This window comes from Artibeus jamaicensis, unplaced genomic scaffold (assembly GCF_021234435.1).
Source record: "Artibeus jamaicensis isolate MK-2021 breed Jamaican fruit bat unplaced genomic scaffold, CSHL_Jam_final contig_76, whole genome shotgun sequence".
NCBI lineage: Eukaryota > Metazoa > Chordata > Mammalia > Chiroptera > Phyllostomidae > Artibeus > Artibeus jamaicensis.
In genome coordinates this window covers 19,226,804-19,298,892 of record NW_026521954.1, presented here as the reverse complement: position 1 = coordinate 19,298,892, position 72,089 = coordinate 19,226,804, and positions in this window count along the sequence as shown.

Sequence of the window (72,089 nt, the reverse complement as noted above, 5' to 3'; positions counted from 1 at the left end):
AACCGTTCAGAGCCTTACAGCCCTTGAAGATTTTATCCTGTGAGCAACTCGAAACTGTGGATGTGTTTCAAGAGCACGCAGATACGATCTGAGGTGGGTTTTGATGTTAGCTCTCCAAACAATGAACCTCCTGTACAGCACATTCTATGTTCAGCCACTCAGTCTGCACGCCCAGTCTGCACGCCCAGTCTTCTGGCAGCCACACTCTGCTCTGGTTTTGAGGAAGCTCCTCCGCACCCTCCCAACACACACGTGCAGCCCAAGGGACTCCAGGCGGAGGCATGTTCAGGGTCCGTGCCACGGCCACTGGCTGGTTCACTGTTGGCTGTGTGTCCTGTGTAGGCCCAGCCAAGGCCAAGAAGACTTGATTCTCAGGGTTTGACTGGACCCTCCCCCTCTCTGGCATAGATGTTGGTATGACAGCACACAGAGAGGTAAAAGCACTGAACTCAGAAGATGCCCAGTCCAAAACTGAGTGCCAGCAAGGCTTTTGAACTTCACCTTCACTTAAAAAGAAATCTATTCCTGGCACTTTGTGGCTATGTTATCTGTCATATCAATCTCTCCCTTCCATATCTTCTGCCTTCTTTTCTTGGGCTATTTCAGTTGGGTTTTTAAAAGTTTCAGTGGAAAGACACCAAACAAGCATACGCTTTCATGGTTATTAAATTATCAAGATTGTAAAAATACTGTTGACCAAAATTTGGTAAGAGTGTGAGAAAAGCCACTCTCTTACATAACTTACATAGATATAAACTGGCATATATATATATATACATACAAACACAGTCTATATAAAATGTAAAGACGTGCACACCCTAGCACTAAAAAATTCCACTTTCAATACTTAAGTAAATAAGCAAGAATGTGAGAGACAAGTTATTTGGAAAAAGTATCCACAATTGTAATTCATAACCTTAAACAATTGGAAGTAACCTAAACGTACTTACTACAATAGGGGATGAATGAAATAGTCATGCATCGATACAACACAAACTAAAAGGAATTTAAAATATTATAGAATATGGACATGTTAAAGCATTCATAAAGTATTATTGAGGAAAATATAGACCAGAAATTGTAGGTACAGTATGATTTCATTTTGGCCTGTAATACTGTAGATTTATACCTATGCAGAGAGAATGGGGGGCTGCACCCCCAGCATATTACCAGTGGTGGCAATACCAGTGATTTTTAATGTTTTCTTTGTGATATTTATGTTTAAAACATGTTTAATTATGAATTACAAAAGTAATATTTAAATGAAGGTTTCTGTGAAAAAATAACTTAAACGTTGCAGTATGAACAAATCAGAAAGAGGAAGACCCTACTCATACTCCTGTCGCTGTAACACAGTCATTCTCACCCACACGTGGAGACCTTCCCTGGCAGATTCACCCCCATTACTGCTGCTCCTTTACATGGTGGCCCTTGGAGTACCCATACACCTCTGCGTCTCGTCTTTGTCACTTAACTCTTCGTCGGTGCTTAGCATCTACCCAGATCATTGTCTGCTATTTCTACGTGACATTCATAATGGTAGCATCCCACGTCGAGTAACGCTCCATGCATCTATTGATTTTTATGTATTTGACCATTCCTATTTTGTTGGACATAATAAGCTATCTGATTCTTCAAAACCAAACGATGTATTCTTGTGTATTTTGGATGGTTTCCTTAGAAGAAATCCCAAGAAGAGGACCCATTTTACCCATTTCGTTGTCTAAGGGAGGACTCTCCCAAAGGCACCATTCAAATGACAGCTAACTGCACCGAAACCATCACCTGAGTTGCTGGACGCCTCCCGCCAGAATCCCTCCTCAGGACGGGGCCTTCGGGAGCGTTCCCTCTGCCCAAGCTGCTGCCAGGGCCAGACTTGCAAGCGCAGAGGCGGCAGAGAGCTCCTGCAGCTCCAAAGGAGGTTGGGGCCCGGCCAAAGGCCTGCTGGAGAAAAGCTGAGGGAGAGGAGCGGGGTAAGATCTTTCCAGTTACTCCTAAGTGCAACTTAAAGCTTAGCAGCCATCAACTGAATCAATACCTGACCTGGAGCCCAGTGGACCAAGGCATGGAGTCATGTCCAAGGCCAGAAAGTGGAGACTCCGTAATGGACAGGGAGGGCCCTCACCAGGTGCTGGAGGGAAGGTAATGGAGCAGGGCCAGTCTCGGGTCAGGAGGCCTCGGTTCCACCAGCCACACATGTGACTCCAAGAAGGTCTTCCCGACAAAAGGGGGTAATAATACCGGCCTGCCTGGAAGGCTGAGAGCCTTCACTGAGAAATGGAGAGGAGTGCTTTGTAGACTCCAGAGCGCTGCGTCCCCGAGAGGGACTAAGACCTCCGTGCTTGATAAGGGAGGAAACTAACGTGAGGCTTGCTTATTATGCTTAGTGCCTGACTATAAAGGGGGTTGTTTTCTCATTTATTCCACATTGATTGAGGACCTACTGTGTGCCAGGTCCTGTTTTATGTAATTGGGATACAACAGTGAACGAGACTCGGGCTTTCAGAGAACTTCACATCCCAGTGAGTGGAGACAAACAATACGGTAAACAAATACATAAACAAGAGAACTTCAGAACGTGGTGTCAAGAAAAAAAGTAAGAGGTGATATGACCAAGAATGTAGGCGAGGGACATGATAGGGACATAATTTTTTCCTGGATTGTAAACAAAGAATTTCCAGAAGGTGGCAGGTGTAGTGAGGCCTGAAAAGTGAAAAGGGACAAGCCATCAAGCCACCTGAAGACCTAGGAGGTGTTCCAGGCAGAAGGAACAGCAAGGGCAGGAGGCAGGAACAAACATATGGGGTGCTGCAGACTGAATGTGTGTGCTCTCCCAAATTCACAAGTAGAAACCTAATCCCCAGTCATACATGGTAGGAGGAGGTGGGGCCTTTGGGAGATGATTAGCTCACAAGAGCAAAGACCTCATAAATGAGATTAGTGCCCTTAGAAGAAGAGACACCATTAACTAGATTTACTGTGGTGACCCTTTTACAACATATACAAGAGTTGAATTATTATGTTGTGCCCCTGAAACTAATACAACAGGAAAAAAGTTCACCATGAGTTGATCATTGAGTGATGGTCAATAGGGAGCTTTATATTTGCCATCCTCTCTACTCTGCTATGTGTTTAAAATGAACCAAAATTGAATATTTACAAAGGAAAGACATACGATATTGAAAGAAATGTTTTTGAAAAGAAGAGATACCAGAGCATCCTTTCTCTGCTACATGAGGACAGAGCGAGAAGGATGTCATCCAGGAGCAAGATGAGGTCCCTCCCCAGACCCCGTCCACGCTGGCACCTGGACCTCAGACTTCCAGCCACCAGAACTGGGGGAAAAAGTTTCTGTTGTTCAAGCCGCCCGGTCTGTGTGTTTTCTCATAGAAGCCTGAGAGACCGAGCTGAACAGGATGCGTCCAGAGGTCTGTACAGGCTGGTTTAAAGCAAGTCTGGGTGCCCCACAGTCAGCACACTGTCCGAGGCTGGGCCACACCTTCTCAGCAGGGGTGATCTGGCCCCACGGGAATGAAAATTGGTTCTCTGAGGCAGAGCACAAAAAACCTTACATGTTTTATGTGCGAAGCACAAATAGATGTGTAGTATATAGAGAAATATACAGAAATATGTGCTATTAAAATTTCATGGGGGAAGGTGATCAGGAAACAAATATCTAAAAAGAATCTGTAGAGAGTCAATAGTGAAAAGTCGGTTGAGAAATAGTGAATTAGATCCAGTCGGGGCCTAGCACAGGGTCACTCAAAGGTCGATGGAAAGTTCTCCCTTTTCAACAGGAACCTGGAATTCCAAATCTTCAGATGCGGTCCCTCCACCATCACTGCCATGAGCCTCCGAGAGAGAGAGAGAGAGAGAGAGAGAGAGACAGAGAGAGAGAACCCATCTCGTCTTGAAGAAGGAGGCTCATTCCTAGTCATCCCAGCTCAGCTGTGTCAGAAAATGCCCCCGGCCCCACCGCCAAATGCTTCGGTAAGAGAGAACTTAATTAACTTTCCTCCCTCATGAATGGACCACAATCTAAGCCTGGTGTGGCACCTCCACAGTGCCCAGGGCGCTGGCTCCTTCCTCCTGGTCTAAACAGGCGCGTTCCAGCTCAGCCAGACGTGTGAAGTCCAGGCCGCTGGAAGGAGGAGGAGCAGAAGGCACACACTCCTTCCCTTTGAGGACGCTTCCGAGAGCTGGCACACGTCACTTCCCCTGACATCCCATTGCCAGCACTCACTCCTGCACAGGAGTGGCAGACAAGATTCTAGTCACTTGGTTAGTCCCTCGTGAAGTTAACAGATTTGATCAGCAAGAAATAAAGAGCCTGAACTTAGAGGCCGTAGATCAGAACAAAGCCTAGGGAGGCTTTGGGTCTAAACTCCACTAATCTGGGGAAAAGAACAAATTCAAGAGCTATAGGACACAGGGTGGCCAGATGCATGTCTGCAGCACCCACTCCAAAGTTTTGTTGAGACCCCACTGTGCTGGGGTGAAGAGTATCCCTCTAAAGTTCACGTCCACTCAGAGCTGCAGAATGTGACCTTATTTCAGTGTAGCTGGTTCAGTTATCATGAGGAGGTGCTGGATTAGGGTGGCCCTAAATTCATTCTGACTGGTGTCTCTGTGAGAAGAGGAGAGGCATATAAGAAACAAAAGGAAGTAGATCGTGAGGAAGGTGGCAGAGATGGGAGGAAACATCTACAAGCCAAGGCATGCCAAGGACTGCCAGGACCAGCAGAAGCTAAGAGGTGAGACTCCAGAGGGAGCATGGTCCCGCCCACCCCTGTCATCTTCTCATCAATGGGCCATGAGAGGATACATTTCTAAGCTAGTTTGGGCTACTTTGTTAAGGCCTCCTAGGACAGGAATGCACTGCAGGTGTCATGGGTCCTCCGTGCTGGGACCGGAGCAGGGGGAGGGGCTAGAAAGAAGGGAACAACGTGACAGACCAAAGGAGGAAGATGTGGAGAAGGAGTCGTACTTGATAGGATGCACCTGCAGCTTTGGAGCGGCCCTGGATGAAGGGCTCTGGGGACTCAGAGTCAGAAGGAAGCCCATGCACATTCACCCATCGCTATGGTGAATCCATTCTCCCCTGGCTCATGATGCTTACCCTAAATACACCCGCCATGCTGGACCGTACAGACTTCCATAAATGTCCAGCCCAGAAAAGCAGGAATGCCCCTAGTCATCTTATTATCACCCCTATTCTGGAAGCAAATTTAATTTGCACAGTGAATCAGAGTGAATCTGCTGTCAAGTGGAGAAGGCCAGTGAACCTGAAAGTTAACATTAGCATCCTCACAGCTGGCTCTGTCATGAGATCAGACAACAGGGCTGATGGGCCCAGGGATTTGTAACTCCAGCTCTCACGGTTTGGAGTCAGGTAGAGCTGTACCTTAGGAGCCACACCCACAAAATCAGGGGGTTGAATCGCCTAAGCTGAGACCCATTGCAGCCTGAAAATTCTGACTGAGGCTCTGGCCCTGAGCAGCCAATGGCCAAGAATGATCTTGCAACAGTCTGGAGAGGAGCACCCAGGGCTCCGCTTCTCAGCGGCGGGTCCAGGAGCAGAAAGGTGCACAGAGAAAATAAACTATAGAGGGTTTTCATGGCTTCATCTAAAGAGCTTCTCATGTGGCCCAAATACCTAATTCTCCTCTTTGCCTATCATTTTTTCTCAAAAGAGCATTTATAATGGTAGTTGTCGATGTTTATAAGCACTAACTCTGATTCAGGCATGGTTCTAAGACTCCTGGTATTTCAAATCAGTTACCCTCACCTGATACCTACCAGGTAGGTACTGCGATCTCCCCATTTTATAAGCACAGGACGTTCAGATACGATGAGATTTAGCAGTTGGCCCCAAATGCCCTTAGCTACCATGCCCTGCAGCCTGTAAAAATGACAGGAGGAAAGGGACGTCACTGAATACCAGGACATGACTGACGAGGTCTCAGAGAGCAGGACCTCTGAGGGAGAGCCCCCGTCTCGGCTTCTACGACTGTCCCTGCCCACCCGTCGTGGCCGAAACACCCCAGTCCCGAAAAGCACTCCTGAGCCAGTCAGTTGAAAATGCATGTTCATGGGTACCACCCACTCAACATCACACAGCTCGTGAGCACAAATGGTAAAATCGCCACTCCCTCCTGTGCGTGTGCCCATTATCCTGTCAGTCCTGGTCCAAGAGTTGCTTCACTGAGCCACCGCTTGGCTCAGTGACTTCTAGTCACACGGTGGTGCAGTCACTGTCACACAGACTGGGAACTGAGTGGGGTGATGCAAGGGACCCCACGTCTCGGAGCCCCACTTGGCGGAGCCGGGGTCCAAGGCAGCCAGACGAGGCACAACTGGGCTCCCCGCACTCCAGCGTCGCACAGCCTCACCCCTGCGTCACTCTGGCTTCTCTGCTCCAGGGAGGTCTTCTCCGCCTTGTTGGACACGGAGGCCAGAGGGGGCGTGCATTGCAGGCACCCCACCCCATCCCGCCCTCCCAAGAGCCCGCTCCTGTGTCTCTGCTGCACTCAAATCTCTCTGTCCAAGCTGAGAACCTTGTGGCCTCAGGCACGGGACTCCACTGAAGACTGCCCTGCTGCCCTTCAATGCTGCACAGCCACCCTAGACTGCCCGACCGCCGCTCAACCCTTGTCAACAACCAAATGGGTTAAGACTGGTGAGTTGGCAGTTTTCAAAGAAGAGCTGAGACCCTCCCTTGCTCCTGAGGGCTGCTGAGTAATCAATCAACAGATTGCAGGCTGGAAGGAAGCCTCTTGGAGATTTTGTTAAAAGTAGTAGCTCGCTGGATGTCCTGGGGGAGAGTAGATTCTACAGGTCTGAGCTGGAAGCTAGTTTAATGTCCTCCCAGGTGATATGGTGTGACCAGTGTTGGTCCCATTGCTCTGGACCTCCTGGGTCTGCAGGTTCCTGTGGTTTGTTTGGGCCCAAGGTCTTTTGACAACTTTCTCTTAACCAGGGAAAGTGTTCCCTTTAGTAGGCTTTGAATTCTCTTCCCTTCCCTTTATTCCTGACAAACATTTTATATATATATATATATATGACTCAACACTGACTCACACCCTTTCCAGCCCACCTCTTCATTCCTGAACGAACTGGGGCTCTTTTCATCCCTCCAACCTACCCTGGGGATGGGGGAAGATGGATAGGAAAGAGGATTTCTTATTGGTTCTGCTCCTCAGTTTTCTCCTCCACAATAAAATGCTTGTCAAGTTCTTTTTTTCACTTAAGTTACCTAAGTACAAAAACCTCAGCTTCTTATCCATGCTGAATACATATTCATCTAACAGCTTGTTTCTACAAACTGGTGGGAGTCTGCCAGGGAGGGTCATATTTACTCCTCAGAGTAACTACGACAGAATGAAAATTCCAGGGTTAAGTGTCTCCAACTTCTCTTATCCTCCGAGCTTTCTGGGAAGAAGAGAAGGGTTGCCCCTTCATCATCATGGACTCCAGTTCACCATCATACCGAGGACCTCACTTGCTTCTGGACCTTCGGTCTCTCTCACGTTCCTGCCCTTCCTTTCTAATCCAGAGCCCTGCCTCCAGGGTTTGGGTTATGTTGGCAAACATCTAAGACTCAAATGGAATAGACTCAAGGCTCAGTGGCATGCTACCTACAATGCATCCTTCTCTCCAGAAAAAAAGTAAAAAAAAAATTTAAATCAGAGAGGAGATGTCATGGCCCAGCAGATTCAGATGCGTGCTTCCTGAACACATTCCGTATTTCTCCCTCACAAGAGCCCATGTTCCCACACTACCCACTGCTGGCTCGAATTCAGAGAACTGTTCTTTCTCTTTGGAGATGAAACCTACCCTTCTCTAAGGCAGTCAAACCTCTCTGCCCCAGCTCCAATGTCCTCTCAGCAATCGTGTCCTGAGCTTGTCCTCCCAAAGGCTCCCCTGGCACCTCCCGTTCCCCATGCGCCAACAGGAACCCGGCAGCTTCTCCCAGAAACTTACTCCCCCTCCTAACCCACTTGATTCCTCATAAGAGTTGTTTCTAAAGTCCTCCTCTTTAAACATGCCTCCTGTGCTCATTCCTGCTAGCACAAAGGAACTGGGATAATTTAGTATGCCCTCTTCATACAATTCTCAAGGTACAAGGCAGGCCACACAGAACACCAATTCAATAAATATTGAATTAGAAGGAATGCACTTAAGCATAAAGTTGTTTGAACATGTGAAAAAAAGGCAAGGGATTATACTCTGTTCGTTTGCACCACAATTATCACTTTACAGAAGACGCCTCAACAATGACCATACATGATCTTTATATACATCTTTCCAAAGCTAATTCTTCTCCCTCCAGTTTTTAGAAAATTTTCTGCAGTTGGAAGTTCTGAATCTGAGCCCCCCACCCCACCCCCTTCCCTCTTACTGGCTCACTGAACATGAACACAAGGCACAACCTCTCCGTCAAGATGACGCAACTCAAGTGTATTTAAGATTCTAACCATTATCCCCAGTGTATGACAGTACATTTTAAACCCTTGGCCTCCTCTAAGACTCTGCCTTGCATGAAGTCACCTGGGAGAGGTGGCACCTTTTTGCTGTGGTCCTACTGTGCATGACCTCATCTTCCAGCAGACAGTGTTGAAGGGCCCCATCTAACCTGTATTAATTTCTTATTAATTTCTGTAGTCTCTGAGTCTAGTGCAGTGCAGTTGTTCGATAATTATTTATTTAAACAAAGAATGGACTTTTAGCAAACGTGGTCATTAGGAGCATTACTTACATCTCTATTTTCCGTTAAAAATTTTTCATTTGAATTGTGGTCTCCTTTTCTAATTGTGTTTCAAACTCTGATCGAAATGAAAGAGTGTGCTTAATTTTGTAAGGACACTCAAAAAACATTCCCACATGTTTATTTAGACGTTTTCTTTTACCAACAACAAAAGTGTAGGCATGTATGTATATGGGATAATTATTCTGAGAAAAACAGTGAAGAGAACTGAGTCAGGCTAAGAAATAAAGATCCCTTGTTCCTGAACTAACAAAGAGCAGATAGCTAATTAGTCTGCCAAGAAGTTATTCATGGTCGAAAGTTAGCCTGAAATTTGATCTCCCATTATAACCTGTGGGGTAAGACGAAGTATGAGGTTTTGCCTTTTCTTTTAGCCACCACTGCTGGTCTTCTCCTCCTTCCACAAAGTCCCCTAATTCATACCCAGACCAGTTCCTCTCACTCATGGAAATTTAGTGTTTGAGGTCCACCTCCATCCATAAAAACCAACCTGTCACTGTGGTGACATAACTCATGCCAGGCCGGGGGAAATCGACTGAGAAGAAGCCAGACGAGAAATGTAACCACGTGGCCTACCATTCGCAGTCTTCACCGCCCACAGGACGCCCGACTGGAAATCAGGACGCTCGGTCACTTGGCTCCTTTGAGCTCCGTGGAGCCAAAAGCTTCACTCACAGCTACTCACACGAGTCGCCTGCTGACCTTTGACGGGCTGCAACCCGCGCGCCTGACAAACTGATTTGTTCCAGCTGCAGCTGTATTTTCTACCTTGCCGGTTACTTAATTGATCCTGGCTGTGCCTGGTCCTGCAAAGAAGCCTTCCCGGACCTTGCAACATATGCTCTATATCCTGTATGTACTCCTGTGTTCTGACAAGGAACATAAAAGTCAGAGATGGCGGGATGACGAGGGAGCGGAGGGCAAACGGGGCAGTGTGAGTGCAGACCCCCTGGCTCTCGTCCTTGGGTCTCAGCCACTGGTCACTGCTCCTTGGACCAAACTGACTTTCTTCCTGCACACAATATAGCTCTTGAGACTGACATTTCTCCACAAACCTTCAAAACTGTAATCTCCCACAGACTTTTAAAGAAACAAAAAGAACAACAAATGGATTTCTTCATTGATTTTTTTTGTTGTTCTTTTCACCATACGTATTAAGTTTCTACTTAGCAGTTGGTGTTAGGTGAATGAGCTCAGTCATACAGGGGACGGCGACACAAAAATAAGTAGCTAGAATGGGGGGGACATGCCTTAACCTACATCAGCAGTCCTTAATGTACGGTCAGGGGGTCCTTGGTGTTTCCAAGACCATTCCTGAGTGCCCATGCCACCCACTTGTAATTTAAAAACTAACATGTTATTTGCCTTTTCACCCTCCTTCTCCTTTATGTGTTCAGTGGAGTTTTCTAGAAGTGACAATGACAGGTAAAGTCACAAAAGACTGAATGCAGAAGCAGATAGGACAATCCAGCTGTGTTCTATTCATCTAGACATTGAAGAGATTTGCAAACACGTAGCGCATCTTCTTTATCCCAATTGTCGTCAGTGGACACTTAGGTTGCTTCCATACCTTGGCAATTGTAAACAATGCTGCAATGAACTTGGGAACGCAGCTCCCTCCCCAAACCAGTGTTTTGAATTCCTGTGGATAAATAGCAGAAGTAGCATTGCTAGGTCATGTGGTTATAGTTATATTTTTAACTTTGGCAGGAACCTGCATGCTGTTTTTCATAGTGGTTGCACCCATCTGCATTCCTGCCCGTTTATCAATATAAATGTAAAATAATGCTGTTTTCTTCATCATTGCCTTGATTTGGAAAATAGTTATTTTTTTCATAAAACTACACTAGTTATTGTGTAGTTGTTTACTATGGTTTTAAATAAATTAATAAATAAACATGTAACTCAATCTTAGAATCAATTTCTAATGTAGAAGTATGAGTAAATAGCGCACATAAACAAAAGCTTTTCAGGGACCTCAATAATTTGGAAGTAGTGTAAGAATGTAAAGAAATGGTAAAAACAGCACTGCAGTGTCCTGGGTTCTTTGCCCAGCTTCCTCCAGTGATGATATCCTTCTTTCTCCTCCCTCCTTCCCTCCCTCACTTTCTCCCTTCCTTCCTTTTTTTCTTTCTTTTCCTAAACTCAATGTATCATAGGCAACATCTTTTTCCATTCCCCATTCTAATGCTGTCTTCAGAAAATGAATCCTATATGATAAACAGTATGACCTTATTTTTTAAAATACTATTAAATAGATTGGCTCTGCAAAAACACTTTTCTATATGGACCATTTGTGTGAGGAATTTTTTTAACAAGATAAGAAAAGCTGGCCAGCAAAGTCTCCTAAGAGGAGAGTAGCTTTATTACAAACAGTGCCTTCTTCTCTGAGATGATACCCATGAAATACAACCCTAAAAAGAACACAGAGGAGGCATGTGAGTTCTAGTGTACCTGTTCTGATTCAAGGGCTATTTGAGTTCTAAACTTCTGGAAAACTTCATTGCCCCCAGATGTGTGTTTTGCCATGCAATCCAATTCTTCCTCCAATGCCTCAACTGAAAAATCATCATCAGAACTATTATGGCAACAAGAAGAATCCCCCATGAATTGATGATTCACACTGAGACAATTCTTACCAAGGGAGGCCAGTGCTCAACAGTCGACTTAGTGTTAAACTAATCAGAGAGTGAAGACCAGATGTTTCCACAGCATTTCCTATGTCTTCCTTTACTAAATTCCATGCTTGAAGACCATGTGAATTTCCAGGCACTACACAAAGCATTATTTACTAGGCAGACTCCTGTTGAGCAATTCTCCCGAAAGCTTAAAATAAAAAATACATACCCAAGTCAAGAACTCAGCATCGTGCCCAGAACATCACAGGACACCCAACAAATGTGAGCCCTTCTTATCACCAACCCCCAACCAACAGCCATCTCTGGCAAGTTGTGTCTTCCTTCTGCCTAACGGAGTTCTTATCTCTACCACACTATTCACTCAGTTAGCCGACACTCACGTAGATCTCTCAGCTCCTTCCTTCTCTGCACTCAGCGCCAGTAATTCCCATGTCAAATGCCAGGCACCCTGAGCCACTGTGGTCCTCAACAGGCCGTGTCTCTCAGTACAACTTTCTGTCTTTGTAACATGTATCAAAATATAATTCTGATACCCTCTGAGTCCGATAAATTGAGATCATTGATTTGGTGACACTTGGAAGGTATTAATGGCACACGTAGGCACAGCTCAGTCTGATGGGGGACTGGGAAATGCCTTTCAGATGAGTGCTCTGTCAAGCATCTGAGCATGCACGACGTTTCAGTGACACCTCTAGGGCTTTGGAAACTTTGCCACTGCGGGCCATAATGCCTCCTCCCAACCTCTTGCACCCAGAGAACTCACACTTGAGTCTCATCTAAGACCCAGCTACCTCCAGGAATCATCTTTTCTTCTTTGGAAAAAATTTGAACATACACAAATATAGAAAGACTATTGTAAAGGAACCCCCATGCACCCATCAACCCTTTTCAATAATGTCATCTTATGTCCGATGTTGTTTGCTCTGTGGACCTGGGAGCCGGGAGCAAATGGAGAATAAACCACACATGAAGTTGGGACATTACCTGAAAGACAATAGGGACTCCTGATGGATTTTGAACAGGGAAATAAAATGGTCCAATTTGCCTTTCAGCACAAATCACTCTGATCTTAGAAAATGGATTAGAAAGGGGCAAAACTGAACTTGGGGTTACCAGGGAGGATAACATGACTGGGAAAATCAGTAGAAACTTACAGTGTGGTGGGGGAGGCAGCCCCTGCCCAAACATTTGGGATGAGCTTGGTCCTGTTATGGGAGGCATGCGTTCCCATCATCAGGGGTTGGGGAGGGAAAACTCCTACCCTGGGCATCTCAGAAGCCTTTCTGCAGAATGGTACAGTTTGAGTTTGCTCTTGAAACTAAATTAAGACAAGCGACTATAACTGTATTCCAGTACAAAGAGAGCTTACCCAGCAAAGAACATTGTTTATGGAGCATCGATAATTAAACCTGACCCTGCATTTGCTGTGCTCCACTGACCTTCACGTGGAAGGACCTAGCACACGTGTGCTGTTATTTTAATGAACAGCATTTCCACCACCACCATCCCTGTGCCAGTCCCCAGCAAGTCTATCTGGTTCTTTAAGAGTCATTACGGTGCACACTCACACTCCCAGCATAAACCCTCAAACAAGTGTTTCTCGTGACCACTTTGTTTTCTCACTGAAGCTGTTCAAATGTCAGTGGTTTAGCACTGAGCTTAACCTTTACACATTTTCGCCTGAATTTCAGAAGTGCAGGCTGCGCTGGACTTCCCTTATGGTGGTGGGTGGGGATGTTTCACACACATAGTTATCAGCCAAGAATTCTGGCAGTGCCGTCAGACTGCCTTTGAAACATCATACATGTCTGTGTGCTTGCAGCGAGGCTGTGGGCCTCCATCACACGCAAATGTCAAGCACATCACAGTCGTTCGTTTATTCACTCATTCGAGAAAATATTTATGGAGGGCCTGGCATGGGGCAAGCTCTCTTACAGGCAACATGAATATAAGACTGAACGAAATGAGTGCCTGTCTTCATGAAGCTTATTTCCTAGTGGAAGAGAGAGACCATCAAACAACCAATGAACTGGGTGGTGATAAGTGCAGTATAAAAAACTCAACCATGGTAGGAAAACTAGAGAGTACTGAAATGTATAGGAGGTACATTCCCATGTGAAGCTCTGTCACCTTGCATTTGTCCATAAGAGGAGGCATTGCCAACCCAGTGGGGTTGGTCACCTGGACAAGAACTTGGACCGATGGCATTGATGAGCAGCTACACCACCCTTAAAACTCCCCAACTCTGGGCACAAGTAGGCAGCTGCCCTTGCTCTTTTAATCATTTTTTTTTTTTGTTCAATACTGTGTTACTTGCAGCCAAAAGCATCCTAAACGACGTAGCTCCAAAACTCATTCCAAGACTTCTCATTCCAGAAACACACAGACAGGCTTCTACGGCTGGGCCCTTTCATTTCCGTAGCCTCTGGCACTATTTCACTCCTTTCTCTCTGGCTCTGGTTTCACAGTTCCCCTGAAGCCCGCCCCCTCATCAGTCCACATGTCTAGCTTCCTTCCTGAGGGAGCCACCAGACATCTGGGAAGAATCTCAGCATTCAGACCAGTACAATAGGCACAATTCATTCTCTAGGTCATATGATGCTGCACTGATTCAATATTCATTCATTTCTTCACTTGTTCATCAAGCACTTGTTAAGCACCCATGTGTCAAGTCCAAGGGCCTTAAGTGCTTGATACAGGAATATAATTGCAAATCAAAAGAGAACTCTGCCCTCAGTCAGTTTATAGTCTATTGTGTGATTTTAAAATCACACACATCAAAGTGCAATGGCAAACCATAAAAAGGAGTATGCAGCCAACCACAGCATGCTCAGGGACCATGAGGAGGATGGAGAAGACTGGAGGGGGAAGGGCTTCTCCACCTGGGCTGGGCAATTTAACATGTGTATGGGGGTGCTTGAACCCAGACAGGAAAAATATTCCAGCATTATTTTTCACTACCCTCTAACCAACATTCAGCATTTTCTCCAATGTATAAATGTGGCCCGCCAGGTCAGTAGTGCTACCGTAGGGGCAGAGACATTGAAGCAGTGCTCACACTCATCACTGTGTTGAATCACTATAGTTATTATGCCTGCCTCAGCTCCTGACATTTAATAAAATCATGCAGAGGTAAATACATTATGACACCACAACGGAGAGATATTTTGATAAACCATTTCGATAAAATTGTACTTCTGTGTGTTTTATGGATATAAAAACATTATTCCGAGAAGGGTATAACAAGAGGGAACCCCCCAAAATGGAATTATCTTCTGGAGGGCGCAGGCCCTTATCGTGCAGGTTTCCCCCACGGTGTGTTCTAGGAACCTGCCTGCATCAGTGTACCAGCTGGCGTTGTTGTGAGAGGCTGCATTCAGATTCAGTGACATTTTGGAAGACCCTGTCAACATGGTTGCCCATTTCAGAATGGGTGATTTTGGAGCACACCTGCCCACACCTTGCAGAGTGGTGAGCAGTTTTTGACAAAAACCAGCATGACCACTGTGCCCGCCCTCCCTATCCACCTGGTCTTGCCCCAGGGGGCTTTTTTTGTTTGTTTCTTTCCCAAGTTGAAAAAAGTCCTCGAGGAGAAACATTTTGCTGATGTGGAAGAGGTGAAACAAAAATGGCAGAAGCACCAAAAGGCGTCAAAATCCACAAGTTCAAACACTGTTTCGAGCAGTGAAAAAAAAAAATGTCTCCAGAGGTGCATCCCATTCAATGGGGAGAACTTTGAAGGTGACTGAAGTTTGAACACATAAGAATAAAAACACAATTTTTATAAATAAATTCCAGGTTTTGGGGGTCCCCCCTCGTAAATAGGCTTCCTCAGAGAGCCAAAAAGATCTTTGACACAAAAATGGGTCAGAATCCTTTTATTTTTCTTTTCAAGTAAGGTAACTGGGTGAGTTTCCTAAGGAAAACTGGTGTCAGAATCCTCCTCCCTGCTATTTCCCCAGCTCTTCACAGTGCTCCAAAGGCCCATGCAAGAGTTGCCCTGGAGAAGATGGGTCCCAAGGGAAGAGCTTGGTGAGGCAGACACAGAAATAACTCACTCTGGGGGAGGGAGAGATGCCCTTGCATTGGGCAAATGGTGGGGTTTGGGTGGGTCCTGCCCGTAAAAGGCAGCAACGCTCCATTTGCAGTTCCATAGGGAGGAGCCAGGACATAATCTCTGTGGGTAAACAGCTGCGCAGTGTGCCCGGAGACTGGCTCCAGGCATGGAAGCTCCGGTCTCAGCACTGCTGCCCATGCAGAGCACAGCATAGAGGCGTGAACCTGCTGACCTTAGACAGTGAGCTTTGCAGCACTGACCTTGATGCTCCAAGGACCCCAGCCCTGGACACTGCCCAAACTCTGTTCACCAAAAACTTAAAGAAAGAATGGAATTGGAACTTCCAGTCTCCCTAATGAGCTGGGACTGAAAAAAAAATCTTTTTTTTTTTTACAGTGAACAATGTGCCATTTCTGCTACCAAGTGGAAGAGTTGAACAAGATGGGTATTTCCTGGACTGAGAACTAAAGGAAGGCTAAGGGTTAATCTACTGAGGTCGACAGAGACAATCTCAGAGCAGGGAGACTGGAGAGGAGCATGGGGCCTGCCACTCAGAGCCTGCTTGACTCCAGGCCCTGGTAAGGCACGTGGCCTTTCTCATGACAGCTCCGGAACAGCTTCAAAGGTCTGGGCTGTAAGTGTGTGTTCAGAGTGAGGGGGGAAGAAACAAAGGGTGTGTAACAATGAAATTTGCATTTTACATAGATCTCTGTGTCTCGAGCGTTGAGAGAGTGCTGAAGGAGAAGAGCGTGTAAGCAGAGGCTCTTTAGAAATCTGCCACTGTCCAGGGAGAGGTGACAGTGTCCTGGACCAGAAGAATCAGGGAATGAAAAGTCCTGCTTAGATCTGCAGATGGATCCAGTCTTGGGAGTGAGAGACATCGGCGTGCCTGGCTGATCAGCAAGATGGCAGGGCACACTCCTGGAGGTGAGAAGGCTCCTGAGATAAACATCCCTGGGGGAAGGTCAGATTCCAGGCAGGAAGGGGAGAGAGGGAAGTTGAGAGTTTGGTCATGATAATATTGAAAACGAGGTGACTAGAGACAACTCAGCTGAGATGAATAAGTAGTTGAATATATGGGTACAAGAGATGAGTTCCCATTAGCTGTACAAATTCAAAAAAGGATCTTTACATTTTTAGATTTTAAGCCACTCCATCATTTTTAGCCCTTAACCACGACAGTGACAGTGACAGTGATGATGATGGTGATGATAACGATGGTGTTGGTGGTGATGGCCATGGTGATGGTGATAATAATGGTAGTTATGATGGTGATGGATAATGCTCATTGACAGTTCCTTTGTTCCAAGTATTATTTTATTATTTTTAACAATACTCTGTTTTCCTACTGTCTCATTGTATGGTTGAGAAAATGAAGCCCAAGATTACATAGCAGATCAATGGCAGAGGCATGATCCAAACTGAAAATTTGTTCCATAAAGTGGGGACACTAATCATATTTACCCTACAGGGTTGTTGTGAAGATTAAATTTTAAAATGATAATAACTGATATTTATGAAGCACTTATTATTTTCAAGACACCGTTTTAAGAGCTTTGTGTGGATTAACTCTTTTAACCTTTGCAACAACACATTATGATGTAAATGCCATGATTATTATCCTCATTTTAGAGATGAGAACATGGAGGCAGAGTGGGCTTAGATAATTCGCTTGTAGCTAAGCAAGTCAAAGCCAAAATTAGGACTCAGGAAGTCTGGCTCCAGAGTGCACAATGTTGACCAGCGTATTATACTGTTTCAGAGTCACTAAGTGTTTAAGACAGTCCCTGCTATATGGCAAGCATTCAACGCTACCACTCAGGAAATTAAAGCAAGTCTATCTCAGGACTTAACCGAGGTCATTGATGCTTTTTGAAAAGCGAGGAGCTAAACTCATATTTGCATTAAAGGCTGGGGGCCAAAATGTAAAGATACCTGTCACAAAGTAGATGCTCAATAAATATTTGTTAAGTAAATGAATGACTGAATCCTAGAGGAAGTGGTGAACTAATCAAAATATAAGACTTGCTCTTCCACTGTCTCTTAGATATGTCTCTTGGAAGCATCCCTTCTCTTCTTAGGTCTCAGTTCATTCCTTTGTAAAACAAGCCCACCCCCACCGGCAACATCCAGCTCTCAGAAATCATTCAGGATTCAACTGTTAGCAGACCCAGAACTCCATGTCGACTAACGTCCCTTCCAGCTCTGACATCTCATCACTCCCTGAAATAAAGGCCTGCTTCCTTCAGATCTTCTTCTGCGTTAATCCTCTGCTTTCAAAGGTTTTCACTCAACTCCAAGCGTACACCTTTGGCTGGCTTGACAGGCCTGTGCTCCGATTGAGCCACAAGGGGCAAACACGAACCACACGATGAAAGGCCTGTGATTTGCTCACGCATCTGACTGGAGGCCGTGTGTGGCTGTCAGCAGCATCCTTCACGACAGGCCTTCCGCGTTCTCAGGAGGAATCGGCTGATTGCTTTCTTTTCGTGCAAGAATTCCGCTCTTCCTAAATTTGTTTCCTGTCCGCCTGTTCATAGCTGCTGCCTACCAGCACCAAGCAAAGCAAAATGGAAGGGCCATTGCTGACACCCTCCACCTCCCACTACAATCCCAGGAAAAGGAGATTTTACAACCTCCCAAGGGTGTCTGTGTGCGGGGGACTTTAGGAAGCACTTTGACTGGTCACACATTTTAAACCGCTTTGGAGCTATTTTTTCCCATCTGTTTTTAAGTACCGAAACAGACAGCCATGTCTTTGAGTATCATTTTGTATTTCTCCCAGTCCCCTCTCAAAACTGAATCTGGACTTAACACCAGCCCTAATCTGGGCTAGGAGATAACAGTATTTACCATATGATTCTATACACTCGAACGCCGAATGAACCCAACATCTGGGTGCCGGCCATCAACCAGACCCCAGCAGGCTGGGTGGACTGGCCATGCGGTGGGGCCTCAGCAACACATGGCTTGACAGGAGATCCCACTTGGCTGCCTACCTACCGTGTGTGAGCATGGGAAAGTCTCTTCACTACTCCGAACCTCAGTTTCCCTATTCGTTAAATGCTGCCATGGAGCCATTTTCCCCACAGCTTCAAAAGCGAGCCCCATAATGCTCTAGAGACAGCAGGTGACTGGCAAAGAGCAAGAACAAGAGAACAGGGTGGTAGGGACTCTCTGTCTTGAGGTGTGGATGGAAAAAGAACGCCAGGGAGAGGGATGCGGCAGAACGCCAGGTTCTCAAGGTCTGACTCTTCCTGTGGCTCTGGGTGGTGAGTGGGGAAGGGCACTTCCTGTAGGCAAGCATCAGATAAATGCTGAGGCCGGGTCCTTCCAGCCGACCCAGGAAGGTGACTTGCAGACGTGTAAGGCAGCCAGCCCCAGCAGTCTCCTCCTCGTGACCCACATACCCCTCTCACCGTGGCAGTGCCTTGGTCAAAGCGAGCAGGAGACTGTCTTGCCCCAGTGTGCTGAGACAGAGTATTACAGAACATGATGTATGGGAGTGAAATCTTGTCACCTCTTCCATGCTCTACCAGCTAGAAGCAAGTTCCCAGACTCCACGAGAACCCAAGGAGAGGTGATTATATGAGACTCACGGGGTGTCGACTTAGAACCCTGCCTACCGCAAGCAACCTCTGGTCTCCCTTACACATAAACACCCTGACTCCTTAGCAACCAGCTTCACCCAAGTGCAGGGAGCCTGAGGGTCCCTCCCAGCCTCAAAGGCCCTGGTCTAATTTTGCCATTGCATAGCTCAACCACCAATGAGATGGCTCTGATTAATAAATATACAATATTTGGTAACAATATACCATACATGGACAGCGTGAGAATTTTATAAATTGTAAACATCATTTTAATAGAAGCTTTGGTGATGAGTTTTGACATTGATAAAGGATTGTAACTTGCTCTCTATTCTATTCTCATAGCAATACACGGGGGAATACTGTTATCCTTGAATTGCACAGGGGGAAACTGGAATTCGAGAAAGTTAGTTGACAGAGTCAAGATTACGTAGCTAGTAAGTGGCAGAATCAAGATGGAAGCAAAACGGCAAATGCTCTTATCTCTAGGAGTGTACATCTGGTTGGAAAAGTGTAATAAATCTGTATTTCCATAAAAAAATCAGTAAGGATAGTGGAACTGGTACTTAGAACCATAGGGTCAGTGTGATCTTAAAGTCTTTTCCAGAAAGGCTGGTCTGGCCACGGTGGGTTTCATAGAAAACGCGAGATATGAATCAGGTCCTGAACAACAGGATTCATGTTCCTGAGCGGGTGGGAAGGAGCGGCGTGAAGAGCACTGGGAGGCAGAGAATGATGAGGGTTTCCAGGGCAGCAGAGGTCAAAGGCTACCCAGCTGCAGAGAGGCTTCCGCAGGAGAAACACGGAAGAGGAGACTGCAAAGGCCCTTAGAACTCCAGAAGTCTCTTTGGGGGTTCCAGAACTGTGGCACCAGAGGGCCCCCAAGTCCTTCCGGCCTTCCTCGAATCTAAGGCCTAGAGCAGCTGCCTGCAGTCCCGAGCTGCTCTGAGCTACCTGGGCAGGAACTGGGACAAAGTGAACGTCTCCTCTACTGCTGGGACTTGGCCACTTGGCCGACCAGGAGGGCGGATCAGATCTGCTTCACTCACAGCTTCCCAGGCAGGAGGTTCTGATCCCTCCGGGTCTCCGTGTCCCCCTCCACAAAATGGAGGTTAAAAATATCCACCTTTCAGACTTGGTGAGTAGGAAAAAAAGGAGATCATGTCTGCAAAATGCCGATATATTTAACTCAGCATATTGAATAAAGAGGAGCTATCCTTATAAAGTAACTTAACCTACCAGTTGGGATGGTTCAGGGATCCCCCTTACATAGTCCCAGACGTACACTTCACATACTTTACATGCCTCTTCCTTCAACATAGGTCTCCAAAAGTCTTCTCTTTGTTTATCTTCAGTAAAAAGCCAATTGATGTTTTTAAAAATTGCTTTTTTTTTTTTTTACCATTTGGTCATTGGTGGTAGAGAGCAAAAATAAATTCATAAGTAGCTTGGCATAGAAGGTCTCTTGGATCACAGCAGCCATTCTCAACCAAGGGACACTTGACAATGTCTCCACAACTAACTTTTGGTTGTCACGACTGGGAGATGCTTTCCCATCTAGTGGGTTGAGACTGAGGATATTTGTTAAAATCTTACAATGCACAGAATCCCACCCCACCCCCATCCAATGCACACATAGCAAAGAATTACTTTGCCCAGGTGTCTATAAAGCTGAAGTTGAGAAACCCTAGACCTTAGCTCTGGCTCAAATAAGCTCAGTGATAAATAGGCACATAACTTATCTGGGCTTTGGTTTCCTTATCTGCAAAATGAAGGCTTTGGCTTAGATCTGCCTGCAAGAAGGTAAGAGGAAAAATTAAAAAGTTGGAGCAAACTTTTCATAAAGCTAAATGTATTCACTTTGAAGTACTGTTTTTTTTTACTAATATTATGTGCCGCTTTACTGGACAGGAAGGTTAAATGTCCTTTCTCTTAAAAATGATTATGATAAATAACTTGAAAACCATCAAAGTATTCTTAGCAAAATAAAAATCACAAGTACCATATCAGTTCCACAATTTTTAAAAATTTTGTCAATGAAATCCAAATCTTGAGGACCTACCAACCAACAAGACCTCAAAAATCTTTTCCACTTGCAACAAACTATGATTCTGTAAAAAACAATTAAAAAAAAACCCTGCCAGAGGGCTGCTGCTTCAGAAAGTGTGATGCTTTTCTGAAAAGCAGAGTGTATGAGCCAAGGCTCCCCCTGAAAACCGAAGCAACTTTGTGTACCAGATTTTAGAACTCAGGTGTGTAGAACTGTTGGGAGAGCTGGGAAGTTCAGGACAGAAAAGCCACCACTGACCATCACAGGAGACAACATGGGAGTCCTCAGCCTGGAGCACTGAGCCAGTGGTTGTCAGAATTGGGGAGGAAGCTTCTGGGAATGCCTCCTCCATGCACGCATGTCTTACAACTGCCCCCCTGTCCAAAGTATCACGGGTTCTACTCTCCACTTTCCAAATCTTGTGTGAGTGCCTCTCACCAGCACATCAGAGGAAGGGGATTTGGGGATTTGGGGACTTGTAGTCTCCCCCCTGCCTCTGGGATGCAGCGGAGGCCATAGGAGGCATTCCTGGTGGACCAAAAGCCAACGAACATACTGAACAGACGGAGATCCCATCCGTGCCTCTACCCCCATGGATGGCAGCGGTAAACCAAACCAAGACTGGGTCAACTCACCTTCGAATGTGTACACCTCCATTTCAAGGGAGAGGAGTTGGAAAAAAGAGGGGGCTACCATGAGTTAAACAAATCAACAGTTTACAAAACGTTTGCCTTTTTTAGTAATTTCTGGCCTGATTTGCAAAGACTTGCTGGGATGCTTTTTGGAGTTTTCAACTCCCCATTAGCATTCTGTAAGCCAACAAGTCTCTGAGATTCAAGTCCTGTGACCATCACATTAAGCTATAAAACACTGTTCTGCTGATGTGGTCATCGCCTGACAGGACTACCCGGTTTGAACTCACCCTCAGCATGCCAATCTGCTCCAAGAATGCACTTGACAGTTACTTTTCTGTCCACAGAAAGGGGCCCATGACAGAAAATGTATTCCAAAAGCAACGTTCTATTTTTTCCCTTTAAAACTCAAGCTTTGCAAATCCAAGGGCAGCTGAGAGCAACAACATATGCTTATAATTACGATTACCATCAGGGAATTCAACCTTACTGCGGGAAGGGAAGAGGCCCGCCAAGGGGCAGCACACAAAAGCTCTGGAACAAGGCGGAGAAAACAGGCCCTGTTGGCTTGGCTGTTCCTGGGCAAAGGGAGAAACTTGACTGTGGAAAGCCGTGCTGGTTTCACTCCAGACTCTAGAAGAAATGTAGCGTGGGCAGAACGTGAAATGCTGACAAACACAATTGAGCTTAGGACTCTGCTTTCTACAGCAGCCTGAAGGGGCCCTGGACAGAGGTCCCCTTTGATTCTTGTCCCAAGCAGCCACCCCAGTGTGGACCCTCAAACCAAGCTGGCTGCTTGCTTCAGCCCCACAGCTCTGCTCCCAAGGAGGGTTTCGAGCCACCACAATTCTCTCCCACTCTGGTTCCCTCATACACCTGGATTCCAAGCAGGAGTTTGCAATCAAAGAAGCGGGCCTTTGCACTTCAGCTCTCATGCTGCATGATTGGGCCTTTGCACTTCAGCTCTCATGCTGCATGATTGGGCAGTTGAGGCAACTTCCCCCTTCCCAATGGGATGAAGATGCCCACCTCACAGAACCATTATGCAAGTTACAGAAAGTAGACCACGTGAGGAATGCCTGGTGACCACTGGCCAGTCAGTTAACAGTGACCGCTGTTCTTGACCCTTTATTTGGTTGGCTTCTGAGCTTCTTGGTATTGGCTACTATTTATGACTCCATGGTTTTTTACTTATTAAGCAATATATCACACAATTATTTCTTGAATATTTGGTGTGCCAGGCACACTGGAGCCACAATTCTGTGTGGGACAAATATGGTCCCTGTTCACTAATAGGGAAAGCAAGTGAATTAATAGGACATTGTAATAAGTTGGACAGGAGAGAGTAGGGTGCTAGAGAAACACCTAAGAGAGGAACTTTGTGCAGCCTTGGGGATTGGGGAAGACTTCCTGGAGGAGGTGACTTATGAGTTATACCTGAATCATGTGTTAGATCAAGTCAGATACAGAAGCAGTGTGGAGAAGTAGAGAGAGGAAAAGACACACTTAGCTTCAGGCCACAGTGGGTACAAAAGCCCGCAGTGAGGAACAGCATGACGTCCTTGTTAACTGAAACAAGTTCCCTGTGGGTGAACAGGGCAGTGGAGAGCTGGAGAGGGACCATGACCAGCCCTTGGGTGCCATGAATCGCTCCCCTCTCCCAAGTCTGCGTGCCTGTTAAGTGCTTGACTTTCGGGGACACTTCCCTTCTTTCTGATCCTCCATTCCCTGGCGTTCTCATCATGAATCTGGCAAAATCTGGTTTTGTGACTTTGGGCAAGCAAGTTGTTTCATTGTCTAAGTGTACATTTCCTTGGGTATTATGAAAAGATCAACTATCACCCTATTTGTAAAAAGTAGTCCAAAAAGTATGAAGAGAGTGGATCAGTGATATATGAAGAAAGACAGAGAGAGAAAGGAGACTGGAGGCAAAGTGTCTATGGATTATGGAATCCACCGTCCACTGAACACGTCCAACGTTCCAAAAGGCTTGCCCAGCCCTTTCCACAGACCGCTGCCTCTGCCCAGAGTTTGCTGCAATTAATTCCCTTATGCTGCAGGAGGTGAGGGGATCTGATGCTCTTGCAATTAGACAATCTGGAATTGAAATGCCACCCACAGGGAGTCAAAGTCAAGTTATTTAACCTGTATGGAGTTCCCTCATATGTATGAGATGATTACCTTACCTCACGATGTTGTTAAGAAGACTTCAATTAAATGAAGTAAACGATGGAAAGTCTTCAACACATAGTAGGCACTAAATCGATGTCAATCTCCTTGATCTTGGTTCTAAAGGAGGGGAGCCCATGAAAATCACTCAATCCACAACACCAAATGTGGTGTCCACCTTAAATTCACTGTCTCCATCATCCCTCCTAATTAGTTTTTGCCTTTCCTCCTCCCAACTCACCATAACATCCAGCGTAGATGTTCCATTAGCTTTTCAGTTTAGAAGAGCACACATTGCTCAGTTTAATGTAAGAAATGAAAGGCTTATTAAAAGTGTGCGTGCAGAGATAAAATTGTAGGAATTTTTGACTGTTTAACCAGGCACTGTGAGAAAAGGCAGGTCTTAAGGAAGCAGGACCAGAATTTGGAAAGTAAATGGCCTTTCAGAATCCAAAGATGCTGAGGCCCCTCACTTCTTACCAGCAGAGGACTTCATGGATCATCTCCCAGATCTCAGCCACCGTTACGATCCAGGTTCCCCTCTTGGTCTCTTCACTCCATGTGTCTTCTGACATCTTTCTACCAGTTGGCCAACTCTTTCCATCTCAGGTTCTAACTGTTTTTTTAAAGATTTTATTTTTACTTATTTTTAGGGAGGGGGAAGGGAGGGGGGGTGAGAAACATCCATGTACGAGAGAGACATCAATCACTTGCCTCTCTCAAGGCCCCAGCTGGGGACCTGGCCCGTGACCCCACCTGCCCTGACCAGGAATTGAACTGAGACCTTTCCATTCACAGGCCAGCGCTCAATCCACTGAGCCACACCAGCCAGGACATCTTTTTAAAAATATTATATTTTATTTTATTTACTTAACTACAGTTTACATTCAATAGTGTTCCATGCCAGTTTCAGATGTACAGTAAAGTAGCTGGAAAACTATGCACTCACAGAGTAGGCCCCTGACGCCCCAAGCAGCCACCTGGCCCCATGCCCCGGGAAGTCGACATTATCAACTATGTTCTCCACACTGCACTCTGCATCTCTGTGGCTATTTGGAAACTACCAATTTGTGCTGCTTAATCCCTTTGCCTTTCACCCAGCCCCCAAACCCCCGCCTTCTGACATCTGTCAGTCTGTTCTCTGTATCTATGAGTCTGTTTCTGTTTTATTTATTTCGTTCATTAGATCCCACATATAAGTGAAATCGTATGGTACTAGTGTTTCTCTGACTGATTTACTTCACTTAGCATAATACTCTTCAGTTCCACCTATGCTGTCATAAAAGGTAAAATTCCTTCTTTTTCACCACTAAGTAGTATTCCACTGTGTAAACATACCACAGCCTTTTTTACCCACTCATGTACGGATGGGCACTTGGGCTACTTCCATATCTTGGCTATTGTTAAGTAATGCTGCAATGAACATAGGGGTCCATATAGTCTTTCAAATTAGTGTGGCAGGTTTCTTCAGATACATTTCCAGAAGTAGAATCACTATGTTAAAAAGCAGTTCCATGTTTAATTTTTTAAGGTATCTCCATACTGCTTTCCACAGTGGCTGCACCAGTCTGCATTCCCACCAACAGTGCAGGAGGGTTCCCTTTTCTCCACATCCTTGCCAGCACTTGTTGTTTGTTGATTTATTGATGATGGCCATTCTGACAGGTGTGAGGTGATTTCTGACTGTGGTTTTAATGTGCATTTCTCTGATAATGAGTGATAGTGAGCCTCTTTTAATATGCCTATCGGCCAGTTACATGTCCTCTTTAGAGAGATGTCTGTTCAGGTCTTCTGCCCACTTTTTAATTGGGTCATTTGTTTTCAGGTTCTAACTCCTCATTAGCCATGTAGCTTCTGTTGGACCGAGCTTTCCAGCCAGATACCCTTGGAAGTCACTCTTCAGCCTAGAGACTGGCTATTCTCGGGATCACCGTCTACTCCAAAACTCTGGCACTGGAGGGCAAGGATCGCATGGTCTTAAACAAACCAACCCATCGTAGTTTTCCTGTAGCTTTCCTGATTTGGGAACGGAAAGCCCTGCATCCCAGGAAACCCTCTAGTCGGTTTTAAAATAAAAAGCCCCATATCCTGGGAACTCCCTCAATCTAGGCAAACCGGGACAGGTGGCCACTCCCGGGATCCCTGCAGGGAAACTCCCAAGTAGCCTGGAGCAGTCCCCCCGACCCTAGAGGGTTAGTCCACCTCCAGGAGCGCTCCATTGGAACGTGAGAGTTCACTGACTTCTGTTAAATCTATGCTTCAAATAAATATTCCGACATCAGAAATCTCCCTGCTCTGGCAATTTGGAAGTGTAAATCTTTAAAATTTGTATTCAGTTTTCATTTTCTCAGGTCATAATCAAAAATAGTACCATTTGGGCTCAAACCAAATATGATATTCTTTCTTAAAAAAACACTTCGATAAATGTAGTAAAGACTGAAAGCCAATTTATAGTATTAGAGACCCACAGCCACAACCAAGTTTCCTAGAACGTGAAAAGTAGTGTGTGTGCTCATTGGCTGTGTCATTCTGTCATTCACTCCCTGAACCAACATTATTAGGGGAATTTATTAAGCAGTCACCATGTGCCAAGCTACGCAGGATTAGCCAAACTGGGAGGCCTGAGAGAGAGCTCAGTGCTCCAGACGGCCCAGTCTACCCAAAGACTTCTAATGCCAACGGCAAGCAAGTCTGAGGATTTCCCAAAACTACTCTTGGGCTCGATCATCTGATAGATGAACTCAGAACTCACGGAAAGCTATTAGGCTCATGGTCAGTCTACTACAGGAAAACGATACGTTAAAATCAGACAAGAAAAGATATGGGTAGGGCAAAGTCTCGCTGGGACAGAGGCGGGGAGATGGTGGTAAAGTTTCCAGGGACCTCAGGAGGCATTTCTCTCCAGCACTGACGTGTGGCGCCTACACTCTTCTGGTCAACCTACAGGCTCACCCCAGTTTTAGTGTCCAGAGACATTACTGGGGCTGCATTCCTTAGTCATGATTGATTGATTGATTGATTGATTACTCATGTGGTTGAACTCAGCCTCTAGTCACCCAGAACCATGGAGGTCAGGATGGTATCCTGTGACTGGAGGGACCCAGCATGAGTCACCTCATTAGCATAATAAACTATACAGCTCATCACACAGGAAATTCCAAGGATTCAGAGGTTTCCTCCCTGGAGCCGAGGAGAAAGGTCAGACTTCTCTTTGGGCAAAACCAGATTCTTCACTGCTCACAGGCCTGTGATGTGTACTCTGCTCCCCTCATCTCCTTCAATCCTAAGAAATCTGGGAGTAGTAGTAATAGTCCCAACATTTAATGAGGGAACATTAAATGAGTAACTGGCCCACTAGTGGGTAATGGTGCAGCTGGAACCAGCTTCGGTTCAGCCTGATCCCAGAGCCTGATCTCTTAACCACTATACAGAGCAGCTACCATGTGTCTAGGATCTGTGCTCAACTCAAGACATACCAGAACAAAAAAAGGCATGGTCCCTGTATCTCTCAGAAACCTGGCAGGAAACCGGTGGCCTCCACACATTTGTTAGTTAAGGAGACTGGCGAAGGAGCCATTTTCAAAAGCATGAGCACTACCGGGGGGTGGTGCGGCAACAGTGGGGAGATGCCCCTCCCCTAGGGCTGAATAGACAAGGGAAGACAGTAACCGCGGGATCCCGGAGAACATAGGTAGAGCGGCTAGGCAACAGCTGTGGCCTCTGGTGAAGGAATGTAGCCAATGCACAACCTGGGTGGGGGTCGGGGGAGCCGTAAGGAAAACACCCTAATCTCCCCCTCATCCCCCCTCCCCCCACAGGTTCTCCACCATTATCTCCCATTGGCTGAAACCACTTGAACAGCTGGGACAAAAGATCTCACGGATGCTGTTCACAGTTCCTGCACAGTCCCGGATGCAGACCAGGGTCGACAAGTGTGGACAACAGATCTGAAAGGATAAATGGAAAATATTTGTTGCCCACTAACCCTTAGTATAATAGGACAGAGAAACATCTAGACACAATTGCAACCCAGGGGAAGGACGCATGTCATCATTAACACACAGAGAGAGGAATTAGGTACAGTGAAGGGACTAAAGAAATCATCAGCCAGGAGAAACTTGTATTTCATCTTGAAGAATGATTAGGTCACCATTTAGGCAAGATAAGGATAGACGTGCCCAAAGAAATTTCTTTCTTCTGGGTCATCAAAGATACGGACTGAGAACCAGTATAGAGAACTGTATTTAGTTAGTACATCAGGCTCAGTGTAGACTCTCCAGGGGATGCAGCTAGTGATGAGGTGGTGAAGTCAGACTGGGGCCCGGCCAGGGAGAGACTTTCCAGGGCTTATTAAGTAAAGAGTGTTTTGTTCCCCTTAAGGCAATGGGGAGACATTCAATAATTTTATCATAAGATTTTAATTTAAGGGAGCTCCTTCTAGCAGTTTGGAAAATAGGTTACAGAAATATGATTCAGTGGCAAAAGATCTGTTAGGTTTATTCAGCTATTGCAATAGTTTAGGTGAGAACTAAGGAAGATGCAGCAGGAAAAGGGTCTGATGAGGCTCTGTGGATGCAGAGGAAGGCAGGATGAAGCCCACACAGAGTCCTGGCCTGAAGCAGAGCCAGGACCACTCGGGAGGCTGAGGGCCCAGTGGGAAGGAAGACCATTGCTAACAGCTTGTGGCAAAATGCAGTTCTTAGATACATATGTATTAGGTGTTTGAAAAGGCAAACATTTCCCAGCAACATCACACAGTAAAATATTCTCACCTTCTGAGAGACAAGCCTTAAAGAGTGACTCTTACTAGGTGGATGTTATTATATACGGGCGCCTAAGGTCTAAATGACCAGAGATTCGGAAAATTGTAAGGCCAGTAGCAAAAGGAAAAGCAATTAGATGATGAGCCAGTATAATGATCAAAAGTTAGCTACAGTAGACACACTTTTAAGTTGTGTAGAAAAGCTTTGTATTCTCAAAAGTGAACTCTGAGTAGTTAGAGACTTAAAAATAGAAAATTATCTTCAGTGGTTCTATAAACACTGAAAGAAGAAAGGTGCCCAATTGACCCAGTTTGGGGCTTATTTAGTTAACAAACCCTGATCTTGCACTTAGTGTGCGCCAGGCATTATAATTAATATAATATAATATAGTATAGTATAATATAATATAATATAATCTCCATTTAACCTCATATAACTTTATTACCACCATTATTACAATCTCCATAATATAAGACTATTCTGCTTCCATTTCCTGCCCCGTCCAGGCCAGGTTGCCATGAAAAGTGACCCAGTCTGGCACTGCCCAAATGTGTCTGTCTTAGAGAAGGAACCAGGGCCAAATCCGCCACCGCGCCGTGAGATCTGGCTCAGGCTGGCATCCACCTACAGGAAGAAGCCCATTTTGCTTTCACCCACCCACGAAAGTTGCCTTTTTCCTGGTACACACAAAGGCTGATCTAAATTCAAAATCCCACTGAAGCCACAGCCCTGGCCAGAATGCTGACCAGATGTCTAGGATCTCCACAGCCCGTCTAACTCTTTCCTGTCAATCAGCACCCTCCATCCCGACGTCCAAGGGTAGGGATCTGGTCTCCTGACGTCTGGCTGACCTGCTGCTCTGAGTGGACTGATTATTCCAAATCACGAACTTATCCAGGCTCACAGGGTCTCTGCCACCCTCTTGAGCATGTATGCCACATTCGAACATGCTTTTATGGCAGGATATGCTGAGTAATCAGTGACCAACATTGGAAGTCGTCTCTTAGGTCGAGGAGGGTAGATGTGAGTAAAAGGATGAAACTTTACACCAGAAATCAATAATCCAAGATCATTTTGGAGGTGGGGGTACAGGGTTTTACCCACGTGATTCCACCAACTGTAGCCTTACTTTGTTCCCCTCTTCCTAAGTTTGAAAGGCTGAAGCTAAGAGCAAGGCTATATTCTCCATAGAACTGAGGCTTCCCAGGACACCCTCCTAAAGCTACCTCCCCCTCCCCCTGGGCCTCCATCCACACTTCTGAGACCACATCCAGGAGCTCTGAACACTTTCTAGCTAATTCCAAATGCCAGGGAATTTGTCCCTGATTTTTTTTTATAAAAAGATTCATACTCTGATGGTGGTTTCAGGTGTTTTTTTTTTCTCAGAAACATATGCAAGATTAAGAGATTCATCTTAGTTGCATAAAAATGGGTGGAAATGAGTAAAATCCAAACAATGTGGTTTTGGGGGTCAAATGGAATTGGATTTAAGGCTAGACTAATCACTTATTAGCTGTGTGTCATTGAACAAGTTACTGTACGCCTCTGAAATTTAGCCCCAGTTTCAAAATATGTAATATTGAGGTTACCAATAATTTACAAAAGAATTGCTGTGCAGACGAGAATAGGATCCCCTGTAAGGAGTGGCTGCAGCAGTTGTCGACAAATAATAAATACTTAAAAAGTCACTTGGGAGAAATTGGAATGACTGCTTCTGCCTGGTTTGTTTCCATATCCAAAAAACGGTCTCTCTCAGGTGGCGTTAGGTGGCTCCCGAGAGGACTCACGGGTGAGTGTTTACCCTGCCGTCTTCCATCCAGATCTAAAGAGCTGACACTGTTTTATGTCTTGCAGGACCATCAACATTAACATAAAACCCTCCTGGAGTCTAATTCCTCATATAAACTGACTCACCCATCCTCACAGAGCAGGGAAGGCTTGCCCTTGACCTGGGCACACTTGAGTAGCTGTACGATATGTTGGGCCAATCACTTCCCTCTTTCTTATAGTGGGTCCAGTCATCACAACTTTGCAGGGTAAACGAAATTTTTTTCCAGGAAAAAATGAGATCATTCATGTGGGTTGAAACACTTAGAAGGGCTCCCACATGTTGGAATTCTCTTCATTTCCCTCAGAGACCAGATTAACGCTGCCATGCATAGAGTGAGATAACAACCAACCGTACCCTTAGTGGTTATTCCTAATCTTTCATTCTTTGGTATGTTTGGGGAAAAGGACTTGTTGATATTTGGACAACTTCACAACATGGTTTTGTTTTATGAGCTGCCAATACTAGACGTTGTTTCTAGTGCGCTTTCATGGTGTTTTCATTTGAGCTTTTCCATAAACTCCTCTTTGTTGATTTGACCTTTTTGAACCCCCATTCTCTGAGTGTCTGAGACGAGATGAGGATATGTAGAGTGATGAAGCTGAACTCACGCCTCTGTACATTGAGAGGAAAAGGCATCCAGGCAAACAGCTCCTATGCCAGCAAAGCCTATTAAAATATTAAATGAGGAGTTAGTGACAGGTTTAACTAGCCTCATGTGGCAAACCTCCAAATCTTAACTTAGTAAGGTTGGTTTTGGCTGCAACAAACCAGCTGTCGCAAGCTGTGCAAGGCCATTAATTATGTAGAAGAGCGCTGATAAATTAATGCCTAATGGCTGAAAAAAAATTAGGAGCTCTTGTTTAATGCACCTTCCTCCTTCTATTACAGGAGCCTTATAAGAAGATGACATTTAATTATGTGCGTGGAGGTGTAAAAGTTGAATAAAATCAACAGTCACAAGTGCATGAGTGTAGATCTCATGACTGAAAGCTGGATGATGTTCATAATAGACGACTCCTGCAAGGAAGCGCCTATCCTGGCTGTCACATCGCTGCCCAGGGAGACCAACCTTAATGGGTCAGACAGGCTCATAATAAGGCCTTCTTTGTACTTTACTAATCAAAGAACTTTGGATCTGTTCCAAAATGTAGCACCTTGCTCTGAATATCTGCACTATAATGATAACAGCTACCATTCAGTGAGCACTTACAAAGTGGCAGGTCGTTGCAAAGCTTGGAGATTGTCCTACTGATTAAAATATGATGTTAACAAGATATAAGAAATAAAATAGTACACCAAGACAGGACATCTTATGACCTACATTTGGAAGACATACAAGAGGGGAGAAGAGGAGTTGGGGTATTTCAGTCTTGTGCCCAGCCCCAGAGGTACAGCTGAATTTGGACCAACTCTGGCCCCTTGAAAGATCAAAGCTCACAATTAGGGATAAAGAAAAATATTTCCTGCTACTTTGTTCCCAGCTTATTCCTAGAGATGACAGCCAGCCGTTGGGCTAGACTATAAAACAAGCTGGCTACAGATGGAATTCACAGTAAAAACTTGGAGTCCATGGTAGATTTTCATTGTAATAATGGCCCCTTTCCTAGTTCCTCAGTGTACCTGCTCCCTTTGCCATGAGAGTTTGCCATTTTTTCTCACTAAAGAAGTGAAGTCTAGTTTCCCACACAATGAATACCACCTGGCCTTGTGACATGCTAAGCCCAAGAGAAAGCAGCAAAGTAACTGTGCCCCAGTTCTGAGGTTGGGCCTCATGAGGCCTCGACCATTTCTGCCTCTTCTTGCACTTACACAGCTGCAGTGAGAACATGCCTGGCAAGCTTCCTAGACAAGATACACAAGGCAGAGCTGAGTTGCCTCTGTTAACCCAGCCAACAGCCAGCCAACCCCCGGAGTAGACCCAGCCCAGATCAGCTGAATCCTGAAGACTCACACGTCAAATAAAGATTTACTGTTGTTGGTTGCTCATCATGCAGCATCACTATGGCCATGGATCAATCCCACAGAGCCTGAAGGAAGACATTGCTTTACTAGATTTCTAAGAACAACTTCATTAATGAAAATAGTTGTAGCTCATGTCATAGGGCTCCTGGCAGAGGGTCAAGAGATGGCATCTAAAGCTTTTTCAACTTGCCTACTCAATCTTTTTTTTCTTCATGAAATGTGTTGAGGTGACACTGGTTACTAAAATTATATGGGTTTCAAATGTTCGCTTCTGTGATACACCATCTGTGTATTGCATTGTGTGTATTCAATCATCAGTAGAAATGCTAACATGTTCAAGTGACAGAGGTTTACTTTGACCAACGTTCAGTCAGGCTCCTGAAACTCCTGCTCAAATAGGCCTGATCTTGAGCTTCCACCTCTGTCCTTGTAGAGTCGAATTTTAGCAAGAATCTTGCTTAGTCAGTTTGAAGAGCATGTCTCATCCCCAGTATCTGACTATTTCAATATCTCATCAAATTTCCTCACCCCTGGCTGTCACCCAGGTGATGTCTGATCACCTTAGCTTGCTTTCTGCGAGAACACTCTCGAGTTGCTTTAGCAAGAATCTCCCTATTCTTTTCTCTTAGTAATTGTCCATCTACAGACTGCTGCCCAGCAAAAACAAAGGCTTTCCAGAGGAGAAAATTAATATACTACATAAATTTAAATCTGCATCACTCACTAGGTTAACTCCGCTGTCCTGGATCACTTGTATCCATTCTGTGCCCAAAATTGAACTTGCTTCTGACCCACTTGCTTCTAACCACTTTTATGGTCTTAGGACTTGGACTTGAGGTTGGATTCTGATTTCTTTGCTATGACCTTTGTAGGAGACACTGTTAGCACTCTGCCCAGATCTACTCAGATTCTTTTAACTTTATTGTGAGTCCTTTCCTGAGGACTCAGGAAACCTTTCCTGAGGTTTTGTGTGATCTTACTTCTAATGATCCATCTCTGTGACTCTCTGGAAGTCTGGCCTTGAGTTATGAAGCCTCTGTCTCCAAAATTGAAGAGAACCAAGGAATTGATATCCTCCCATGTAGCTGTTAGCCAATGACTGACTGGTATGGGAATATGAAAGCTGTAGGTCAGGGCAAACCCTGAAAAGTACTTTATATTCCAGGGGCCCCCTGTGGGACCAGCTGAGACTGGGAGTTTTCCTGGAACAGCACCCTTATTTGGTTTCATGCCATTTCCTGTCTTGCTTCCTCACTCCCATGCCAATATTTCCTAGGAATGCTTCCTTATCTCAGGGCTTGCTTCTAGAAAAGTCAGCCTAGAATACCCTTTGTATCCTCCCTTCTCTGGGATCCAGATTCTTACTCTAGCTATCCTAGCTTTGGAGGTCCTGGAGAGACAGCCTGATTCCCATTCAGCAGACGCTCCTATGTGGAGTGAGATTTCTAACTAGTTCTGGCCTCATGAGCAGGATTCACAGGGATCTGACAAAATGTGAAATCCTTTACCACCTGAACAATTGCTCACACGTTGTCTACTAGACAGACCTACTCTGACCACCCTCTGTCTTTCCCATTTCCCAACCTTGCCTTATTTTACTTAATGGTGCTTATTGCCTCTTTATACAGCTGAAAAGTGTACATGATTATTTGTTTATTGCCTTTCTCCCCCTACCGGAATGGAATCACCAGGAGAGCAAGGAATTTGTCTATTGCGTTCATGGCTGCCACCCAACACCTTGAGCTATGTCTAGCGTAGAGTGTAATTACTTAATAAATATCTACCTAATGAAAAAACTAAATTTACATATTACTAAGGCTCATGTCTTATGTTCGTTTTTGCAATTTTTTGGCAAACATTATAAGAATGCTTCTGCATCTCTGCCCTGAGTCATGTAGTATTGTTCGCCAAAAGCAAGCGATATCATGATTTTTTTATGTACCATACAAGGGCAATTTTTGAGTGTACAGGAAAATATACATTAATATATTCTTTTTAATAATTTTTTAAGTGGTGGCATAATATGCATACTATTTTGTTAACCAAACAATATAATGTAGTCATTCAATATTAGCACAAATGGAAATACTTCATTTAAAAAGATTTACTTGGTCTTCCACTGAAAAGATATATCATAATTTATTTAACTAGTGCCCTCTTGATGAACACATGGGTTTTTTTATTGTACATTTCTTTATATACTCATTATTTTGATCACTTCCAAGTACTGAGTTGAACCATATAAAATTGTAGATAGTGAACTATTTTGGGCCTAATTAAATAATTTCATTTAGTTCCATCTGATTTGCATCAAAAGAATAAATTTCTAGAAGTGGAATTCCCAGATTAAAGGGGGTGGACTTGTGTAAAGTGAACCGAGGTTGCTGAATTGCCCTCTGAGGATGATGTCCAGTCGTGTCCCAGTGTGGGGGCGGTTCCCATGTCCCCACACCCTGATGACAGATGATGCTATTAAATGTTCTCAACTGTACCAGTTTGGTAGGTAGAGATTAGTACCTCACTGTGGCTTTCATTTGCGTTCTTTTCATTATTAGGCTGAGTGTCTTCTTACACATATAAATACCCTATGTATTTCTAATTTTGTGAACTATTAAAATCTTTTGCCTATTTTTTAGACTTTTGTCCTTTTTACTGATTTATAGAATTTTTCTATAAAAGAGATAATCTCTATATTTGTAATATGATTTGCAACTATTTTGTCCTAAATTATTGTCTGCCTTTGACTTGTTTTCTTCACAGAATTTTTTTTCACTTATGTGGCTAAATTTACAATTCTTTTATGTTGGCTTTGTGTTGCAGTAAGAAATTATTTCTTCCCTCCAAGATTATTTTAAAATAATTTCTCCACATATTCTTCTACTACTTTATAGTTTCAATTTTCATAGACTGTTTTAAGGACAACAGAGGGGAGGAGGGCGTAGATAACAGATGAGGGGGAGAAGGGGAAGAGGCTAGTCAAGGACATAGACATGGACAACAGGTTTGGGATTGACTAAGGGAGCGAGGGGGTGGGCAGGGCAGGAGAGAGCAATGGGGAAAATTTGGACAACTGTAATTCAACAATAATAAAAAATATGGTCATTTTTCTAAAACACCAATTCAAAAGGATACGTGCACCTCCATGTTTATAGCAGTGCTATTTACACTAACCAAGATTTGGAAATAACCTAAGAGCCCATCAGTAGATAAGTGGATAAAAAACTGGATACATTTACACAGTGGAATACTACACAGCAGTGAAAAGGAAAGAGCTCTTATTTTTTGTGACAGCATGGATGGAACTGGAGAGTATTGTGCTAAGTGAAATAAGCCAGTGTGTGAAAGACAAATACCATATACTCTTACCTTTGAGTGGAATCTAATGAACAAAATTAACTAATGAACAAAATAGAACCAGAGGCATAGGAACATGGAACAGACATAGCTGTAGGAGGGGAAGAGGAAGATAGGGACTGCTTGGAAGAAGGTGAAGGAATCAGTTCAAGAACATATATGAAGGTCCCATGGACATAAACAACAATGTAAGGATTAACTGTGGGAATGGGAGGTGGGCTTGGTGGAAAGGGGAAAAAAATTGGGAAAACTGTGATAGCATAAACAATAAAATATTTAAATTAAAAGTATGGTCATTTATAGGTGTAAGGTGAGGCCAAGAACTGAAAGCACCAAGTATACCTGTGCCAGAAGTCGTGTTTTTGTTTTGTTTCATTATCTATTGAATTGTGTTTTAGCAAAGTTGGGAGGTCCAGATAAATAGGATGCCAAATTGGCACCCAAAACTGAAAGTACCTGAGTAAACAAGTATCCCAGTGACAAAACCACACATATTTATCATATATCAGTGCATGTAGCTTATGAGTAATTTGATTACACAATCATGCAGTTCAATGCAACATAACAGCAATTTAAAATGCATTTTATGTGGGGAGCATGGGGGTGGTGGGCTGGGATGGGAGAAGACAGAAAACTCTACTTGAAAAATAATTAAATAAAAAAAATCCTCTATGATTGAATCACAAAAAATTAAAATAAAAAAATAAAATGCACTTTAATTGCTCTAGGTGATGAGTGACATCAATTCAAACAAAATTTAAGATTAAACACTGCACAAGAAAACTTTATAAACCTAAAAATACGTATCTCGTAGATGAAAGAAACTTAATAGGGGGTTTTCCAAAATTTGCTAACAGACATAAATGTTTTCATATTATTAGTAGTGAGCTCTGAAGCTGAAACTGAAAAAGACATCAAAAATAAATTTTAAATAATATTGATAGAGGAAATACCAAATTACCTTTCCTAACTTTTTTGTAGAGAATGATGTTCAAAATTATTGTTACATGAAAAGATCACAAAGTATGCCACTGAGAACTATAGGAAAAAAGTATTATAGATAAATAAATTGATTAAAATATATAATTTACCTGAGTTTTATAATATATCATTTGGCTTTAGGGTTGGTGCTTATAACTTGTCCTTTTTTCTTTTTTCTTTCCAAATATACATTTACTTTGCTAGTTGTTTTAAAAACTTGTGTCTTTTTGTAAAGAGGGTAACAAAACTGTTTAAGCATGGAGACTTAAAAGTTCAGAATTCACTTCTCGTGTGTGTGTGTGTGTGTGTGTGTGTGTGTGTGTGTGTGTAAATACACACATCTACTTAAGGTATTTGGTGTGGTTTTCTCAGATTTTCTATTTCTTGTAGGGCCAATTTCAGTGATCAGTATTTTCCTTGAGAATCATTTACTACATTCATTTTACACACCTTTTCTAATTTACTTGCAAATTGTTAGGCAAAGTAGTCTCTTGTTCTTTCCATTTTTCTGTCTGTAATTATTATTTACCTCTTATGATTTAATTGTGCACTTTTTTTCTGTGTTTCCCTGATAGATTATCCAGCAGGTTATCTATTTATTGGTCCCCTTACCCTTAAAAACTCAGCTCTTATTTCTTAGTCAACAACTGTTTTCAACTAATTACTTTCTGCTCTCTTATTTTTATTTATTCTTTTTTTTTTGGTCTTTTCTTCTTTTTCTTCTTGCCTTTTCTAATTCTTTTCTTTTTTTTACCTATTCTTTGTTTTAACTGTGTCTCTTTTCACAGCATATATTTGAAATTTGCTCTCTATTCCAATTACATTTTTAAATTATGGTATTTGTAACCATTTATAGTTACTGACATGTCATATATGTTTAGTCTTAATGTTAGCATTATAGCTTTCTGTTTGTATGGATTTTCTTTACTTTAAAAAATTCATTATACATATAGGGTGTGTTGTGTTTCTTTTGATTATTTGAAAGGTTTACATATTTCTTCTAGATAACTTTCTTATAATTATAACAACATAATTCATTTAAGCCTATCTTTCTCTAGACAACATCAATTGAATTTCTAATAACAGTGACAAAAATGATATATGTCCACATGTTCCCTTGCCCCATTCTCCAATTTCAGTACATTATATCATTTTCCATGAATTATCACCTTTAAATGACATACTTTCTGGTTGTACATTCTGGTTAAAAAAGATAAAGACATGAACATACTTACACTTCATTTTGCCCTTCTCTCCCAGCTATTGTAATTTGTATAGTTTCTACACTGTTAATATTTATAACATTTATATTCCGGTTTTTGTAGCTAAAATACTCTTATTTCTTGAGTCTTTATTCCACTTCTGAGTATAATACTATCAGTTTCTTTTTATGGAATTCTTCTAGATCTGTTGTGGACTAACATCTCTTTGTTGGCTAAATATCATATGCGAATAGTATTTTTTAAGTATTCATAGGAAGTACACATTCCAAATTGTTTTTCTGGCTTTTTAAATTTGCACTAGGTATAAAATTAATGGTCATTTTATTTCCTTGAAGATACTGACATTCTTAAATCTTGATATTGGAATCTTTGATGTTACATAGAGAAAACGTAGTTGGGGTAACGGACTTCCCAGACTCTCAGAAATTAAAGCTACAGAACTGGTCACTCCGTGTCCAGGGGTTGGAAACTAGATGCCAACTTTGGTTTCTCCCCACTCACAGTCCGTCACCCACACATCCAGGCCAAGGCTCCTTTCTAACCAAATGACTTTGTTCCACAAAGTTCCATATTCAGTAATAGTCTGTTTCTTTTAACAACCCATTTTATTTATTTATTTATTTGTTTATTTGTTTATTTATTTGTTTGTTTATTTTTAACTGTCATAGCTGATCATTTTATTTTATTTTTAATATATTTTTTATTTTATTGATTATGCCATTACATTTGTTCTATTCCCCCCTCCGTTCTCCTCCACCCTGCACACCCCTCCCCCACCATTTCCCCCTTTAGTTTATGACCACGTGTCTCAAGTTCTTTAGATTCTATATTTCCCCTACTATTCTTACTCTCCCCCTATCTATTTTCTATCTACCATCTATGCTACTTATTTTCTGTACCTTCTCCCCCCTTCTCCATCTTCCACTCCCCTATTGCTAACCCTCCACGTGATCTTCATTTCTATGGTTCACTCCTGATCTAGCTGTCCTCTTAATTTGCTTTTGTTTTAGGTGTGGTTGTTGATAACTGTAAGTTTGCTGTCCTTTCACTGTTTATCTTTTTTTATCTTCTTTTTCTTAGGTAAGTCCCTTTAACATTTCATATAATAAGGGCTTGGTGATGATGAACTCCTTGAATTTCATCTTATCTGAGAAGCACTTTATCTGCCCTTCCATTCTAAATGAAAATTCAGTATTTCTTCAGCTGGACATGAACAACAATAATAAATAAACAAATTCACTATTTCTTCATCAAAACCATCTAATAGCCATTGAATGAGTAAGTGAATGGACGACCCTCATTATCTGTTGTTGGTTATAATCCACGTTAGATTGGCTTCAGTAAGGACCCTCCTCCTGCCTGTCATAGCCTTCACTTGCCGTATGAAAGTTTATCATTCATTGCTCCCTTCTATAGCCCCTCCAACCCACCTGACTTTACATCCCTTCCTTCACCCCATTCCTAACTTGCTCTGTAAAGCCTTAGATCTGATCTGGTGACATTGCCATTCCCCAGACTCCACTAGCTTGCAACCAGAAGATCCACGTGTACAAATACAAGCTTAACTAAGGTGGAGCCTGGCAAGAGTCTGCACTTCTTTTCCCCCGCTGTGCCTGTATTTTGACACCTGTGTGACTCCGTAGGGCTTCTCCAACTGGCTCCTTGGCTTTCATTTTCCTCTACATTTCATTTGTTTTCTTTGAGTAGCTAAATTACTGCTTTCCTTTCCTCCCTGGAAGAGAAGAGCTGATTTAATTATTTCATAATGAAATGCATTTTCTCTTGTAAAACTGATTAATTTCTCTACTACTTTCAGGAAATGGAAACACAGATGTCCCTGGCAGTTATTACTGAGTGGCCATATTTCCTAGGGCCCATCCTGAGAGAGAAAAAGGACCCTGAAACTGGAGAAAAGTGATCCGGTGTTGATTCTGGCTTTGTCTTGTACCCAAGTCACCTCCTGAGACTTGATTGCCTCATTGGAACTAGCAATTCCTGTCTCATGTGCTTCACAAGGTTATCATGGGAACCAAGTGAATTAATTAAGGAGAAGGCTATTTTAAAACTTTGACAGATTAAACTAACAACAGTCCCTATCACATAGGAAAATTCAAGTCAAATTTGTAACTCCTGTCTGGTCTTTTCATAGATGGTTTTTTTTTTAAAATATGCATTGTAAATACCAGCCTTCCAGCAGCAAAATCGTGAAGGCTACTATTTAAAGTTCTAATAAATTCTGAACTCAATACATTCCAATTCTTGCTGAATGAGTTTTTGACACATCTTCCCCCAGCACCATAAAGTATGATTTAAGAGTTGTGCTTAGCCTCAGAAATTTCCATGTCATACTTCTAACCGATGAGACAGAAATGCTAAGCCCACTACTGTCCATCTGCTTCTTCAAATACATATTTAGTAATGAGTTTCCGAGCTGCAGCCTATAATAAGCTGTGTGTCTGGCTCTGGATAAAGTTCTCCTCGGCCTTATCACAGTGCAGCCCAGGAAGCTGGTGTAATTTATTTTCTGTTGGTTTCTGTCTAAAGGCCTAGTATTGAACTTTGGCTTCTTTGATTCAGTAATGGTAAATCTAGTTAATGATAATGATTGTTACTTTTAAAGTTCTTCTAGAGCTATAGGTTTTTAAAATTAAGGCAATTTACATGTTTTAGATTTGAAATGAATGGCCTATGGCTTCACTGCACAAAACCTTAGATGTAGCTGATTCTCTCTTTCGATCCATGTGTTAGAATTGCCACATTTCGTATAGAAAATATTCTTTTCCCTTTCTTTGCTAGACTTGAAACTTCTCTGAAATTTTAGTGATCTGTTGATTGATTTCCAGAAAGTAAATATTCATTGCGTAATATGAAAAACACAAAAACATGAAGATACTTAATAATATTTATAATCTTAATTTTTGTAAGTATTAAATACTTTGTATATGTTCTTCCAGATAAATACACACATGTGCACACACATTTAAAAAATGAAATCTATACTAAATTCTTTACCTGAGGCTTTCATTTTTATTCTATTTTCAACAAATGTGTATTTTTTATAGCATGTTTGAGAAAAACCTTAAGAGGTATTTGGTTTTCCATTCAAGATACCACAAAAAAAAACACCATATTATCAACTAGAAGAATGCATGTGCAACATAATTAATAGATAAGTGACTAGAATAGAGGATATAGGAAGAGCTCCTTTAGATACATAATAAAAAAGCAAACTCTTCAAATGAAAAGTGGGTTTAAAAAATGTGAATGGGGTTGAATAGAAGAAATACAACTTTAAAAATAATACAAAGAGACGTTCAGCCTCTATAGTAATTTGGAAAATACAACCAAGATAAAATATTTTTTAACCACTTGATTGACTAATGATAATGTTTGGGGACAAATTTTTAATGGATAAAAATTTGGAAATTTGAACAATGCCAACTCTTGGAGATGTGGATCAGAGGGGACCCTTACACGTAGTTGTTAGGAATAAAAACTGGTCTAACAACTTTGGAAAGTACTTTGGCATTCTCTTTTAAAGGTAAACACTTACATACCCTGCCAACTAGCCATTTCTCTCATGGCCATGTGTACTCAAGAGAAACTCCTTCACAGTGTACCAGGAGATGTGTACAAGAATGTTCTTAGTAATACTATGTAAAATAGCCCAAAACTGGAAATGATCCAAATGTTTGTTGGCAAGAAAATGAATAAACTCTGATATAGTCACAAAATACATTTTCAAACAACAGTAAGTATTACTGAACTACAACTCTATATTATATGGGTACCCTAGTACTATACTATGCTTGGGAGATGCAAACCAGTGAACTGATACAACATAAAGGGTAAAACATAGATAAATGACCATGGCCATGACTGGACCAAGGATGACAGTGTGACATAAACCAAGAGTTATAAACTTGCATGCACACTGGGGACAGATTTTAAAGAGGAATTACCTTACAACTTTTTTTTTATAAAGAAAGAAAATTTAATTTTGTTTTACAGGTGGCATTTCAAGATCACTTACTAAATATATTGCCTACTCCTCCCATGTTCCTTGTTCTGGATTTTTATGCCTCAATTCTATGCACCCAGATGACAGTAATTTTCCTCAAATTGTTTCTGTCACTAAATATTTATTTTCTTCTATTCCTCCTTTCTTTGCCAAAGTCTTCATTCTTGAAGGGCCAACCCAACAAGGCCATTAAAATTTTTTCAATCAAAATGTACCTTTCTTTTGTGTGTATATATAATGGTTTTCAAACACATTTTCTTTTTTAAAAGATTTTATTTATTTACTTTTATAGAGAGGAGAATGGAGGGAGAAAGAGAGGGAGAGAAATGTCAATGCGTGGTTGCCTCCCACACCCCACCTCTCCCACTACTGGGGACCTGGCCTGCAACCCAGGCATCTGCCCTGACTGGGAATTGAACCAGTGACTCTTTGGTTCCCAGTCCAGCACTCAATCCACTGAGCTACATCATCCAGGGCAAAATCTACCTTTCTTAGTACAAGCACGTACATGTGATAGAAATAGAGACATGGCAATATATTAGAAAGAGCACAGGGATCAAATAAACATGAGGTTGGATTGACAATGTGCCCTAGGGTCTCACACATAGTTTTACTCAAAAATTAGTCCCTCTTTCCCCATTTCTTCCCTTCCTTTGCATTCCCATAAAATGATTGCTATTGGGAATCTTTTTAAAAGTTTGTCTAAGCTATTTCTCTTAAATTTACCAATATTTTTTAAAAATTGTAAGTACCTGGAAGGCAAGGACTGTTCTTATAGCAGATGCTATTGGTGCCTCACCGAATCCCAAGGGACCCTTTTTACAGGCTCAGTGTGCCCATCCCCCAGCTGTTGCCTGCCTAGCTCCTCAGGGCTCATACCTCCAGTCTTCCCTGGACAGCTGCCCTTGGACACATAGAACTGCTTTGGAGTTTATGTCTCCCATGGAGCAGCCAGCAGCCAATGATTGACGGATGCAGGAACACAAAATCCTCTTGCCTTAAAGCTGGTCAAATTCTGCAGTACAAATTACACTTCTGAGCTCCCCCCAGGGTAAGACTAAGGCTAGACTTCACCTTGCTCAGCATCTCTTGTTTCTTTATCCTTCTTTCCCCACTCCCTTCTAGGAATCTCCTGGGAACACACCCTCAATAAATCACTTCCAAGTGAATTCCCCCTCAAGCTCTGCTTCTAGAAAACCTGACCTAACACAGTTACTTACTGAAATGTATATCCTCTCAAATGTTGGGGACAATGATTGGGACATAGTGGAATGTGGGGCTACTTTAAATTTAATTGTGTTAAAGTTTGCAGGAATGATATTGGTGTGTGTGTAGAAGAAAGAGTTTCCTCTTTCTTTTCCTCATACAGATGAACCTATTCAAGAGCCCCTGATTGTTAAAGACAGAACCCACCTCAAAATAGCTTAAGCACAAAAGATAATTTATTGGTCCACATAACTGAGAAGTCCAAGAGGAGCCCAAGGCACCTTGAGTTAATAGTTTTAGGCACAGCTGAATCCAGGGGCTCAAACTATGTCATCTTTTTATTTATCCCCCTTCTATGCAGGTGCATTTTGCTTTGCAAATCAGTCTCATTCTTCTCTATGATAGGTGATTTTCCTCACTGGGAACAGAGGTGACTGCAAATAACTTCAAAGGACAGCAGTCTTCTCATGAGTAGGAACAAACCCTCTCATTCAGCAGGGATCTAGGGATGCACAGAATCTCAGACAGAGAACAGTCTCTCTGAATGTCTATCTCTAAACAGCCAGGTGATAGAGTAAGTGAGCAAGCGCCTGGCATGTACCCACTGCTGTAGTTCAGGCCCCAGGCCAGAGAAGTCTTTTCTGAAATATATGGAATGGAATCTCCTTAAGAGGATCCATGTCTGCTTGAAGAAGGGACTATGGAGTACTAGACACATAAAAACAACATCTATTTATCACCATACCCAATAAATTGTTAACAAGCCTGTTTTATCAATTCATTTGCTTACTACTTAAAAGAACAAGATCTAGACTCTTTATTTGTGTTGTGTGCCACCATTGCCACACTTAAAGGGCTTTTTGCACCAAATCCCATGCCTCAGGGGCCATGCTCTCTGCAGGGCTCTCTCAAAAATTTCTAAATCCCTCTCCAATTCCTAGTTCATATTTCTTCCTTCCAGGGCATGCCCTGACCCTCTACTCCACACATGTGGTTGACCAGACACTCTCAGGAAGACTAGAACTTCTACAAGGTTGTCCTGGGGTCCTGTAGCTGGTGCCCAGTCTCAGGAAAGTATACAGCAACTACGTGGCTCCTGCTTGGTGACATGATATTTCTCTCACAGGATCGTACGAGATTGGACCCCAGAATAATGCTGACTCACTGGTTTGTGTGACTCTGATATGCACTAGTTGGGTAACAAACAAATACAAAAGGACTTCTCTGTCCATTACTCAAAATCTTTTTCAATAACTCCCCATACTTCCATGAGCTCATTTTAGAACAGCAAAAAAAGTATTTTTCAACAATTGTTTTTATAGACAAAGGCCTCACAAAAACCATCTCCTTGGAGCCCTGCCCACCCTGAAGGAGGCTTCGCCTGCCAGGTGATGTGAACCCTTCTTAGGAAAATTGCCTTAACCACATTTCTTGCCAAGAGATATGAATGATTTTTCTTTAAAAATGTTTGCCTTTTCCTTTATATGGGGAGCCATGTTCAGTACCACCCAAATGTCCCTCAGCCAAAATGATTTGACCAGAAATGGTCACCTGACCCAAGGGTGATCAAATAATAGTTTGGTGATTCAGACACTTTGATAGAGAAATATGGCAGCACGCCCTATATCACCGACCCACAAAGGGGAGAGGTCTGTGTCTCCTCTCCCTGACTCTGTGATTGTTCCACCAGAAGAATGCAGTAGAAGTGGTGCTCTCCCCGTTTCCAGACCTAGACCTTACTATGTAGGCAAACTCTACTTGCTCTCTTCTGAATAGCTACTTGCTATGTTGTGGAGTAGCCATATGGAGGTGCCCATGTAGAAAGAAACTGAGGCCTGAGCTGGCAGCCTCAATGGAGCTCTGAGTCAACAGCCAGCATCAGCCTCTGGGCATGTGAGCAAGTCATCTTGGTAGGGTATCCTCCAGCTCCGTTTGAGCCACCTCAGCTGATGTCAGTGAAGCAAAGGGAAACCAGTGAACCCTGCCCAAACTGCAGGTCTGTTACACTGCAATAGGCAACCAGACCTGCTACTCACTCAGGCGCTGTATCTGGGATATTATAATGTGGGCTGTTGCAACACTCTTCAGAAACAGGGAACTATTAGTCCTGTTCAATTCTTGCTATCAGGAATTTGGAAAAGATCAAGAAATAAGTGTCGGCATAGCAGGATGAGTTAAACATCCACAAAACTGAGAAAGAGGCCATGAAGAGGAGAAGCCATAAGGCAAGAAGAGTCACGAAGAAGCTGACAGAGTGCAGTTCAATCCCGGCCCCACCACACTGTCACATGCGTGCTTATGCTAACCTTCCCCTGCGCAGACAAAGGTGTGGGTTTCACTGCTGGTCAGCATGTCAGAACTCAGAGGGTGAAAGCACCACTTAGTTAAGAGAAGAAATGACTGTCATTTCACTTATTAATGTTTTATGGGTATCTCTGTAATCAACACAAAGCATTTGAAATTGTTCTCAATCAAGACAAAGAAATTGAGACTTTGATAGGTGTATTATTTTCCCATTGTTGTGTAACACATTACCACTAACTCAATGGCTTACAATGCTACAAATCTGTTATCTCAGTTTCATTGGGTCAGAAGCCTGGTTCAAGTGGGTCCTCTGCGTAGGGTTCCCCCAGCCTGAGTTTTAATCTGAGTCTCAGGTACTCTTCCCAACTCCCTGGTCATGAGCAGAATTCATTTCCTTGTGGCCTTATCACTGGAGTCGCCATTTTCCTAACAGTTGGCGGAGGCCCACCCTCGGGTCCTTGTCCCGTGGGCTGCTCCACAAGTCCTCTCACAACATAGTAGTCTACTTCCTCAAGACCAGCTGAAGAATCTCTTCAAATCTTTTTCACGAGGAAGAGTCTATTTTAAGGGCTCACCTGATTAAGTCACACTATTTCTTCTTGATGAACTCAAGGTCAGTCCGTTTGGGACCTTTAACACATTTGTGGAACCCCTTCATCCACGTCATGTAACATGATCGTGGGAGTGAACTCCACCGTAGTTAGTCCTGCCCACGCTCCAGGGGAGAGCACGTACACCAGGGATGTGGAAATCCTGGTGGCCAGCTGGGAATTCTGCAGCAAGTTAAATTTGAACTTCAGATAAACAACGAGTAATTGTTTTTCGTATATTTCCCCCAAAACGCTAGTCTTTGGAATATTATAACTTCTAAAATGGGGTCACAAGATCAACTGTTCACAAGGGCCACACAGGTGATGTGAGTGGAGCAGGCCAGGTGGACACTGTGGCAGACTGGGGTGCTCGGTGCTGGGTATGGGGGGGCCACAGCTCCGCAGCTCCAGCCGTCTGTTGCCATGAACACTCACAGGCCAAGCAGCCAGAACTTCTTTTTCTTTTTTTTTAGAGAGAGATTTTATTTATTTGTATTTAGAGACAGTGGAAGGAAGGGAGAAAGAGAGGAAAAGAAACATTGATATGAGAGAGCAACATCAATCGATGGCCTCCCACAGGTGACTGGACAGGGAATTGAACCAGCTATCCTTTGCTTTGTGGCGCCCAACCAACTGAGCCACACCAGTACACGTGTGGCCAGAACTTCTGACTGCTTTTCAAGAGACAGAATGTTTACTTGAATTTCTACTTGAATCCTCCCACTGATGGCTGTATGAAAAAATGTCAGAAACATTTCATGAGCTATACGAAACTTGTCTATGGCCCTAGGAAGCCAGTCTGCAACCCATAATCTAAGGTCTATAATCACCAAAAGGGAAAACTTAAAACCTCCCCTCTCCCAGGATGCAATGGGGCTTTCACTGGCCCCGTTCCTGACACTCCTCCATCTAAAGCTCACAGTATTTATGTCCCATTACGCCTCCACTTCACTTAGCCACTGAGCTCCATCTCTGAGACAAAACTGATTCGTCACTCCAGAAAACTGATTTACAGGTCCTACCAGGCAGCCTAGTGTCCACAAATCAGGAGCCACATTTACAAATCCTCCAAAATGTACAATAAATGCCAAATAAAAACTTTTAATTTACCAATCTCTATTTGTAGGGAGCATAAATCAGAGATGAGGATGAAATGGCCCTGGCATTATTATGATTAAGTTTGAGGTTCTGATTTTTTTTTTTGGTTTGTATTTCCTTTCAAGTTTGATCTTCTCTTTTTAAGTGGACTTTTGATTTTAATTACCATTTAAAAATAAAAAACCTCAGTGGCAGCTTATTAAAGAGGCTGTGCTGATGGAGGCTTGGATTAAATGTTAAAGCCATGTCTTAGGACTTTGAGACTCCACAGGACCTTCTGGGGATCATTTCTGGCTAGTTTTCATATACCAAGAGGACATCCCAAATACCCTAACCTGAAGTTCTTTGCCTTCCTTAGTTTGTTTTATCATGACATTCAGTATTCCCCATCTTTTGTCATAGGTCTCGACTGTAAGATTTAATTTCTTTGAAGCAAGTTTCCAGTCTGGCTCAGAAGCCACTGAGGACCTAACTTCTGCTCCAGGCAAGGTGAAAACAACAGAGGGGAGGGGCACTCTGGGGTGACTTGCAGCTCTGAGGTAGTGACGGGCACATGATTATTTCTAGGACTCTCCCAGACATTGCAGAGCACGGGACTTTAATATTTCTGCCCCAGCTCTCTTCCCCTTGTTAACAATGGCTAATGCCCTAGCATGCTGGTCATTGCCAGAGCCCTGGGTCAGCCTATGGTCTCAGCCTTGCCGACCCCTAGGAAAATGGCAGACAAAAGAGACAAAAGTTGCTCAAGCAGGCCTCCCCTACACTCTCATCTTGGGCACCTCACAGCTGAAAGCCCATAATCTCATAGCAAAGGCATCACAGAGAGCATCTAATCCACGTTTTCTGCTCACTGTGGTGTCTCAGAGCCTCCTCTTCTCTATTATCCCAGCAACTAAGTCACGAAGAGAGAAGATGGAGTTTAGGGCGGAGACTGAGAAAATGAAGATAACTGATGCATCAGGATTCTTGGCACGGGAGAGGAGCTGGACAAGGGAATGAAGCAGGGTGAGGAGGAACAGGCAAGAAGGGGTGTGTCTAGAACAGTGGGCCCCAAACTTCCAGGAGGAAGGTCCCTCCCCTCTTACCTACCTCATGCAATCTCACAGTCACCAACACATAGGTGCAGGAATTTAGTAAAACATTGACCATGCATCTACTATGTTTAAGGCATTGTGCCCAGATACTGGGTATGTATTTGTGAAATTAAAAAAGAAAAAGACAGATACAATCTTTGCTTTCTTGGAGTGTTTATTTTATTGGGAAAAACTGACTCAGTGGTGAGATGTCTCACATGTGGTTTTCACTAAAACCTAATTTTTTAAATTTAGAAATGATTCTCTTTTTAAATAATAAGTTAAAATGAATTTAACTTTGTTCTTATGGCAATATCATCCTCAGGGCCACTTTGAACTTGCTATCTTGGGTGACAATGAATGGGACGAGTTATGATTAGCACTTAGGAAATCATGGATAATGACCTTGTGTCTCTCCACGGTAGAGTGTGGCCTATATGAACGTTTTCCATCATTACTCTTTATTTTAACAGGCCAGAAAAAAAGCAAGAAGCACTACTCTGTAGAATGCACACAGTAGGTGGTTCTGTGGGCAGACACAGTACGCACAAAATGAGCTAGCAGCATTCTGCAAATACCTCGTATTGCAGTTCTCCGCAGTAAAATGATCCCCATTATTATTGGGGGGAAAGAAATGGGACAGATGTGACTGGATGCAATTGTAACAAGTACAGCAAACCTTCTCAAGGGGGTTCTTGTGCTGGGCACTGGGAAACATGAATCTGATCTCCCCATACCTGGTGGGAGCCCATGGACGGCGGGCAGTAGAAAGTGGGCAAAGTAATCCACAGACATGGCACAACATATCCAGCTCACCGCCAGATGAAGTGTTTGAAGGAATAAAACCACTTTATAGAGTTTCACCAAGGGGGTGAGTGCTTAGGGTGAGGATGGGTTGTCCAGCAAAAACAAGGTGGAAAGATGTCATCCCAAGCAGAGGAACTGCGTGTGCAAGGCCACATGTGTCCTGGTGAAGAAGGCAGAGAACCTGGAGCCCCGGTTGGAGAGGGACAAGTCCAGAAAGGTGAATTGGGCCAGAACAAGAGAAACCCCAAACCATGTTATGTCAGCATTCAATGCCTGGGGCTCGTGTTCCCAAAGAAGAGCATGCATGCCCTTGTTAGCACACCAGATCATTATTTCTTTAGTTTAATTTTTGCTCATGTTTGATGGGGGGGAAATTTCAGCATGTAGAAATTGAAACGTAATGAAGATTATTGCTCAGAACAAGGACAACTCTAAAAAAATGGAGTAAGTGAATTCCAAGAAAATATTAATGAAAGCATTGTGAAGATGATACAAAATATACCAAAAAAATTATAGAGTTGGGAGGCAAACGGTGGAAGGGTAGGAATACTGTTACAGAGTTAGACATGGTGGCCACAGAAGTGACGTGATGAAATGTGCAAAGCACTGTGGGTCGGGCTGTGCTTCCCAGAAGATCTCTTTGGCAGCAGAGCGGAGGATGAGCTCAGGTAAGGGAACGGGTTTGGGCTGGAGGGGATCCTGGGTTGGGAGACCTAAGAGTGGTACAAGAAAGAGGTCTTGAGGACTGAAATGACAACCCGGACAGTGTTGACAGAGATGAGGGACAGACTCAAACATGTCTCCCCTGCTCCCTGTCAAAATGGAGCTGGGCTTGGCAAACAGGCAGGAAATGAGGAGGGGATGAAGGCTCTTCCTCAGTTATTATCAGTTATGCTTCCTTTCCAATTTATTGGTATTAAAATCCTAATGTCGTGTGATGGTGATGTTTTCTGCCGGTGCCCGGAAGCTGCAATTCTAAGTGCTCATAAATATCTTCGGGAATGGGTGAGCCAGAGTATGAAAATTGACTTTCTGAGTTAGTCATTACAGTGTTTGGGCTTAACTGCCAGCCACTTACGACTGGCCACATGCAAAGAAATGCCACTTTGAAGTTTTTTAGTTGCCATCAAATGTAAAAGAGGAGCCAGTTTATACCAGGTGGGTAGATGGGTCCTTTCATCCCCTCTTTTTGTGATCGCCAGAGAACTCAACATTCAGCAGTTCTGCCACCACTCACGCCATAAGGAGCAGGGACAAAAGGTGGGCACTATCTCAGTTTTCCCTGCTTGGTATTGATCTTCATTTCCTCCCCTCTCTGCACCTAAGTTTTCCTTGAAAAACCACCCTTCTCCCACTTTAAGCCTTGAATGTGGTTGGGTCTAACCCCACCCCTTGCCTTCAAGCCAGGCTCAAGTCTCATGTTTGGCCAATTAGAATATTCTATCCCCATGGCCAGAGTGACTGGTTTGTAACTAGGCACATAATTCAAGTTCAAGCAAGGAGACTCAGTCCCAACACATCTTTCTGAAACTATTGGCAGTGAAGTAACTTCCCTACTATTAGGTGTAAACTTGAAGTGCTGGAGGGCCCCTGTGGGGAGGGAACAAACCCGCCCAGAGAGAAATGGACCTTCAAGAGACGAAGTATCTATAGCTTGATGTCATTGTTTGGGTTTTTGGAGAGTTTTTCTCCCTAGACTTGGCAGTTTTGTAGGAAAATATACCCTCCCTCAGGGCAATTTTAATTAGTTTTCTGTCACTTACAACTGAAATTCATTATGCAGTCCCTCTGCTCTTCATGTCTTAAAGAGCCCAGCTCAGTCAGTCCAAATGTAACTGGGATGGGAAGGGGTGCAACAGGGAGGCCAGCACTGTGGGGAAGCAAAGAAGGGGTGTCTTAGTGCAATTCTTCCAACACCCACTGAGGACTTGCTAAATGTGAAGAAGTGTGTTGGGCAAAATCAGGCAGAAGGGGAGAGATATGAAGGCTTAGGAAAATCGTCTGTGTCCTTAAAGTGTTTAGAATCGACTCAGATCAGAGCATGGGAGGTGCTACCTCTTGCCTTTGTGCCACCAAAGGCCCCTCCACTGCCACCTTTCCTCACTCTGCACACAGATGCTGCCTCCCATCCCACCAAGAACGTTGACACCATCAGCTGAAAACTTCCTCTACATCCTTGCCCTGATATGCCCAATGTCTGCGCAAAGTTAGCCACCAGAGAAGTCATTTTGTAAGTATAAATGAAAAATCCAAACTAAAAAGAGCATGCAGATTGAATGATGAAAATATAAAGACCTTCTCCACATAAGGTCTATTGAGTTTGTCCCTCTGATGAGGGTATTTTACCTCAATGCATAAAATTGAGTGCTGCATGAAATATTAGAAAGAAAGAAGAAAAGGTAAGAAGGTAAAAGGGAAGAGGAAGGAAAGGAGGAAAAGAAGTGAATGGATGGAAAGGAAAGAGGAAGGGAGAGGAGGAGAGGAGGGGGGGAGGGACACATGAATGAATACTGTCTGCTTCTTGGAGTTTGTTGGCATGGAAACATGATATATCTCACTCCGAACAAAGATGCCAGTACAATTGAGATACTATCATATATCAATCCTACAAAACAATCTCTACCACTGGGTAGAGATTACAAAATATTTCCAAAGAAATACAAGTTTAATGGGGAGCCTGGATAAAAAGTTGGAAGCTATTCCTGGAAATCCACAGAGAAGCATCCAGGCTGAAAGTTGAAGTCGCAAAGCTGAGTCCCAGCTCAGCAGAGCTGGGGGAGGTTACCTTGCTCTCCACATGCTTAGCCAGCAGAAAGCAGGTCATTTGCAGATCTCGCCTGCCCTTCTATCCTGGATAAGAGACATTTGGCCGTTTGTCATTTCTGCCCTGGCCGAGGACTCTTCTCCCTTTCACCTCCTACATGGAGCCACTGGGTCGGTATGCGCAGCAAGAACTCGGCATGCAAAGCACCAATGCCCTGGGTCCTCCTGATTTTATGGCTGTGAACCTCCTTCTCCTGCCTTGGAGAACCTTTTCTTTAACCTGCCTTGCCCAGCTGCTGAATTTCTAGTGTGTGTTCTCAGATGGCACGACGCATATTTATGGCTCTTCCTCTGAAACTAAAATCCGGGACAGGCAAGGTAGTTAGGGAAGGGAAGAGTCTCTCAGTCTCAAGCATGCTGCGTAGTGACTCAGCAGGCAAGCCGGTTTGGGGGAAATAATCCGAAATGCCTGTGACAAACGAGAGCTGGGGAATAAAATAATGATGCTTGCAGCATTCATTAAGATTATGACCCAACATGGGCCATCTCAAGTTTGCAGTAAGGAGATGAGGATGTGTGTATAAGTGAGTTTTGATGCCCAAAACACACCGTTGCCACCTCAAATGCTTTCATGTAAGTTGTAAATTTGTATTAAATTCAAATTCATGCCTGCTTTTATACAGACCCATCAGCAAAACTACTAGCTGAGCACAGACAGATGAAAGCATCAGACCACCACAGACAGACAGCCCCTGGGCATGGTGTGCACTGTCCTGTACAGGACGCGTCAAAGGGCAGCCGCAAAGTCCACAGGGGCTGGGAGGGTGCTCGTTTCAGGAGGGAGGCCAAAGCCTGGGCAGGCCACACATGGACTCTTTGGAAAACGGTGATTGATCCAGGGACCAGATTAAGACTATGAGACAGGAAGAATGGCAGAGAAACCAAAACCGTGGTCTGGGGTCAGGTCCTGCTATTCCAGGGAATCTGAATTAATAGGCAGTGAGGAGCCACGGAAGGTTTTAGAGCAGGAAGTGCTGTAATCAGATCTACTCTTTTTGAAAAGTCACTTTTGAGATTAAATCTTAGCGTGAAACCCAGAGCGAGCACGCCAGGAAATTAACCTTTCTAAGAAAATCTGCTCTAAGCTTTTATGGAAAATGGGTTGTTTTGAGCGTGGAGAAGCACTAAGGCATCTTCAGAGATGGGAAGTTTTTTCTCCCATTTTCATTCTCTCAGCACTCACTGCACTGGCTAAACTGGTCAGGAGAGGGAGGGGTATTCTGGTGTGACCCCTCCCCCAGAAACAACCCCGGCCACGCCCTGCAGTCCACCTGGACTCCCCATCTAGGGACAGCTGTCCGCTCATCTTACCAGGAGTGTCCATAGCCATTTCTAGAGAAATCAGACCTTCCTCTCTCTCACAGCCCAGACCAGAGGTAGGTCAATCAATAATAGCATGAAAAATTTAAACAAAAGGAAAAAGAGAAAACAGCTGCTTTTCAGTACATGATACAACACTGCTTAGGAACACATTCTAGCTTTTGCAACCTTCCTCATTCTCAGGCTCAAGGTCCTAGTGGCCTCAGTCGTCAGACTGCTCTCATGGCATGCCACAGCTTTCACCACGAACATTTATTGCTCACGGTCTGGAAACTGGGAAGTCCGAGATCATGGAGCCGACAGATTCAGCCTCTAGTGAGGGCTTGCTGTCTGGTTCATTGCTGGCTCTGTTTTTCCATGGTAGAAGGGACTGGGGAATTCTGTGGGGTTCCTTTTATAAGGACACTAATCCCATCTGTGAAGGCTCGACCCTCATGATATAATCCCCCTCAAAGCGGGGTACCCCCTCCAAATACCATCCCACTGGGGATTAGGTTTCAACAAATGAACTTGGGGTGAGGGGGAACACAGACATTCAGTCCACAGCACTGATCAGATCTTGCCCCCTTCCTACCCCGCCCAGTTCTTTGACCTCCTCAACAACAGTGAACTCCATCTTACCCCATTGAAGGCACTGCTCTGACGGCCTCACTTTAGTCCCCAAACACATGCTCCTATGTCCACCCCTCTCCAGCTGATGCCTCCTGCCCCATTGCAAAAACTCCCTCGGTCACCCTCAACTACCCTCAATTACCCTTGTCTACCCTTGACTATCCTCACCTACCCCTGACTATACCTGCACCCACAAGTGACTGCCCTTACCTCCTTTCGCAAATCTTTAGCATTCCTCACCACCACCATATTGTCCCCATGACACATCGATAGTGACAATAGCAATCCTGATGTGGTCTCTGACAATGGCATATTTTTGTTCAAGAAATATCTTTGAAATGAAGAATTACTGTAGGTCTTGTAATCCTTCACGTTTACTAGCAACTTAGATCCTCAAACTCATTTTGCATCGTTGTCATTTAATACTCATATGAATCCTCCACAGAATGTCGGGTTTTCCCCAGGTGAAGCGTTTCCTGGCTTATGAAGGTGAGGTTACACCCAAGTGCAAGAATAATGCCCAAGCCTGTATTACTCACTCTGCTCACTATCAAACACATCCAATGGTGGGTGAGGCCCTTCAGACGTGTGGTGTGCCATTCTCTGAGTTCCACAAGAAAGGCGTCTTACAAATGATGAATCTGAAGCTCAGGGAAACGCAGTGGCTTTCCCAAAGCCATTCAGCCAGCAAATGGCAGGACGGAAACTGGATACCAAGGTCCTTTAACTTGGAGTCTTCCTTTATACCAGAACTAAACTTGTCCACACTCTGTCATGTGCATCTCTTCTTCATGGACATTTGCCTTGTAACAGAAAAGTTCATGTTCAAGGTAAGGCAAATACTTCTTGTTGGAAGAATTGTCTGAAAAGTTGTACTGGAATGATTAAAGTCTCCATGGTGCCCCAAGTTATATTCTGCTCTTCTAAAGCTGTACCTCTTTCTAACAGCAAAGAGAAAGTAGGTCAGATATTGAAGTTACTACATTCCCTGCTATTTTATGCCTCTTCCCACTGCACAGCACATTTAACTTTCTTGAGTTAAGGCACCACAAGGCACGTGAGAAACTTGGTTATGCAAATCACAGGGGAAAGAGTTGAGCAGGAGAAAAGGCAGAATCTGCTATGGAGGAAACTCTTGAATCCCTGGGCTTTGAGGTAAATAGCAAGGTGAAGCCATGACCTGGTTTGAACTCACAAGCAGATGGAAGACTATTAAGAAATTGTGTTATGGAGAAAAACCAGGGAGGAAAGGGGAACTAGTGTTGATTGAGGGCAGAATGGCACGGCTGTTGGGGAAGGCGTTCTGGCCCCGGCCCCACTTTCTAACTGTGGAACCACCTTCACCATGGCCGTTTCCTCATCTCTAAAGTGGGAAGAGTAGTAAAAATAGTGCCCATCTCACATGAGCAGGGAGGAATCAAGGAGTTAATGCACACAGCATGCTTTGAATGGGGCCTCGTGCATACATAAAAGGCAGCATGTATGATGGATATCCATCATTCATGAACACCCTTCTTGGGAGCTCTTGGACCACTTTCTGGGTGGGGTAAATTAGACTGCTGCATCTGTGAGAAGCAAAGCCTCATTTAGGTTTCAGCAAGAAGGACGGGTTTCCCATAAAATACACAGGAAATGAGGAGGAACATGGGGACCCAGCCTGACCACACAGAGACCGGACTACTGCTCAACACACTGGAAGCACCGCTCTGAGCCATCCAGTGACAGTGATGGCTGAACAGACAGTCCACCATTCCCAGTCTCGTGCTCCCCTGTCCAGACAGTGAATTGATTCTCCCTGCAGTTACGTGTCTCCCATGGCACCAGAAAGAGAATCTCAGTATTCGGTGGGTCAATGCGGGTCTTGGCAGTTAAAGCTGTTCCTTGGCCAGTGACCGCATGGGCTCTTTCCAACCTATACCTCAGCCACAGTGGGCCTGATCAATACACAGGACTGGAGGGGGAAGTCCCGGAGTCGGCTTTCCTGCTTAGACACCAGGCTGGGGCAGGCATGCAGAGTTCAGCGGACCCCCCTATCTAACACAAACATAACTTCATTTTACTCATATCATTAAGTCCTGTGTTTTGAAATGCATCCCCAGGGGCATGGTGTTGTTCAAGGTTGATGGTTAGCCATGGACTCCAATGGTCAGACCCAAGGCCAGACGTTTTGCTGAATTTAAACTTGAGAAGTGTTTTAATTCTCTAAGGGACCCTAATTCTGATGTGTTTTCATTTCACTAATCCTTAAATATGCAAAATTAGAGACACTTTGTAGAAATGTTTATGACATTTGGGTTTTTACTATGTGCTGTTGATTTTATTATCCTTCCCTGACAAAGGATAAACACACACTCATGTGAGAAAGGAAGATAGGATTTGGGAAAAAAGGAAGAACTGAAAAAAGCATTTTACAGTGGGGCTTCTGCAAATTAGGTGCACATCAAAATCACCTGGGAAGCTTGTTTTTAAAACAATTTACTGACATGTAATTTATGTACTTTGGTACATAAATTATATCACTTTTAAGTATATACTTAAATATTTAAATGTACATTTAAATATATCATTTTAAGTGTATATTTCAGTAGGTTTAGCAAATTTATACAGTCATGCAACTATCACCACAATCCAGCTGTGACATTTCTGTCACCCCAAAATATTCCCTTGTGCCTGGAAAGCTCTGAGTTTTGATTTTGAGTCACTCAATTCTCAAATTCTAGAAGCAACCACTGTTAACTGTATGGAGTATGCCTTTTCCACACTTTTAGCAATACTTTCATCTGTTTGCATATACAAATAAATGATAAGAGTACCCCTGTGTTGGATTTTTTGTTTGAAATTAATCAGAATCATGACATCCATTCTCTCCCACGGCCAGCTTCTTCCAGTTAAAACGTGTCTACCAGAGCTTCTCACGTTGGTTTGCTTTTCTCATTCGCTTGTAATGTCTGCCTGGTATTCTCGAGTATAAATATAGCATAAATTCTTTGGCCACCATTCCCCCTTTTGATGAAAATGTAGGATGTTTCTAACTTTTCCTTTTTATCTTCAAGTGGCAGGGCGTCTCTGCACTGTGTCCCCCGCAGCTCTGCCTTGTCACACTGGAGGACAGACTCCTCCTGCAGGTGCGACTCCAGGCGGGATATTTTTTTAAAACCAAGCATCCTAATGCTCTTTCTTCCCTTTTAAACTCAGTCCACCAGGAGATCTGATTTAGTGGTTCTGGATGGCACCCAGGAATCTGTATTTTTAACTAGCACCTGCCCTAGAGATTCTGATAGAGCCAGCCTGGCACCATATACAGACTGTCATTGTTTTAAGGCAAACATCAGTGACCTCATGGTCAGAGAAATGTAGGTTCAGATCCCAGCTCCATCACTGCAAGCACTATATCACCTTGGACACCGTTCAGTCCCGCCCATGCACCCATTCATTCATTCATTCTGCATAGAGTAAACGAGCCCTGGGCAGCGCCTCTGTGCCGAGCATAATTCTCAGTCAGGGGGTGAAAGATATACGTCGACAATTGAAGACACACAATAAAGTTTTATGGGTTCTATAAGGGGGAGGCTAGCCTATTGCATGTCAAGAGGAGGAGGATGGCTGGGGAAATCTGAAAAGATCATAGGAGAAGAAACGCTTAGGGTAAATCCTGAATTAAGGGGAGGTTCCTGCCCTCCAGCCAGTCAGTCCGGGCAGCAGAAACTGCAGGAGCAAAGGCCTGGAGTTGTCCTGCTTTGGGATTTCGTGTGGCGCTGGGTGGGGGGCAAAGCCAGAGAAGATACCGAATAAGGAGACTGGATTACAGCAGACTGTTGGGTGTACAAGGGTCCTCTGTAAGGGTTGTAACAGAGGGTGCTTCATGACGGACCCCCATTTCAGCACAGCCTTTCCAGCAGAAAGTAAAGGAAGAATTAAAGAGGCTCAGGCTGGGAGACTGAGGTCAGAGAGTCGGTTGGTATGGAGACTTGCTGTCACCCAGCCCAGCACTCTGCAGAGTCCACACAAGACACCAGGCTGGGAACACGTTAGAAAACCCATAGGACCTCTGACGACTGTCACCTTTCACCGTTGACCAGCTGAGTCTCCTTGGCCCTGCTTTAATCCAGCACCAAGCCTAGTATTTAATGGTCTTCTGGCAGCTGAGTTGCGGCAGCTACCAATTCTGAACTGGAAGCCAGGTGTAATGGTTAACTTCATGCGTCAGTTTGGCTAGGTCTGGTGCCCAGAAATTTGGACAACCATTATCCTGGACGTCTCTGTCAGGGTGTTTCTGAATGAGATTAATATTTAAATCAGTGGCCTTTGGGTAAAGCAGATGACCCTCCATAATGTGGGTGGGCCTCATCCAATCAGTTGAAGGCCTGAACAGAAAACAGGAAGATTGACCTCCTCTAAGCAAGAGGAAATTGCACCAGCAGATGGCCTTTGGACTTTAACTGTGCCATCAGCTCTCCCATGGGTCTTCAGCCTGCTGGCCCACCCTGCAGCTTTTGGACTTGCTGGCTTCCATAATTCCATGAGACAATTCCTTAAAATCCTTCTTTTATGCAAGTGCTATGTGAAACATTAGGAAATAATCAAATCTTATTATTTATACCTGCCATATCATTGGCATTATTTCACTAGTTCATTCATTTATTTACTTATTAATCTATTTTTCAGGTAGGTTTGTCTATTATGTGCCAAGCACTAACGAGATATACATAAAGAATAATATGATAAGTACTTTCTGCCCTATTGATAAATGTCAATAAGACAACTGACATGTGTCTTTTCTCCTTGGACATCTGTGGAGATAGAAATTCCCTAACTACTCCATACAGACAGTTCTTACATTTTATCTCTCAGTGGGTTAAGAAGTTTTTCTTTTTGTTCAGTCATAATCCCTCCAGCTTTAATTTGAGCGCCTGTCTTCTTACTCAGCTGCCCATGAACCTGGGGAATAAAGCTCAGCATCGTCCTCATAAAAACCCTTCATAAACTTAAATTCAGTCATTAAGTCAGGGAACAAGTTAAGCCACTTTGCACATGCCAAAGATTTTATTTTGGGATATCTCTGTGGGAAGGAAGGGCTGGGATTAATTGAGCTTTCTGGATACCTGCACATGAGCCCCGAGTTTTATATTTAGAACGAGAACACCTGATTACAGCACCTGCAAAGAGAAATGACTCACTTAACCTCCCGAACTCCAATCAGAGAGAGGAGGGGGCACAGGCTCTGATGGAGGGTGCTGTGGCTGGGGGCTGGTCCCCGAGGTAGGGGGCAGGGAGAGACATTCCAAAGATTCCAGCTTGGGGCTCTTCTTTCCTTACACCCCCTCCCCTTCCTTGAGGACACGCATATTCTGCTTAAGAACCTCCTCACTCACTGCTGTGTGTGCCTCTGGTCAATGGCTCCAGTGAGTTCTTCTATGACACTTCAGGAAGTTGGTTTTTCCAGAATGCTTTCAATCCTAGAAAGAAGAATCTGTTTATCTTTTTCATTTTTCTGCCATCATGAAGTTTATAAAATCATCACCCCTGCAGAGGTGTAATAAATACGGGCAGACCTCGGAGAGACTGCAGGTTCTGTTCCAGACCACAGCAATAGAGAGTTTCACAATGGGGCCAACCACCATCCTTTTGTTGGTGGAGGGTCTTGCCTTTGACTTATAAAAAAAACCCACAATGTTATGGAGAGCAACAAAGTGAAGCACAAGAAAATGAAGTATGCCTGAACTCACTTTCCTCTTTCTGCAATTTTTAAAATGCAGTTAACATCAGGTCCCTGATCTGAAGTCACGTGGTGGAGAGGGTTCCCGCAGGCGGCCTGCAGACACTCAGCACACACCCCCAATTCCTCAGCCCCTCTGGCTCCTCTGTGCTTTCTCACAGTTCATAACGCCAATTGACGTCTATCTATTTCTTTAAGATTTTTTATTTATTTATCCTTAGAGGAGACGGGAAGGAGAGAGGGAGAGAAATATCAATGCATAGTTGCCTCTTGTGGGTCCCCTGCTGGGACCTGGCCTGCAACCCAGGCGTGTGCCCTGACTGGGAATCGAACCATGACCCTTTGGTTCGCAGGCCCACACTCAATCCACTGAGCTACACCAGCCAGGGCTATCTATTTCTTAATGTTTTTAAAGATTTGTTTTCCCTAGGAGAACTGGGGTTTTGGGGAGAAATTAGAACTTTTTAATAAAAGTGTAATTTCCACACAAGAAAAATTCCTTTATTTTAGTATAGATTTATATGAGTTTTGACAAATGCAGAGTCATATGGCCACTACCACAATCAAGATCAGCCCCGCAAAAAACTCCCTGCGCCCCTTTGCGACCACCCTGCCCCCAAACCTAGTTCCTGGCAATCACTGCACCTCTATTTTTACCTTTTCCCGAACATCCCAAAAACAGAACCGTAAAGGCTTCTTTCACTCAACATGATACCTTTGTCGCAAGTATAATCTGCTCCTTTCTGAATGCCGAAAAGTTTGACATCATGTGGATGATACCACAGTTTGCTCATTCATCAATTTAAGGACACGCGGGTTCTTCTCAGTTTTTGGTTATGGCAAGTAAAGCTGTTATGAATATTCACATGCATGTTGTTTTATTAACATAAGCTCCCATTCATCTTGAGTAAATGACTAGGAGTGGGGTTGCTAAATCATGTATTACGTGTACGTCTAGTTACATAAGAGAGCAGCTCCACTTTGTTTTCCAGAGCTGCTGCCCCGTTTTGCTCTCCCCACAGCCGTGTGTGAGTTCCAGCTGCTGTACTCCCTTGTCGGCCTTGGCATTATCAGCCGTCACTGTTCTTGTTCTGTTTTGTTTGCCATTCCAACGGGCAAGTGATGGTATCTCGTTGTAGACTTAATTTTTATTTTCCTAATGCCAAATTAGGCTAAACATTTTTATGATAATATGTGCGATTCATGTATGTCCTTTGGTGAGATATTTATTTAAATTCTTTGCCCATTTTTTTTTTACTGGGGTATTTATGTTCTTCTTCTTATGAGTTTTGACCATTCTTCATATGCTGTAGACACAGGTCTTTTATGAGATATATGATTTGCAGATATTTTCCACCAGTCTGTGGCCTTTCTTTTATTCTCTAAATGCTGTCTGTCAAATAACAGTTCTTAATTTGGATGAAATCCAATTTATCAATTATTTTTATGGGTTGTCTTGGTGTTGTATCTAATAGATCTTTGCCTAACTTAAGGTTATAAGGATTTTCTACCATGTCTTCTTTCATAAGTTTATAGATTTAGGGTTTAGTTTTCTAAGTATCATCCATTTGGGGAGAATCATTGTGTATAGCACAGATAGAAACAGGATCCATTGTATGGATGTCCAATTTTTCTGGCACCAACTGTGACTAGAAATTTGTTTCTACATATTGCCATATCCATTGTTTAGAGTTCTGTCTGGATGTAGGAGGCATCCAATAACCATTTGACAAATAAATACATCTAATTAATTTAAAATTTAATATATATTTAGCTTCTTAATTCATCTAGAATTTAATTTTGTATACTTTGAGAACTACAAATTTAAATGTATTTATTTTCCAAATTATTTTTGTTATGCCAGCAATATGTATTAATTTAGACCAAATATTCTCCCTTGAAATAAAAATTATTTCATCTCATTCATTTATTTACCATGTAGTTCATTCACCAAACCTTGAACAAGGTTAACTGAGTTAGAAACTAAGGACAAGTTTAAGGATGTCTATGGATTCCTTTCTCAGAATAATATATTTAAATGCATAAAATAAAAACATAGGATTACTAAGAAAAGCAATTACATTGAAATACAGTTTTCCAAATACTTTTCAGAAATTGTGGCAGTAATGTATGTGTTTCTTTATTTAAACATAACACAATCTAGCAGCAAGTGCAATAACAACCATAGTTTCAAAGTGATGGTGAGCCTGAGATATTTGCAGATGCCTGCAATCCCCTGTAATGTGATATAAAAACATCTGTTGTGATGCTATCGTGTGTGTTACCTACATTCATGATTGAAGGACATGCTAAATTTCTGTTAGAGGCTAGTGAAAATAAAGCCGTATTCTGTTTCTATTCAGATTCCCAGCCTCATGAATTTCAAGCCTGGTTTAGACCTCCTGAGCTGAAGAAATACACAGATGAAGAAAATGTGGTCCCTGCCCCCAAAGAAATTTCATTCCAGTGAAAAGCAAAACACACGTGAGCAGGAGATTCTATGAGATGCCAGAATGTGCTGAATGGGCTTAGAGAGTATGGGCAAAAGTTTACAAAGATGGAAATAATGGAATTTAACCCCAGCAGGACACACTGAGTCCTGTTGTTACACAGGATTGAATAACTAAATCCGTGTCCTAGAGAGTGGGAGTTGGGAGGAAGAAGAGAGGAAAGAACGGAGAACCTCAATGACCAGTATAATCTCTCCCTGACCTCCACCACTGAATAATTAGAAGTAGCTCTGTTTAAAAAAGCTTGGCCATTGCTAAACATGAAAACATTGGAAAAGAAGGTACCATTGTCCAGAGGTAGGCAGTGGACCTGACAAGTTTTTTCCAAGCCACAGGAAAGTCTTTTGTTCCTAAAGAATGAAATGACTCCCTTGGGGTTATCAGCTGAAATCTGGTCCCTGGGCCCACTCACAGGACTTAGGTTGGTGAGAAAAGCCACAAAATGTAATGAGAAGAATAGGACTTTGCATCAGATGGACCTGAGCCTGAGCTGGTCACTTGCCTATATGTTTAGGGTAGGTGATATATTCCGAGTAAATCTTTGCAAGGAATAATGAATTTGATATCATTGCATTAATTTCCACAGAGAGGAGGGGAGCGAAAGACTGGGGTAAGGAGAGCATTGAGTGAAGATTTCAACGTTTGAGAAAATCCACTGGACCCATCCATAGTGTCCTCAGTGGGGAACTGGACCTATGTAGTTCTGTTCCTTTGTGGCTCTCTTTTCCTCTTCAGAATAAGTAATAAACCTACTCACACACACATTCTTCTCTTCCTCCACGCGGTGAGCTGACTGGGGCAGACCTTGGCTCTGGAGCCGGGGAAATGAAGGGAGGAAATCTACAGTTGTTTATCTGCTCTGCCTGTTGCAGGGTGTGTGTGTGTGTGTGTGTGTGTGTGTGTGTGTGTGTGTGTGTGTCAAAGTGCATTCAGGGGATAGAAATCATACCAGTTATTTGAAAAGAGGAAATTTAATATAAAAAAATTGTTAACTAGGTATGAAGTTGTTACCTAGGAAACAGAAAGGATGAAAGAGAACTCAAGAGTATCGCAGAGATAGCAACCGCCAGAAGCAGCTACCCTGGTAGGGCTGGGGGGGGGGGGCAGGAGGAAGAGATTGGAATTACTGGAACTTGGATGCTTAGAGGAGGGCCCATGGAGCTGAGGCCCAGACCTCCAGGGAGGGGTCGGCTAGGCCAGTGGTGCTGAGGAGGGGAGGGTGAGAGCTGGAAAGGCGGGGTCTGGGGTGTGGTGAGGCTGGTTCTGCCAGCTAGATTCAGCTGCTGCTGTAGGAAGGCCCTGCCACTGTGGGCATGAGGAAGCCAGGCTGAGTGCTGCTCACAGTTACAGGAAGAAGCAAGAAGCCTGGAGATAGGCTCCTCCCCCTTTTTCTTCCAGCCTCCTCCTCTCTGTCTAGTGCCGCCTATTGGACGATTCTAACATGGAACAGCGCACAAAACAGAAATGCCATGCCCCAGCCCCAGGGTCTCAGAACTGAGTATAAAAGGGTGGATTTGGAGGGCAGAACAATCGCACAATAAGTGGTACAACATGTGTGTATACTGAGTATGTGTTTGTTCATGTGTGTGTGTGAAGAGCAGTGGGAGGTAGGAAGTTCACTTCTAGTGCAATTTTACCATTGTGAAGGCTTTTGATTCCTATGTGACTTCTGTGTTTATTTCTCAATTACTTAAAAATTGAAAGCAAGAAGAGTCTTATTCATAACATCCAAAACAAACTCCAAAAGGGTCTTTACCTGAAATTATTTACTGTGAGAAAAATACTAAAACACCTAAGTAAAATGCTTACTATTTGTTTCTTGAACATAGTAGGAAATCAACTAAAGCAAATTCTTTTTTCTCTCCCCTTCCTCTTTGTAAAACACACCAGGTTGAGAGAGAAACTCTGCCAGTGAAATGATTATTTACATTAATACAAAGCTAAACAGTTAATAGAGACTTAACATTTACAAAAGGTTTTCACATATATTCCATTTAACCCTCATGGTAATCTTGTGGTCCTATCACTTATTCTCATTTTATAGACAAGAAATGCACAGCTCAGAGAGGTTGATGAACAGGAACAAGGTAAACAGCTAAAGAGCATCCTTAACTTCGTACCAATGTTTCTCAAGTGGCCCTTGGACCACTTGAATGAGAAACACTTCTGGCATTTGTTGAAATATTTACATATCTCTGAATCTTGCCCTCGGTCTATGGATTCGGAATCTCTGGGTTTCTCCAAAACTTTGTATTTTTCACAGGCTCCTGGGATAACTGTGATTCACAATAAAGTTTGAGACTCATTGTCTTATACCATGTGTCTCCAACTGGTAATAAAATATGTTCTCACAAAGGCCCTTTCATTGATTCCCTGACAGTTAAGATTCTTCTCCCGACAGGGTTCCATGTGATTTCGGTCTCCATGTGGATCAATAATTCTCAAGGTGTCCTGAAAGAGCAGCATCGGGGGGCCATGGGAACGTGTGGGCACTGCGGCAGATGTGGGGGCAACACAGGGCAACAGGGGCACAGGCTGAGTTCGGGAGGGCCTCAGTTGTCGATGGGTCTTTCCATTGACTGGCCTCTGAATGGCTTGACCTGCCCTCCTGGGATGACCCAGTTCTCCTACCCTAACGCTTCCCACCACCGGTTATACCCTCCTAGACTCTGTCCTTACCAACAATGGCAACCTGTACACAATCACAGTTTCTCTCTCTTATTCTTTAGCCACCAATTTCTAACTTTCCAGATCATTCTCTTTAGCAGTCCAACTCCAGCAATTCTTCAGTCTTATGGGAACCTTCAATCCCTTGATCTTCTCTCCTTTTTATTCTCCTTCACCCTCCCATAGGCTCTCTGAGCTAGATACCATAATCTACAATTAAATTCTTCCCCTTGCACAGTCCCTCAATTCCCTTACCCACTCTCCTTTCATTTTCAAGTCTGGCAAAACCCCAGTGCTGGTTACATCCAGTGTTCTGCCTACTCTAAGCTTGCACCCACATAGCTGAGCCTGCCAAGAGAAAAATAAAGCCATGCTGACAGGTTTCACATTGAATTCATGGTCCTAAAACTCAGGGAGAGCACCATGCAGTGGGCCATGCAGTGGGCAATTCCCCACTAGGATGATCGCAATGAGGCATGAGGGGAATGGGGAGTCCGAAGATGATGCTGGGCCGAAATCGAAGTGATTGGCACTGTGATGGAATCTCAGCTTAGCAACTGCTACTCTTTAGAAATAATTTCTCTGAATCTTATTTTTTTATCTGTGAAAAAAAGTGGAGTGGGAGAATATCTTAAGAGATTTGAGATTTGATAAAGGAATGCACATACATGCCCCAGTATAGGCATCAGCAATGTGGTGGGGTCTCAAGGATCAGTAGCTACCTTCATGATCAGAAACTCAAGACAGAATCCAGGAATTCCAGAACTGGTATGGACATTGTCGTGTTTTATAGCTTAGGAGAAAGAAGAGCAGAGAATCGGGAAGTACCCCACCCATTTGTAGACTCATCCTGATCTTTGGAAGGAGAGATGTAAGAAATGTCATCAGAGTTGTAGATACCTCATTACAGTGGGAAGAATCCCCTGCCCTCTCAGATTCACCCAAGTGCACTTAACATTTTTCTCTCATGAGATGTGACATAGAGACCTAATTTGCCTGAGATCAATAGAACTTGACTTTATGAAAATGCACTATTCTTTGCACATCTTGGCCAGTAGCGTGAAAGAGGGTGGATGTTTTGGTGAACTAATCAAGTGATGAGTTGAGCAGATATCATGCAACGGCTCCAACGTGTCCTGCTTGTGTCCCCTGAAAGAAGCCAAGCCATGAGCTTGTGGAACAGTGACACCTAGTCCTGATCTGTGATAGATGGAATGAAACAAAAGAGTTGGCAGACAGGGTTCCAGCAATGCAAGTTTGTAAAAGTCTCCCAGATGACCCTACTGTGCAGCCAGGATGAGGGCCACTGTAGTGGACCAGTGGTTCTCAAAGTGTGATTTCCTGACAGTAAGAGCAGCATAGCCAGGGACTATTAGAAATGCCCATTCATTAGCCCCATCCCCATCCCACTGAGTCAGAAACCCTCCTGGGGCCGAGGCCCAGCCATCAGCATTTGAGCAAGCCTTCCAGGTGATTTGGAAGCATGCTCAGGTTTGAGCACCCTTAGCTGCAGCAGTGATATGAAGAGTGTATATTATATACATGCATATGTTTCCAAAGGGGTATCCACAGGCTCCAAGCTGCCAGGCCCCCCCCAGAACACCACACTGGTCCATGTAGGAAACTATGCATTTGAAGAGACAGAAGCACCCACTGTCTAGAGAAGGAAAGATCTCTGTGTCCTATGGCCCCACCTGAGGCAGATCCCGGCCCTGCCTTGGTCTACACCTGCATACGGCATCTGTCCTGCGTCATTAAACCATCTGCTCAGGAGTCTTTCACAGGCCACTGGACCCCGACACTCTCAAGGGCAGAGAGAAGGTGTTACATGTTTTGATGTCCCAGCAACCAATATAAGGCTGGGAGACAAATGTGAATGATGAGTAGAGTTCTCTCAATGCCAATATTGTAGTCATCATAATTGTTTATTGACCACTTATTCAAGGAGAAACATATAAATTATGATAACCTTACATTGTGACTATTTAAACTTTCCAATTATGCTGAGGTATTATCATCCCATTTTTACAAAGGAAAAGAACTTAGACAAGTTACCAAGGACCACATGACAAGTAAGTGACAAAACGGGGCTTGCGATCAAGTGTGTGTAAAGCCCATTTTAACCATTGCACTCTACTGCTGCAGGTGTTAAATAATTGGATTCTAGTCCTGGTTAAGCAACCACTCTCTTGGTGACTGTGGACAACTCATTTTTCTCTGGGCTTTAGTTTTGCCATTTGCTGCATGAATTTGTCTGACCATATCAGTATGATCATATCAGTATGGCTTTAACCATGGTCCCCAGTTCCTAGAAGCCATAGAACTACTATAATAAATCAATAAATTAGCCCTGGCTGGTGTGGCTCAGTGGATTGAGTTCCAGCCTGTGGACCAAAGGGTTGCCAGTTAGATTCCAGACCTAGGGCAATGCCTGGGTTGTAGGCCAGATCCCCAGCAGGGGTCAGGCAAGAGTCAACCAACCACAGGTTGATGTTTCTCTCCCTGTCTTTCTCCCTCCATTCCCCTTTTAAAAATAAATTTTTTAATCTTAAAAAAAATAAATCCATCTGTGTACCAAGCATTATCTGGGGACTCCTGCCTATATGCAGTGCTATTTTTAAATGTACATAGAAAATGTGAATCATTCATTTCTCAGCAAACAGTTGCTGTGCACCTGGTGAAGTTCATACCCTCTGCTAAGCACTCAGTGCAGAGAAGACAGCAATCCAGTCACCAGCCTTTCCTTTGAGGACTTACCATGGAGAGCAGGAGACAAACACAAACATATAGGTCAATGTACGAATAAAAATCGCTGGAAGAAAGTCATCCCTCCATGAGCGAGACTGAGGCATAGGAGTCTATTCTATTAGACTGGGGTTCAGGGAAGACCTCTCTGGCTTAGTGATGATGAGGCTGAGACCTGAGAGGTGAAAAGGAGCCAGCCAGCTGCGTGGGAGAAATGTTCCCAGTGGGGAAAGCAATAAAAATGCCCCAAAATCACTAAATGTAAGCATGTTTAACCTTAACTAAAAAAAAATCTACTATTACTTGAGGGCCAAAGATAACTTCTGAAGATTCATTTTTAAAAGCCTCTACATATGTGTTCAGGGTAAGTAATGCTAGTTTATGTAATAAACCAGCCCCATCTCGGTGGTTTAGTACTGAGTTAGTTCATCCCTCACTCTATCACACGGTCCAATGTGAGTTGATGGTGGGGTAGGGGGGTGGGAGGAGGGCTCTGCTCCACACAGTCATGCAAGGACCCAGGCTCCTTCCGGCACATGGCGCCTAAGTGTTCCAGGGCACACCCACTCTTAACCTCCCTCTCCCTGGGAGTGATACCATTTTCTCTCCTCACATTCCATTGACAAGAAACAGCCACTCAGCCCCACTTAGAAGCAAAAGACCTAGAAAATGCAACCTAGCACATCATTAGAAATGTCTGTCTCAACCTGTGCCCTGACAATTTGCAAGAAATTTACAAATGGTCAATTAAGTATATGAGAAATGTTTACCAAACTTGGGAATCAGGGACATGTGTACTAGGATAAAAGTAACATAAATTTTCTCATTTATCAAACTGGCCATTTTTTAAAACATTAGAAATACTGAATATACGGAAGTTAAATGTCTATTAATGAAGAACAGTTTCAATAGATTGCGGCACATCCATTCCTTGGAACACTATGCAATAGTTCAAAGAACCACCTATGCATGTTATCGTGGAAAAACGTCTGAGATATACCGTTAGCTGAAAAAAGAACAGCAAGCGATAGAGTGTATATACTGTATACAAAGAACAGCAAGCGATAGAGTGTATATACTGTATACACTATCTATGGTGTATATACTGTATATCTGATTCCATTTATGATCAAGTACCTGCAATACAAATGCAGAAGAGCATGTTGTGGGAGCATGTCCACCAACATTAACTGAGATCCCTTTCAGTAGGAAAATTAGATGGTGGAGTCAGGGGAAGACATATAGAGGAGGAAGGAGCCTTTGCTTATTTTCTCTCTGTAAATCTATACTACTGCTTTGTCACTTTGTTTTTTTTTTCCTTTGTTTGTTTTTAATATAAGCATGTATTATTTTTGGAATTAAAGGAGGAGAAAAGAAAGAACGACCCAGAGTTGGGAATAGTGTAGGGAAACTTCCATTATCATATTCCACGGGTAGAAAATAAAAATTGACACAATATTTCTGGAGAGAAATTTGGGGATGTCTGTATCAAAAGCTTACAAAACATTAATACCACCCCAAGGAGTTTAGTCTGAGGGATTTAGTCCCTTTAGCCTCAAGGAACAAAGAATAGTTTTATGGCACCTCCACTCTGTGGACTACTGGGTAACTGTCCAACAGACTCATCTATACATACTGTCATTCAAAGATGCTTGAGATGCAATGGTAAGGGCCAGCAGGAAAGCCAGCAACAGAATACAGTGTTTCTAAGAGCAACATCCAGCAGTGACCTGTCGGTGGGCTTAAATACGACTCAGGTGTTTAACATAATGTTATAGTAGAATGTCTAGTGACATATGGTTTCTGTTAATGGAGAAGGTTTTAAATTAAAATATCATTTTGCTTAAATATAGCTGCATAAAATATGCATGTAAGATACATTTTATGTATCTAATGGAATATGTGTATATATGTGTGTATATACTCGTGCATTTGTGTATATACACTCAAATGTATATACAGGGTATATACAGTGACAGCAGCCATCCCAGGTCAGTGACAGGGAGGACAGAGACCAAATCTGGGGTTGGTCTCTCACAGGTAGTGGGCTTGGTAACCGCCACTGCAGCTAATGCCCAGGCTCCTAAAGACCAGCTCCTAAAGCACATCTACCAGGGGTTTGATAAAATCATCTCTCACTGAGAGGCCTCTCATTATTTGTAGAACATAGCGGTTTTGATAGATCCTAATGAGATATACCAAAACCCTAATGAGATATACCAAAATCAGTCAAAACCTCAGCTAGGAATATGTTTTTTTAAGTATTCTTAAATGCCAAAAAGAAGAACAAAGAGTGGGACCCAAAGACATGCTCACGACACTGACTTCTACACAAAAGTGTGAATTGGCAAGTGACTCAGGCAAACTTGTTTTAGTCAAAGCAGATTTAGGCAAATTGACCTATTTTCTTTTCTTTTTTTTTTTCTACTCTACTTTCCCTCTTTCTTTCTTTATCTCTTTTATTTCCCTCTTACTTCTTTACTTTTTGCTAATCTATACCTCCTAACTTTTCGGCAGAGACAAATCTTTAATAATAAAAAAATGAAAGCTATCATTTTTTAAATAATAAAAGAAGAGTCTCACATGCATTAAAGGTGAACATATCTGGACACTGAGACATGTTCCAATTTTGACATCCATCTACGAATTCAACAAGCCGGCTCGGTTCAGAACCTACCGGTGCTGACGTTGAGTCCGCCCTCACTGCCCTGAGCCTGGCATGGGGAACCCTGGAGCAGCAAAGCCCCGCCCCACTGCTGCGAGGTCCCGGGGAGTGCTAAGTCCACCCAGAGCGTCTACTTGGTTGACAGCTGACTTCCACAGCTTCTACTGGGAATCTGGGAGTTATTATACACCCCTCATTAGCGTTGAAAAAACATCTGGTGGTCATTAGAAAGCAAACATTACGTATAATACATTAGGCCCTTAGAAACAATTTAATTAACGTCAAGGTCTAGTCAAAATCTTCCAAATAAGGGGGATTCCCAGATAACAGGGGACTTTGCTCCCCTCCCCAGCCGCCACCCCCTGAGCAAACACCTGAGGAGCTGTGGCAGGCTGCGTGCGCCCTGGAGGCTCCAGGCGGTGCCCCCTGCAGACTCAGCCAGCTCCCTTCAGCGGCTATTGGCCAAAGGCCCATTCTTTTAGGATTCTGGAAAGTCGAATTTTTTAACTTTTGGTAGTTCTGCTTGTGAGTTGAACGATGCCATTTCCTGGAGACCCTGACAACGCGCAACGGGGACACAAGGGCACATTTCTCAGGCTGACGCGAGATGGCATTTTCCTCTGGAATCTGGTGGGTTCCGGTTGAAAGGGCTCTAAATTAGAAATCGGTACATGGAATCCAGCCTGGTGCAGCCTGCTCTCTGTGGACCTTCGGCCAGTTGCTGAACTTCCCAGAGCCTTTCCCTCCTCCGTGGAACAGGCCATCTCACAGGGGATTTCACCAAGGGCAAATCATCAAGCTAGTATAGTGTTTATTTACAGGCCAGCTGGGAATTAGAGAGGCGGAACAGGCCAGCCTCCAGTTACCTTCCGCAAAGCAGCATCTCGAAGCCTGGGGACTGCTCTTGAGAAAACAGTTTCCACCCCAGCGCATTTAGTGACACAGTCCAGGGGCCACCTCTAAGCAAATGTTCAAATGAAGTAACTCATCCCCTGTCAGACAGTGTGCTGCTCCCTCTGTCCTCTGGAGACTTGGATCATGCTCACCAGCCATCTCTTTTGGGTGCAACCCAGTGTGGGGACACAGGAAGAACATCAGGCTCGGCTGAACAAGCCCACCCCATCAGGCTCCTCTGTGGCCTGACACAGGGTCTTCAGTTTACTGGATTCACCCTGGCCCTTGCTGGTTCTCAGTATGAATCCTGGGCCCCTCTGAGAGATTTTCACTCTCTTGTATGTGTCCAGAAGGAATCCTCTGGGCACCGACTTTGCGTTGGGCATCCTGCCAGGATTGGGAACATGGAGGCTTGGAACATAGCTCCTTTCCTGGGGTAACGTGCAGGTTATGGGGGAAACCCACAAACAGGACATTGCCACCACTGAAACAATTATTGGGTTAAGGCAAAGTGAGTGTCCACCCCTTACCACTCCGAATGTGGTCCCAGCACCAGTGGGACCAGCAGCATCACTGGCGCTTGTCAGAAATGCAGAGTCTTAGGCCCCGCCAGACCTGCTGAGTCAGGGTTTGCATTGCAACAAGACCCCAGGTGACTCTTGTCCACGTGGGACAAAACTCAGTTCCTGAAACTTATGTTCAAGGGCAACTATGACAGAAGGCTGGAGTAGGTGACCAGTCATCCCACTGTATGTGAGACTGAGGAATGTCCTGGTTTAGGGGACTTGAAGGACTGAAAACAGGACAGTTCTGGCAAACCAGAATGGTTAGCCGTCCTAAACAGAGGACCACGGATCTACAACCTGAGGGATAAGGAGCAACCTTCAGGAACACGGGAAGCCTGAGGTGACTACCACGGAGTCAGACAGAGAAAGAAGCCTGATGAGGGCCCTTGGGCCAAAGGCAGCAAATGTGCAGGGTGTAGGTTTATAGCCTTTTCTCACTTAGCACAGCAATGCCTCA